Raw genomic sequence first — 72,089 nt, 5'->3', positions numbered from 1 at the left:
AGGGACACAAAATTAAAGAATCAATTACCTTATAAAGTAATGTAACTACTTGTCATATGTATGATGAACTCCATTGTGAAGAACCATAGCAACTCTTGGAATGTTGCAGATTTCTTAGTAGAAGTGTTTTCCAAGTTGGGATGTGAAAGACTATACTCAGACCATGCTGCCTCTAGAACTATGAGAATGAATAATATTTAAATAATCTAATTTTTTATATCATTTTCACAGCAACCTGGATAAAATGAAGTGGATGAAAAAAATCAATAGGTCTAATTCTATTTTATTCATGTGAATATTAGTTAAGGAGGATGTACCTGCAAATATTATTTTATCTTATAGTAGATAATATCTCTTTAGAAATATCACTGAATAATTAGTGTAATTTTAAGTAAATAATGGTTGTCAAAAGCACGAAAGAGGTTTCCTAAAATACAAAACTCTTGGGCCAATTAATTCTATACTTAACTAGATTTTTCCACCTCCTCTCTAAAATTGATATCAGAGCAAAATATAGGGGATTACTTACTCACCTATTCATCATAGGAGATTTAAAACAATGGAAAGTAATAGCTCTGAATTCTTTTTTAAATTTAAACTTATTTTGAACTCATAGTTAAAAACATAGCATTCCAGAAATTGGAATGGATGTATTTGTTGTTTTTCTTGTTGTTGTTGTTGGTCGTGGTGGTGTATTTTATTTTTTTAGGGAGGGCAGCAAAGGGGACAGAAAGGGAGAGAGGAGAGGTGAACAAATCCAATCATTCCATTTCAGTAGAAAAATCACCTATTTAACATGTGGGCAGGGATGAGAAGGAGAAATTAGAAAGAGAAGAAATAGGTGACATGGTCCACAGATGTACTCATTACCTGACTTATGAAATGGTAACTCCTCTGCACAACACCTTAATAATAACAATAAAATTAAACATAAAAACATAACAATTCACATATTGTTGGATGATGTCTTGATACATGTATAAGTTGTATGTACAATGCATAAAGTTCAGTATGTATATCTCTCTAAAACGTTTACAGTTCCATGAAGAAACATTCAAAACTTTCTCCTAGCTTTTTAATATAATGTAAAAATGTTATGTGTAGCCATTTTTATGTGCATTAATCTCTCAATTCTTTCATTAGCAGCCTTATGAGATTTACACTTAGTTCAATTAGGATAAGAGATTGATTGACTTTTCTATCCATCAAGTTTATTTACCACAAAATAACTGAAGTTTCTAATATTTGGATCCTGTTCCAAGCTTGATTTTTTTATATCACTTTAAAGAATCTTTTTTTGAAAAAGGTGCTCATTTTCCAGATAAAGCAACTTGACCATTATCAAGTCTAGAAGAGAATATTTGCATACTTAATGCAACTACTAATGATTATAACAATTAGTTCAGTTGTTCCGTGATAAAATTCATGTTGAAAATAGAAACTGTACTGTGATCATAATTCTTAATTGAGGGCCTATTTAAGCTGATGAAAGGGACAAAAACAATTGTGCAGTTTACACCCAAAGTTTTAATTAATGTTGGCTTACTAGACGCCTAGAAATAGAATACAACCAGTGATGACTTAACACCTCAAAAACTTACTTTAAATATGTAGACACTTGTTATCAAGAAATACCATTCTCGAAATATGTATATAAATATATATTATAGAAATCTAACTTTGTTCTTCTTTTTTGATTTGCAAATTTCCAAAGCATCTTGAGACTACACAGAGTATTAAAATGATTCCATTTTCAAACAGAGTCTTAAGAGCTTTCATTGTTAAAATGTAATTTAGAACATATTTTTAATGACTAACTCTCCAAGACATTATTATGGTTTAGTAACTATTAATACCATGTAAAATTACTGATTTCATCTCCCAGCCAATGATCAAAAAGTCATAATTGTCTTAATGATTGATTTGTCCATTTATTCAAATGACTGTGGCAACAATCCACCCTATTTTTTGTGCCTTACTTAGTAGAGCACATTTAATTCTACTTGAAATTAACAACATACAATCTTATTGGAAAAGTTAGCCAGTACCACAGGTAGAACTCCCAAATGTGTGCAGATTAAAAAGCAGTGTAGCTACTATATTCAGCAACTGCTATTTGAAGCTTTGCTTTTCCCTTTAGAAAAGAAGACAAGGCAAAAAAAAAAAAAAAAAAAGCAAAAATAAAACCACTACACACAGGTATGAAATCGTAACTCCTCACCATGCTCTTCCAACTCTCATTGAATGAATGAATCTCTCACTGAAATTTTGCATGGCTCAGATGCCCAAGTAAAGGATTAGTATTTGGCAGTATTTGAACTAGTATTTGGAGTTACTTAGGTACACTGAAAGTAAACAATTAGGTGCAGGCACAGCAGAATCTTTGTTGTCTGTCTTTAGCCATAACAACGTAATTGCCTGGCCAGCTGTGTTGCTGTGATGTTTTCTGGTCTCAGCATGATGGTGGTCCTTGTCCGGCCTCTCCAGACTTTTCTCACCTGTCACTCATCAAAGGCAGCACACAAGTCCTGGAATCAATCAGAAAGTGGAAAATGAAGCTAAGTGTTAAATCCACTTGCTGAGTCAAGGTCTCAACACGTAGTTCCCTGCCTTAGCAACTCCTGAGGCATATTAGTGACTACATAACATGGCCAGGTCAAGGACAAACCTCATTGGCACTAATTTTTTGTTTTCCTTTTTTTTGCTTTTGTTTTTTTAACTCATTTTTGAATTTTTATTCATTTTGTTTGTTCCAGTACTTTGTCTTGAGTCTCATGGACTTTCCTCCAGGACTGGTTTCAAATCAGCATCTTCAGATTTCAGCCTCCTGAGTAGGTACGATTGTAAATATAAACCACCAGTGCCTCACTTGTACTGGTTTTGAAATAGCCTCTTAATAATTGGGCACATGGCTGGATTCAAATACCCTTATTTTAGGTTTCCCACCTTAATCAGGAAGACAGATAGAAGAAAAGCACTCAGTTTCTTCAGATGAAATGGAGTCTCTTCTCTCTGGGATGGTCCAAAACTGTGACTTTTACCTGCTTCAGCCTATTTATTAGGATTGCAGGTATCAAGCACCTGGCTTTCTTTTGCTTTGTATGTGGAGATGTATTTCTTTAGCATGACTGTTACTTAGGAGGTCAATAACTTTTCCATTTAGGACCACCTAGGAAGAAAAATGAAGTAAATTCTGCAGGGTAAGTGCAGTGCTTGACATAGCTTATATTTACAGATGTGCAATAAAAAGACTAGATAAGTGCACGTTTGTGTATTGCTCACTGCATTTTCACTTACTGAGTTACAGTGCATGACTCTGCTAATGTCCCATAGATAGAAGAAAAAACTTGTAATTTAGTTTGAATTCCAACAATCATTGTCTTCCTTCCTTCCTTCCTTCCTTCCTTCCTTCCTTCCTTCCTTCCTTCCTTCCTTCCTTCCTTCCTTCCTTCCTTCCTTCCTTCCTTCCTTCCGTTCTTTTGTTCTTTCATTCTTGTGCCAGTCTTGGGCCTGACCTCAGGGTCTTGATGCTGTTGATGAGCTTTTGTGCTTAAAGCTAACATTCTACTTGAGTCACAGCTTCATTTCCAGCATTTTTTAGTTAATTGTAATTAAAAGATTCATAATGTTTCTGCCCAAGCTGTTAGACCATGATCCTCAGGTCTCAGCCTACTGAAATGGCTAGAGTGAGAAGTATAAGCCACTGGTGCCAGATCCACTATCTAGTCTTAAAAACTATATTTTAGCTCTGTTGTGGTAGTGTGTGGTAGTATTCACATATTCATGAAAGAAATCCATCTCTATCTGTGATTTTTGCTTTTTTTCTATTTCAATTGCCTCGTTTGTATCAGGGAATATAGCAATAAACATTCCATGTCTATATACAACAATATATTTTAAGAGAGATATTATGAGAGAGATTATATATAAGAGAAAGAGAGAGGGACCAAATTCACAAATTATTCTTTTGGGTTTGAGACAAAGATAAACAATCATGAACATTTTGTCATTATTGACAACAAGGCATCAAGACACTTGATGCCTTATACAACAAAATGAATTAAGTACCTCATTTTCCAAACATTGTTGATTCTCTTTCTCTGAGTAATCATTATTGTTGTACCAAGAACAACTCTAAGACCTTTGTTAATCCTGCATTTCCTCCACTAAAGATTATTGGAAGACTCCTACCAACAATTATCTTGCATCTAGACTATATGTATCCATTCAACAATGGCTTTATTTTGCTACTGACCTTGCCTTTGAATCATCAAACTTAAAAGAAACTCTTAGCCAGGTGATGATGCTTTAGGCCTGTAATCCTAGCTACTCAAGAGGTTGAGATCTGAGCATCACGGTTCAAAGCCAGCCTTGGCACAAAAGTCTGTGAGACTCTTATCTCCAGTTAGCCAGCAGAAAATGGGAAGTGGTGCTGTGACTCAGTGGTAGAGCACTTGCCTTGAGCTGAAGAGCAAAGGGATAGTGCCCAGGCCCAGAGTTCAAGTCCCACAACCAACCAAAAGAAAAAGTTCTTTGCAACTGAAGGGTAGAACAAAATAAAGGTTAAAGTTTCTACCTATGTGACTACTACCTGCTTCTTCAATGTATTTTATTACTTACCAAGGCAAATTCTTCAGCTTATAAAAATTTCATTTGCTTTTCTGGATCAAAGAACTCAACAGCCTCCTTCTTTTTTCATTTCCTTGTCTTAATGGCATGCCCTTTTGTTGTGACAGTACTTTTCGCTCTCTTCAACTTCTTATTTCTTCTTTAAATCAAGGAGCTGCCTATCTGACCTAGACAGGTATTGTGTATTTCTCTAGACATCTGGAAAACTCTAGATGAGTGTTGCTGCAACATAGGTCCTGAATATGAACAGCATGCTACCATGGCAGTTGTGTTTGTATCCCAGGCTTGGATTACATTTCCAGTATATATTGCTCCAATCCATCGTCTCCATTCTCCTGCCTCCTGCTCCCATTTATCTCACAATAGCCGTTTCCATGGCAGTCTTTATGTGGACTGACAGTTCAAGATAAGAACTCTATTTATACAATTCTACACTAGAAAACAGAATTTGCTTGTTTTCCTTCCATGAAATTATCTCTCAATGATTGCTTTTTTATATCAACACTGGGAAAGTGAACTACAAGATACCCAAGATGCCTAAACTGTCTAAAACCAGCTGAGATCAATTCTCTGTACATCAATTTAGGACAATGAATCCATATTTAGCCCCACAGCTGGTCTTCTTTTCCTCCAGGGGGTGCTGCAAAGCTAGGGGACCCCATGATGTGGAGGTGTGAGGCTATGGTATCTGTAATTCATAGCTGCAGCCCACCGTTACTCTGTGGGTACTAAAATTATGTTAAATAAAGTCCAACCCAGACAGACAAAGCAGATATGTTTTCTCTCATAGGCAGAAGATAGAATTCATCTGCAAATACATAAATATACACTTTGGGGTGGAATCTAAGAGTATGCAATCGTATTAGCTGACATATGGTAGATTCATGGGAGAGCTCAAATGATGTAATTCCTTAGGAATGCTAACGCACAGTCTAACAAAATAAATACCCCAAATCAAGTACACAAAATGAGGGAGTAGGATTAAGGGGAGGAGGATAGACGAATAAAGAGAAAAATTGGGATGTAGTTATGAAATTAAATGTATATTCTTCAAAATTTAAGAAAAATTCAAGGAAGGACTAGGGTAGGGAGGGACAGGGGAGAATGATTAAAGAAGTGACATTAATCAAGATTTATTTTATTTCTATACTACTTTGAATGGCAACTCCTTTGCGCAACTAATTAAGGATGATATTTTTAAAAAGAAGTCAAATAGTCTTCCATGGAAGAAGACATTGTTTCACCACTGCTTTATATGCGATGTATCACAACAACAAAACTTGAATCTCTTCAAATAATCCTCTCTTGTTTGTTTGGAGGTTTCAGATAATAAGAACTATATATTACCTTTTCCTTAGCTGATATTGGCTAAAGAAGATCCTTTCCTCCAATAAAGCCAATTCCTAAATCTATAGTGGAGTTTATATAGAATCCTAATAAAGGGAAGATAAACATGTAGGAAGAATTTTCTTTAATACATTAGCAAATATGGAAGTCCAAGATAATTTTATAGACTAGGAGAAGATATTTTTTGATTGAAAAATACTTCAATGACTTAGTAATTCTTTTACATTGTATCCCATTCTTACCTGACTGTATACATAGATCAACTCTCTAGATTTGATTCCACGGAAGGAAGTGAGAGGATCAATGTTCCTATTTAAAGGGCTTAAATTGAGAGCATTTATTTTCTAGGTCTCCAGGCAGAAAATGTCTCAAGGATACTCATTTCTCTTCTTTTATACAAATTTATTTTACTTAATTTTAAATTATTTAAAGGGTTCTTTTCCAACGTACAAATTACAAATTCAGTTTTCATCAGATTTTTCTAATTATTTTTACTTATACATTCAATTTTTAACCTGCATTTTTTTCTTTCTGGGCCTGAGCTTGAACTCTGGCTGGACCTGGATGCTATTTCTGAACCTTTTTTTGGCTCCAAAGTAGCACTCAATCACTTGAGCCACAGTGCCACTTCTGGCCCTCTCTGAGTAGTTTATAGGACTTAGAAAAAATCATATGAAGTGAAGTAAGGCAGACCAGAAGAAATAAAGGTCCCATGGTTTCCCTTATTTTCCATAAATAATATATGTCTAAGATAAGCTTAGCAGATGAGCAGAAATACATAAATTTATCTAATTTGAGGAGGGAAGGGGAATAACAAAATGCTGAAACAAGGACACAGGATGACTCATTTCAGTAATGATACTCACAACACAGTATGTTGAAAATGATCTTTACAACTTTGGTGGGAGTGGGGTGGGGTGGGGGAAAGGATAATAGAAAAAACAAAGGAGGGGGTAAATAATGCCCGACAAGAAATGTATTCATTTTACTCATGTAACTGTAACCCTTTGTACAACATCTTTACAAACAAATTAAAATTTAAAAAGTAAAAGGAAAAAAAAGATTCTCATGGACTTTCCTGCCTTGGCTGGCTTTGAATAGCAATTACCATATCTCAGTCTTCTGAGTTGTTAGATCACAACTGTTAAACACTGGTGCCTGGCTCATAATCTGCTTTTTAACTCTTATTTTAGTCTAATGACTTTTATTTTTGCTACAATCCCATAGGTAGACATTATTTTCTATTTTCATCAATTTTATAGTATAGAGTTTAGATGAGTCTTCTAATTTATGTAGCCATGAATATATCTTATAGATAATTTCATGTTTCTAATATATTACTATAAAAGGTAATCATATATATATGTTAACATATATTAGCAAATGAAAGCATTTCCATATTTTAGATACAGATGATATAGTTTAATTGATATCATTTTTAGAGAAAAACCTTACTTTACTTGATCATTCTTAATTTATTTGTGTTTTCCAGTTCTGGCAATTAGGTTCTATTTACACATCATGCACACACACACACACACACACACACACACACACACACACACACACACACACCCCTCAGATGAAATTCAATCAACTTTTAAGTTGGTATACCACTATATAGTTCATTTTTGTCTCTTTGATTATCATTGATACAACAAAATTAAATGTAGGCTAGAGTGAACAGTCTGAATAATGAAACCAAAGGAAAATGAAAGTACAATTAGTGAGGCATGCAATGGAAATTAATTTACTAACAGTAATGATGCATATCACAGGTGTCTGGTGAGGACATAAATGAGATGATGGTTACAAAGCACTTGTCAAGTCTGGCATATATTAAACACTTGACAAATGACAGGACCTGTTCTTCTACGACCTCAGCCAAATTATATCCTATGAAACAGGATAAGATGATTTCAGACTTTTCTGAATGAGTATTCAGCTTGAAAGGAAATATTACATCTCATTTCAGTCATTTTTTTATTTCCTGAACTTTATAATAGAATGATCTTCATTGTTTCTTAATGTAGTTTAATTTCAATGTACCCATGTGCACATTACACATATTTTCAGATACTTGAAAACTTCCATTTGTTTCCAGAAGAAAACAACATTCATAGAGATAACCTGGTAAAGATTTAAAATAATCAACTAACTAGTCCATTAACTGCCCTAAAACGAACCCAGGTGTTAACAACAGGTTTAAAATAAAAATATACATCCTAAATAAAGAAAATAAATCGGTCTTCTCAACTTTCAAGACTTATGTGCTGCCCCTGAGCAAGCAAGCATTCTACCACGTTAGCCACAGCCCTACTTTTGGCCTATGGTGGCTTATTGGAGATAAGAATGTCATAAACTTTCCAGCATGGTCTAGCTTCAAACAGCAATCCTCAGAGAGCTCAACCTCCTGAATAGCTAGGATTACAGGTGTGAGCCACTGCCATCCGGTACTTTTTTTTTATTATTACTATTTTTGGTGCCAGTACTATGGCTTGATATCAATCATGAAATCATGCCTTTGGTTGTGCCTTTTTGCTGGTTAATTGGAAATGGAATCTCAAGGGGACCTTTCTGCATAGCATGGCTTTGAACTATAATCCTCCTATATCTCACCTTCTTGAGTAACTAAGCTAGCAGGTCCTGTCTCATTTTCTAAATTTTTATTTTTTTAAATACTGAATGTTTTAAATATGATTGAAGAGTATATAATAATGAAGACTGATCAACTTCTTCAGTCAATTTTCTACCTTAATCCACACTATTTTTACCAGTGTAATAGAATATAGTTTGTCCTTTGAAACAAGAATAAGTAGAAGCTGGATTTTTCATGGAAAAATTGGAAATTGAAATTGATATATTAATGGACAAGAACTTTCTAGAATTTTCATTTCTTACAACTAATCTAGATATTAAAATTTATGATATTTGTATCATTCTGTTCATTCACCACCAATGTCTAACTATCAGAGAAGAAATTAATTTATCCTGATATGCCATTTTCAAAAAGAATCTTCTAAGCCAGGCACCAGTAGCTCATTCCTGTTATTCTAGCTATTCAGGAGGTGGAGAGCACTGTGGTTCCAAACCAGGCCAGGCAGGAAAGTCTGTGAGACTCATATTTTTATCTCTAGTAAACTACTCAGAAAAAGTTGAAAGTGGAGCTGTGGCTCAGGAGGTAGAGTGCTAGTCTTATGTACAAAGAGGCTTAGGGACAGCACACAGACCCTGAGTTCAATCTCCTTGACCAGAAAAAAAATCTCCTGGGTTTTAAGAATAATATCATTCTATCAATAAAGTGGAAAACAGATTTCTCAACAAAACTATTTCCAAATTTAATTTAAATAAAATTGTAGAATATATTATGCAGTGTATAAAATCTTTTAATCTCTTTATAAAATTTCCCATATCATAATAACCAATAAATTATATTTTAATCTGAAATAATTTTCATATTTTAAACTTCAGGGTATATACATATATCTTTTAAATAGATAATAATTGAGCTAGTGCTAGTGGTTTATGGCTGTATTCATAGCTATTCAAGATGTTATTCTGAGAATCACGGTTCAAAGCCAGCTTGGGCAGAAAAGTCCATGAGACCCTTATCTCCAATAAACTACCAAAAAGTTAGAAGTGTTCCTGGAGTTCACATGGTAAAGCATTAACATTGAGAAACAAAAAGCTCAAGGACAGTGCCCAGACCCTGATTTTAAGCCACAGGATCTGCAAAGAAAAACATAAACAAACTGTTTATATACTTGAATGTTCGTATAAATTTAAGCTTACTAATTTGATATTCAGACTATTGGTTGAATCCAAAGAAATATAAAACTAAAAATTTTGTAGGCAAATAAAACAAAAATTTGAAAGAAAAAATTTCAGATAATTCGATGATGATGATGATCATGACAATGATGTACTTGCACAAAGAGGTTACAATTGTATAAGTCAGGTTATGAGTACAATTTTTTTTATATTGTCACTTCGTCCTTCATTCTCTCGTGTTTTCCCCCTCCAGTTCCTAAACTTGTTACATAGTTCATATTTTGCATAATGCACCTTGGTTATAATGTCTGCATTTGCCCACCATTCCTCCATCCATGTCTGTGCACTGACTTTTTGCCTTTCCTCAAAACATGTTACCAAGAAATATTAAAATATTATAAGAAATAAAGTGAAATATTAAAAATTACTAATATAGTAATATTAATATGATTAATATTATATAGTATATTTTATGTGATATTTAACATAAATAGTCAGAAATGTTAAATTATTACTAAGAAATTAAAAGCATTACGAATTCATTACAAAAATAACACAGGGTAATCAGATGTTATTTATACATGCATTCAAGTTAGTTTAGTATAAGGTAGCACATGCATTGGACACACTCTGTTAGCTGATATAATGGAAATATTTATATGATAATCATCATAATTATTGAGAAATACTTGGTCCTAACTCAGTGACTATTTCTGAACAAAATCATTCAATGAAACAGAAATGAAAAGAAATGCTGAATTTGTATTTTGTTTTAGTTTTTGTTCCAATACAGGGAGTTGAACTCAGAGTCTAGGTGCTCTTCCTTAATTTTTTTTTTTTTTTGGCCCAAGGCTTGTGATCTACCAGTTAGCTATAGCTCCACTTCTGGATTTTATTTTTGCTGGTTAATTGAAAATAAGATTCTCACAGTCTTTTCCATCCAGACTGGTCTTGAACCTTGATCCTCAGTTCTTAGCCGCCTGAATAGCTAGGATTGCAGATATGAGAAACCAGATCCTGGCTTAATTTTTAAATTCTTAGTTTCAAATTATATAAATAATAATCAGAAGAGAACAGGCACTAGCAGAACAAGTTATGTGTATTTCATCTGGAAAGCTTTATTTGCTGTAATAGAAGCATGAGTTCATACAAAGGAATATATACCTTACCGACTGCAGAGCTGAAGATGTATTATTTTGTCAAATTTTCAAATGGCTTATAAAAATTAAGTTATTTTACAGTACTTAGAAGTACTCAATATTTTTCTGAAGGATATAGTCAAAATTTCACTTCTTCAATGTTGAATAAATCTTCTAAAATACAGTTGTAAAGTTAGAAAAAAATAATCAAATCAAATATTTCAAGAGTCTGTAGAAGACTCAACCTTGCCCTACATTCCTACTTGCACATAAGATTTTAGACACAGATCAAGGATTCTCTAAACACCTTGTTCCAAATGCACAGATTTCAAGTAGAAATATGACACAGGTAAGTCCCTACATTCAGGAAAACAAAATGAAACAAAAATAGTCCAAATTAAGCCATTGTCCCAGACAGGTCCAGGCATAGTAATTAGCAGAGGATCCATAATGGCTATTATAAATAATTCAGAGCAATACTACATAATGTTTAAATAATTAACAAAGCATCTGATAAAATTTTGTTATTAAATGAAGACTGTCATTAAGGAAATTCAAAAATATGAGACTTTCCATTTCCTTATGAAGGGTTCAATATCATTCTTTCTGATGGATGCATAGAGTTCCATTGTGATTATATACATTTTCTTGATCCTTTCATCCATTGAGGGGCAGCTTCATTGAATCCATATCTTGACTTTGGTAAATAATGCTGGAATAAACATGATTGTGGCAGTGACTTTCATGTATCTTGGTTTGTGGTCTATTGGATAAATGCCCAGAAATGAAGTAGCTGGGTCATTGAGAGTTCTATGTTTAGTTTTTTTGAGTACCCTCCTCACTGCTTTCTAGAGTAGTTGAACAAGTTTACATTCTCACTAGTGGTATAATAGAGTTCCCTTTTAGCCACTTCCAAGACAGCATTTGTTACTGTTAGTTTATTTGATAATGGCTATTTTAACTGGGTGAGATGGAATTGCAGTGTTATTTTGATTTGCAGTTCCTTTATAGCCAGAGATATTGAACATTTTTGCATGTGTCTTGGACATATATATATATATATATATATATATATCTTTTTTATGAGAAGTCTCTGTTTATATCATTATCCCATTTAGTATTTGGGCTATTTCTTTCAATGGTTTATTTTTTGAGGGTTCATTTTTTTTTGAGCGCTAAGTATATCTAAGATATTAGGCTCTTTTCTTATGAATAGCTAGTAAAAAAATCTTCTCTCATTCTGTGATCTTTTTCTTTAGTTTGTTAGCTATGCCCTTTGTCATGCAGAAACATTTAAGTCTAATGTAAGATTATGTTAAGTGAAGTAAACCAGACCCAGAGAAGCACAGATTGCATGGTTTCCCTCGTTAGCAGGAACTAGAATGTGCCTATAAATCTGTAAGTAAGCACACTGGGTGGCACCAAAGTGGTTATAGATGAATTAACTGATGTATAATAGAATCTGTGGAGAACACAAATAGTGTAATTCTTTAAAAAGACTAAGTCAAAGCTTAACAAAATGAATACTTGGAAATGGTTACTTGCACACATCAGAGGGCTCAAGATGAAAATGAATGGGAGAAATGAGTAGAATGCAATCAAGAACGCATTGTTTATGCCACAGAGCTGAGAAAGATAAGCGAAGAAGTTGCAGAAAAGGGGGAAGATATTGAAGGAATGGCCCAGATTAAGATGCATTGTATACATAAATTTCTATGTTAAATGGCAAAACATTCAATACATAACCTAAAAATTAGGAAGGGATAGTTAAGGTAGGAGGGCTGAGTGAGAATTTTAGAAGGAGTGAAGTTGATCAAGAGGCACTGTGTTCATAAACTTGTCTGTTTAATGGCTATTTCTTTGTATACTTCCTAAAGAACATAAAAATATATTTGAAAATGAAAAAGAAGTAAATTGGACTTAATTGAAAAGTATAATGATATAACTGTATTTAAAGTGTTCTAGCAAAAGAATTAAATTATGAGAGCTGACAATAGATCAATGGAAATAAAAAGTGATGTAAAAATATTACCTCAAAGATTATGAGTCAGAAATAAAACAAAGGTGTCTACTTTCTCCACTGTGTCTAATGTATTAATGTAATTCAATTATGATTCAGAGAATGCATATTTGCATTCCTTTGACCCCTAATTTGTGGAGAGGAAGGGAAAAAACAAATCGTTTAAATAGGGATACAGGTGGACCCATTGCAACAATGAGATGTACAAGTCGTTATGTCAAAAAATGAACTTTACAACTTTGGTTGGGGGGGGAGGATACAGTGGGGGAGAGATTGGAAGGGTTGTGAAGGAGAAACAAAGGAGGAGGCAATAATGCTTGATAAGAAATGTATTTGTTATCTTGCCCATATAATTGTAACCCCTCTGTATGGTATTTTCACAATAAAAAAAAGACTAACGGAATTCTTGAATACAAGTTAAGAACCCATTGCCTGTAGGAGCATTGCCTGCAGCATTAATGGTTGGCTGATCTACCTTAGACAAAGTACTACTTTTGCTAACATGAGCTACAAGGCCATGAGATCACATGCTAACTCTCATCTACATTAAAATAGACAGAAATACAGAAGGATCATAAAAGATTGATGTATTTGTTTATTTTCCTTCTCTTAATTAAAATGATTTTATCAAAAATCTATATAACCAGATGGATGAGATATCAACTATAAGGAGACAATGGATGGGAATATTAGCACAGAGAGGGAGAAAATGAGCAGTTTGATACTTGAAATCTGAAGTAGATTTGGGAATATTAAAATGTATCTGTAGTTCAAAAATCAAGATCAAAGCAATGAAACATAATAAAGTAATATTCTACACAATTTATGCACTAGAAGCTGAAGCTAGAAAGTCATGTTTCTGAGCACAAATTGAGTACTTGGCCACTATCTCAAAGCCAAGCAAGTGCATATACTTAAAAAATATAAAATAGCAAATAAAAATTAAGGAAGAAAGATGATCATTACTGCTGATATTACCAGTGCTATTATTATAGCAATAAAAAGAATCATAAGGTAACACTAGGGCAGCTACATGTCTCCAGAAAAACAAAACAAAAAAAAGATATGCATCTTTGATAAAAAATTCCCTGAAACTATAAACTGCCATATAATGTTTCAAGTAGCAAAAGTAAGGTATTATGCTTCATGTACTTCATCCCAAAACTCAAGAGGCTGAGGGAGCAAGAAGACCAAATTTGAAAGGAAGCTATTTAGGAAGGTAAGTCTAGATTATTTCTATTAGAAGCCAATTCAGGTATTAAAAGTGTATGAGACTCCATTTCTAATTAACAAGCAAAGAGAGATGGGCTTGAGGCATAGCTTAAATGATAGAGCATCAGCTGAGTAAGGAAGTCATGCCAATATGCATGAAATCAAACACAGAAATAGATATTTAGAAATAAGTTAAAGTAAAATCTTCTAAAAGGTGAGTATACTCTGTAATCTCAATAACAGCATTATAATAATGTCAACTTCCAGAAGTAAACATTTTACTACATTTTATCAGTATTGTTCAATATTATATGGGCAATTCAGGAAAAACTAAATGGACTGTGTATTTTTGGTAATTTTTGTAAATCTATTATGCTTATACAGGAAGATATCATTATTCTTAGAAAGCTCATAATATGCATATAGAAATAATGTGCCACAATGTCTGAGAGACAAAGAGTCATTTGTGAATGTAATAGAGCAGCATGTATTCATTTTACCAATTTTGATAATTGCTGAGTTTTATAATTTACAGAAAAGAAACTAAAATTTAGAAAATGTAAATATTTGTGATAGCTCGAGCACATAAATTAAAATGATATTTTTAAGAGCACATTACCATTACATAATTTCCTTGATTAAATCTCATTATTTGGTATTACAAATGATGTATGTAAAATAACTGTACCATAAATATTGCCGTATCTCCTGACCAAAATTCTACAAACTAGTGTTTCAAGACAGAATCGGGGATTGGGGCCTGATTTTGTAAATAAGGTTTTGTTGAACTATTTTCCAAACCATTGTCCTTAGCATTATCTATAGATTTTCTGGTATGAATATCAACCTTAGTTGTAACAAGAAACACTGTGGTCCATACATAAAGGATAATATATTTTCTATGTTTCCTTTGTACTGGGATATCTGGTAACAAAAATTTTGAGTCATATGATCAGTTCCATGAGGACCAACATTGTGAGAAAGTAGCCTTACTCCAAACAGGAACACAGGATGGGACTAAAATCCAAAAAGCCTTAAGTAGACAACCAGCTCAGGTATTGTAAGTTCAAAATGTTCTCATAAGCATAATTGTCTATGATTCCTTTCTGACCTATTTTAGAAAGTACAATACAAACTCACTTTGAATACATCATCTTCACTGATAAAAGTCATCATTTTATACCAATCTTAATTTTTGCTCCATTTGAATTTGAGTTTAAGAAGAACATACTAGCTTATTATTATGGTTACTTAGAATTACAGGATGCACTAAAATCTGAACTAATAAAAGAATAAATAATGAATGCTAAATAATATTCTCTATTAAATGAGAATAAAAGTTTATCACTGACATCTTATTTTTTCAGACCTGCACTATACCAAGCTCAAGGGTAGAGAAAGAAAGTTTGTCATAATGTGGGAAGTGATATAATATTTAAATAATCCAATTTTATGTTACTTAGAACTATAGGATAACTGGATTGCCCAAAGACTAGAAAGATTATTCAGCCAAATCTACTGTGTAGTCACCAGAATTGCATAGTACCAGATGCCTCCACCTCTTCAAAACTTGTGCTTTTGTTATGTAATACAGATTTTAAATGGGTCACATTCATAGCGTTGTATAAAAAGAATAAGGCGAAAAAAAGAGCAGATGCTAGAGACATTCATTGTAATTAGGTTTACAGATTGGTAGTGCTAGAAATTTTCGATAGCTTTTAATGATTCTAAACCATTGTTTAAACTGTCAGAGGAAGGACAATGTAATGTTTAAAATAAGGGCTTTAACCAGTCACCCATGGTTCATGCCTGTAAATCCTATCTACTCAGGAGACTAAGATTTGAGAATTGCTATCAAAGTCACCTCAGGCAGTAAAGTCCATGAGACTTTTATCTCTAATTAGTTACCAAAAAAGTTCAAGCCCAAGGACCAGCAACTAAATAAATAAATAAATAAGGATAAGGGCTTTAAAGGAGACCTATATATTATCTACCTTTAATGACAAAAACATTAAAAAAAAGTAGTCCAGGCCTGCTGAAACTATTATTTTCCTGTCTTAGCCTGCAATATGCTGGCATTATAGGTGTATAGCAGCACATCAAGAGTGGCTTTCTGGATTAATATAATCCCATTTATCTACATTTTCTTTGATTTTCTGTGATTCTGGATCTTTACTTAAAAAGTTCTGAACTCTGCCTAGGAATTTAATGCTTCCTTTATTCTTCCCTGTAATATATTCAGGATATCTGGTCTTACATTGAAGTCTTTGGTACATTTAGAATTGATTCTGGTGCAGGGTGATAGGTAAGGATTTAGCTTCAGATTTCTGCATATGTATATACAATTTTGCCAGCATTATCCTGTAATTTTTGGCTCCCTTATCAAAAATTAGGTAGCTATACATCTGTGGGTTCATTTCTGGGTCTGTTCCATTGGTCCTGAAGCCTAGTCTTGTACCAGTACCAAGCTGTTTTTCATACTATGTCTTTATAATAGAGTTTGAAGTTTATTATTGATATTCCTCCAGCACAATTCTTCCTGCTAAGGACTGTTTTTGCTATTCAGGGTCTTCTATTATTCCACAAGAATTTTTGGAATTGCTTTCTTTATATTATTGAAGAATGTCATTAGGATTTTGATGGGTAATGCATTGAGTTTGTAAGTAGTTTAGGGAAATGTTGCCAATTTCATGATGTTAGTTCTTCCAATCTTGTTTTCCATTTCCTTTCTGTGTGGCAAAGGACATAACTACCAAGATAAATAGAATGCCTGTGGAGTGGGAGAAGTTTGTTTTTACTATCTATGCATCCATCAAGGGCCTTATATCTAAAATATATAAGACAAAAAATTAAGCCCCCCAAAATACATCCTCAAAAAACAAAAATCCAATTTATAAATGGACTAAAGACTTAAAGAGAGACATCTCAGAAGAAGTAAGAATGAGCAAAAAGATATGAAGAAATATTCAACAACCTTGGCCATAAAAGAAATGCAAATCAAAACATTGAGATTCCATCACCCAAGTTAGAAGAGCCATTATCAAGAAAATAGCAGTAACAAATGTTGGAGGAGACATGGTTAAAAGAGAACTCTATTACATTGGTGGTGGGAATGTTAACTTGTTCAGCCATTTTGGAAAGCAGGATGGAGATTCGTCAAAAGACTAAATGGAGAGCTTCCCTATGATCAAGCAATTCAACTTCTGGACATTTATCCAATAGACCACAAAAAAGGTCACGCTAAAGCCACCAGCCAAACCATGTTCACTTCAGTATTGTTTGCCATAGCCAAGATATGGAATCAACCCCAATGCCCCTAAATGGATGAATGCATTAAGAAAATGGATTCTTTCTGCATCCATCAGAAAGAATGATATTCATGAGGAAATGGAAAATCTTAGAAAAAATTATAAGTGAAGTAAGCCAGACTCAAAGAAACATATGTCGCATAATTTCCCTCATTTGTCATAACTACAATATTCCTAGAAATTTACACTACAAGTAAACACAATGGATGGTAATTGACAAAAAATACTTGGACATAATAAATTGTACAGGTCTCTAGACATTTACACATTGAGACCAAAGGAGGCTATTCTTAGGAGAGGATCACAAAGCCTCAATAGCTATGTGCATATGATCATATAAAATGGTGTTTATGGAAATGAATGCCAAGAAATGGAAACAAGAGGAATTTTTGTTTGTTTATTTTTGTTTTGATTTTTTCCTTTGTTGCTCATTATTGTTTTCTGTACCCATTTTCTTGTTTGTAAGTTTATCTATTTGGGGGAGCAGAAGGGGAATAACAGAAATGGTGGATAAAAGGGTGAACAAATGCAACAGTGTTACTAAACACAATGTTGAAAATGAACTACATAATTTCTGGAAGGAATGGGAGGGAAAAACTGGGAGCAAGCCAGGGATGGTATGATATTGCTCAAAAGAAATATATTCATTCCCTCACTTATATAACTGTAATCTCTCTGCACATTTCCTTTAAAATAACAGTAAGAAAAGATAGTTGTCAAGAAACTGGAAAAAAGAGAGTGGTTTTCTATTTTTGATAAGGTGTTTTAACAGGTATATTTTTTTAAATATGCAGACATTTTGAATAATGGGCATTGCATATAAATACTTTTTATATGATCTCTTTTGCATTTTCATGAGTAACAAAATAATTAGTCAATTTAATGGCTGATTTAACATTAAAATTATTGAGAACAATATGTGGGGAAACTAAACTGACTAAGAAACCTAAGAAACATCAGAGAAATACATTAAGACTTAGCATGGAAGAAGTAATCAAGTATGGTGCTCACAATATCTATTGAGTGATATTTTGGGCTACATAAATTGGAAAAGAATGTAAGTTATAAAATATATCCTCCAATCTAATGGTGAAATCAATCATATCTGGCCTTAGCTACAACCTGCATCAACCTTCACTGAACGATCAGCAGTACAGTTATAACTGATGAATTCCTATAGTTTTACTTCCAATCATTTTTGCTTTCAAAATTCTGTTACTTTCAATATGAAAATGATCACATCTCTACCTTTTTTTTGGGGGGGGGGTATTCCGGTCGTGGGGCCTGAACTCTCGGCCTGGGTGCTGTCCCTCAGCTCTTCAGCTCAAGGTTAGTACTCTACCACTTGAGCCACAGTGCCACTTCCGGCTTTTTTCTATTTTTTTGCTTATGTGATGCTGAGGAATCCAACCCAGGACCTCATGCATGCAAGGCAAGTGCTCTACCACTGAGCCACCTTCCCAGCCCCACCCACATCTCTACCTTTCTTTCCTTATGCCCTCCTCCTGTTTTTATCTCTTCCTCCTCCTTTTGATGTGGTGGTTGGCACAAAACCTAAAGCTTTGCTTATAGAAAGTGCATTCTCTACCAGCAAGCCATAAGTAACTCCTGAAATTTTATCTTTTCCTACATGCACAGCTCTACCTAGTGTTCTGTGCAGAGGCTCAACCTAGAAAGCCCATATATTATTTAACACAGACTGTTCTACCAGATCTCATTTGTGTATCCTATTATTTAAAAAAAATCAGCTCAGTTGCTCATGTCAGGATTTGTAGTTATTTACTTCTGAAGACAGCATAGCATAGTTTGTAGACAGCATATCGTAGATTAGTTGACTAAATATGGGTGTTGTTTTTAATGACAAGTCAAATTAACAGTTCATTTTAACAAACTCTAAGGATGTAAGAAAGATGTTAAATACCATAAAGCCTGTTTTCTATTACCTGAAATTTAGAAAAGAGCATTTTTCTCTATAGTTTTTCAGTTATTACAAAATTTAAAAAGAAAATCATTTGAAAAACAGCTTTACAATCACCCTGAATACATTATAGGAAGGAATAGGAGAAACTCTAAGGCTCCTTAGAATAGGCTGAAATTCTCTTTTTTTTTCCAAAATTTTCTTAATAAAGACCGCAAAACACAACAAATCAAAGAAAGATTGGACAGATGGGATTGCATGAAACTGCAGAGCTTCTGCATGGCAAAGGACATAGCTAGCAAGATCAGTAGTAAGCCCACAGATTGGGAGAAGATCTTCACTAGCCATACAACGGACAAGGGTCTCATATCTAAAATATATTTGGAACTCAAAAAATTAAATCCCCCAACAACAAATCCTCAAAGAAACAACTTCCCAATTAATAAGTGGGCTAAGATTTAAGAGAGACTTCTCTGAAGAGGAAATAAGAACGGCCAATAGACACATGAAGTAATGCTCAGCTTCTCTAGCCATAAAAGAAATGAAAATCAACACATCATTGAAATTTCACTTAACCCCAGTTAGAATGGACTAGAAATCTAGTAACAACAGATGCTGGAGGAGATGTGGCTAAAAGAGAATCCTACTGCATTGTTGGTGGGAGTGTAAACTTGTTGAAACACTTTGGCAAGTAGTGTGGAGATTCCTCAAATGACTCCACATGGAGCTCCGCTATGACTCAGCAATCCCACTTTTAAGCATTTACCCAAATGATCACAAACATACAAATCATACCAAAGCTACCAGCACAGCCATGTTTATCACAGCATTATTCACCATAGCTAAGCTATGGAACCAACCCAGATGCCCCTCAGTACGTGTGTGTGTGTGTGTGTGTGTGTGTGTGTGTGTGTGTGTGTGTGTGTGTGTGTGTGTGTGTGTGTGTGTGTACACACAATGGAATTCTATGCCTCTATCAGGAAGAATGATATCGCCCTATTTGTTAGGAAATCGAAAGACTTGGAAAAAGTTATATTAAGTGAAGTAAACCAGGCCAAAAGAAATGTAGGTCCCATGGTTTCCCTTATTTTTAATAACTAGTATATGCCTAGACAAGCAGAAAAGGTAAAAAGCTATGTACATATGACCATATAAGATGATGTTAAGCTAAATGAACCCCAAGACAGGGACACAAGCATTTTTTCATGGTTTTTTGGGTTTTTTTTTCTTGCTATTGATTTAATGTACATATAATATACTATGTCATTCTTTTGTTTCTTTTGTATGTTCTTCCCCACGATATAACCCCAGTTTTCACTGTATTTGATTCTGGTGTCCTGCATCTTGTATATACATTTTTATAATTTGGGGAGGTGAAGGGAAATAAAAATATCCTGAAGTACAGATTGACCCTTGTAACAATGAGATGTACAAGGCACTATGTAGAAAATGAACTTTAAAATTTTGGGGATGAGGGAGAGAGGAGTTGGGACGGTGGTGATTGAAGGGATGGCAGGGGAAAAACAAAGGAGAAGGTAATAATGCTTGATAAGAAATGTACTCATTATCCTACTCACGTAACTAACCCTTCTGTATAGTATTTATTTTTGCAATAAAAAACATAAAAAACAGCTTTATAAGTGGAATAAGAAACAAAGTTTTTCAAGCATTCTTAATGACATTTTTCTTGAGTAGTTAATTAATGGAGACACTCAGTTTCCTCACCCATGACTCCCACTGGATTTAGACATGGCTAAAACCAACTGGTTCATCCAAATGAGTCAGAAATTTACTTGCACAAATTTTCTATAAAACTCTTGATGAGAACTTTTCCAAAGGGAATAAAATATACACAGTATATAAAAATACAAGAAAAAAATCAAAAGGAGCCAGAAGTGATGGGCTGGCTCAAAACACATGTGAGTCTGCAAACAGATTCGCATCTACCCCAGCCTCAAGTCCTTTGGGTCTAAGGGTAAAGAAGAGGGGAGGATGGGCTGGGAAGGTGGTTCCCTGGTACAGTGCTTGCCTTGCATGCATGAAGCCCTGAGTTCGATTCCTCAGCACCACATAGGCAGTGCTACCAGAAGTAGCACTGTGGCTCAAGTGGTAGAGGGGCTAGCCTTGAGCTGAACAGCTGAGCGACAGCGCCCAGACCCAGAGTTTAGGCCTCACGACTGACAAAATAAAAGAGAGAAAACAAAGAAGAGAGTAGGAGACAGGAAAGTACAAGGTACTTTTTCTCGGCTGTCTTAAGATACTGAGATAAAAAGCCTTTCAAAAGCCTTCATATCAAATGCTTTGAAGATGACAGGTACCAACATCCCATGGGAGATGTCAGGGTATTACTTCAATTCAGGTCAGTTGGTGGCAAAGTGTTATCACTTGTAGAACAACTCAGTGGCCAGGTGCTTCATTAGCATAAGTGAAACTGGAAACTACAATCCAGTTCTTGTTTTTCCATGAACAGTTCTGCAGAGTATCAGATGACATTGGCTACAATAAGGGTTGAAGGTGTCCGCAAAAACAGACCCCTGTCTTGTGGTTATCATTGTTGCAATGGGTCATCCTGTGTCCTTGTTTCAGTGTTTTGTTATTCCCCTTCCCCTCCCCAAATTAGATAACTATATACAAGATTCAGGGTACCAAAATTAAGTACAGTGACAACAGGGGATATACCATATGGGGAACAACATACAAAGGAAACAAAAAACATAGTACATTTAAAACAACAACAACAAAGTAAGACCTCTATTGTCCATATCATTGGGTTCATTTCATTTAGCATCATCATATATGGTCATATATACATAGCTTGATACTCACAAGATAGTATATTGGAAATTAACTTTACAACTTCAGGTGGGGTAAGGTGAGTAAGGGAGGTGGGGGAGGGAAGGGATAGTGGGAGAACAATAAGGGAAGGAGTAACATTGTTTGACAAGAAATGTACTCATTGCCTTACTCATGTAACTGTAACCCCTCAGAACAGCATCTTTACAATAAAATTAAATTAAATTTAAAAAAAGACCCCCTGCTTTATTTGTTTTTTTGTTTATTCATTAAGTGCTCATCCTGGGCCTTGAATTCAGGGTTTAGACATTGTTCCTGAGATTGTTTTTGCTTATGGGTAACACTCCACCACTTGACCCATAGCTCCACTTTGGGTATTTTTGTGCTTAATTGGAATTAAGAGCCTCATGGACTTTCCTGCTCAGGCTTGTAACCACAATCCTCTGATCTCAGCCTGCTGTGTAGCTAGGATAATAGTCATGAGCCACTGTCTCCCAGTTTAGACCTTTGCTTTTTATTTTATTTTATTTTTTATTGTGAAAATACTGTACAGAGGGGTTACAATTACATAGGCAAGATAATGAGTACATTTCTTATCAAGCATTGTAGCCTCCTCCTTTGTTTCCCCTTCCCATCCCATCTTTCCCCCACCGCCCCACCAAACCTCCTCCCCCCCTCCACCAAAGTTGTAAAGTTCATTTCCGACATACGACTTGTACATCTCATTGTTGCAATGGGTCCACCTGTATCCCTATTTAAACCATTTGTTTTTTCCTTTCCCCTCCACAAATTATAACAACATCAAATACAGTGAAAGCAGGGGTTATACTGTGGGGGAGGGACATACAAAGCAACAAAGAAATCATCTTATAAATGTGTTTGAAACAATCACATAAAAGAAAAAAATATTTGAATACATATCTTAGGGTTCATTTCCCTAACATCAACTTATCTGGCCTTTTCTGCTTGACTCAGACATATACTAGTTATTGCAAGTAAGGGAAACCATGGGACCTATGTTTCTTTGGGCCTAGCTTACTTCACTTAATATAATTTTTTCCAAGTCTTTCCATTTCCTAACAAATGGGGTAATGTCATTCTTTCTGATGGAGGCATGGAATTCTATGCCCTGCTTTTTAATGTTTGGGGAAACAAGAGAAAGAAGAAAAGTGAGGAGGGGAAATTACCTTATATCTGATCATCAAAAAGGAAAGGTAGGTAAGACATGCACAGTGCTTGCAATGAAGATGTCTGAGCTGGCAGTGAGATCTGTTGGTGACAGAACTGGACTGGGCCTTAGCTCTTGATTCCACATACCTTAAAACTATAAATGATGTACATATCATGTTTTCTAGGAGACATCAACTTCCTCATTGGCCCTGCTAACTAGTGCCTAGTGTCAGGCCTAGCAGGGCACACATGGGCTTGTGACCTGAAATTTAACGTTTTCTCACCCCGAGTGAGACCCAGGACAGCAATGTTCTCATAGAGATCATTGTGCCTAGATAGTATGTTTTGGTAGCATTTGTGGTATCATCTGGAAAACATATTCAATGGTTAATGTCTGGGTGTAGACACCAGTGGCCTAATATAAAATTGTGGAAAGCTTACTTCAGCAACAGACATTTTTAGGTCCATCAAGAGTGTGGAAAGGATGAGGACAGTGTCATTCAAGGTTTTGAGGGGCCCCCTATTTACCCACTGCAGACACACAACTAAAGTACTTGAGTCAAATTTGAAACAATGGAAAGAGAAATAAGTATGTGACACTGTGTTCAGTTATATATCAGCTGTCCATGTCCATACTCTCATTTTGTCAGTCACAATCCAAATAACTACTGCAGCCTTCATTTCTCAGGCCTGTGTTTTGCATCTCAAAAGCAGAAAGGGCAGCCTGATCCACAGACAGAGCTTCTCTGAGAATGACAGTAATTCATCATGGGCTTCAGAAAAGAATGTCTTGGGAAAGTAAAAGAAAATCCATTGCCTTCAGATACTTGTTATATTATTTTCACATAAAGCATCCACATTCACTATGTCTGACATGCAAATAAACGTCAACAGAATTCAGATTTTAGATGGGAACCTCATCTTTTTCTCCACAGTTAATGGGACTTCAAAAGAATGTGTCCTTCAACTTTGTATACTCGTTTTTTTTTAACTTCATGCTTAAACTTTCTGATCCTCTAACCAACACTCCTAAAATAAATTTATGGCTAGCATAAAAGGTCCCCTGTTCTCATTTTCTTCAGTTTTCAATAAAGAGTTTAGAAGAACATTTTTGGGCTGAAGGCATGGCTCTAGTAGCCACGACTTCCAGTGAAGTAAGCCATGTAAGTACCAGGCCTTCTATTCAAATCTCAATACCAGCAGTCATCATCATTATCATCATCATCATCATCATCATCATCATCATCCTAGCCTAAATAAAAGGTACCTTCTCCATTTTCCACATCAAAGAATTTTCTCTGATTGTTCAAAGTGCTCTGCATTTTTTATAGTTTTCCATCCTTCTTTTCAATATTTAGTCACTAGTTAATCTCCCATCACCCAGATGACACTTTGTGAATATACTGTCTTTAAGGTAAACGGCAAAAATGAATTTGACCTCACTGATGTGCTGATACTCAACCAGGGAAATCACTCTTCGATCAGACCAATTGGTCTGTGTTGTTACAGATGTTACAGCAGACGGTGATTATGTGCCCATAGAATTATGAATTTGGAAAGATTAAATGGAATTTCCTTTAAGACAGTGTGACAATAAATTCAAAGGCAAAGCAGAATCAACCATTTAAAATTATAGTTATAATATTTTTCTTGTTCTTCTTAACCTAATGTATTTGGTAAGTAGAAAAATCATACCACACGTATTTACCTGGGGAAATGCAGATGATCTTAGATAAAAGATGAAAAAAGTTGAACTTAGGTATCAACAAGGAGACAGTCTACATCATGAAGGGCACAGAAGCCATGGAGTCTGAATATAGATGTGAATAATATTTTGGTTGCTTATTTGTTTGTTTGGACAGAGAGGGTTGTCAATATGCAGATGAGAGATTGGGAAGAGACACCTTCAAGAACTTTCTGAGCTCACTAACCATAAGTCTTATGCTCACCCAGAAAATTACCATCTTAATAACTTAAATTATTACTGTGATCATCTAGTGATGTGAATGAGAGGAGAAACAATAAGTAAAAATGGAGTCAGTTAATTATTATCTGATTTTCCTGAGTCATATGCATTTTTCTAACTTTATTAATAGGCAAAACTTGAGTACAATGCTTTTTTAAACAAAACAACAAGATTTATTATACAATATACAATATAAAGCAACTAGAGTACAGATATTTTGATATACATTTTAACCCAATTGGTGATAACTTTCATTACTTTTTATTATTCACCTACTTTTCCATATCCTGTAGGTAACTATCTTTAATTAATGGGCACATTTGTCTTATATACTTTTAAGATTACTTTTAAGATACATATCTACTACACATCTCAATTCTACTAGAAAATCTCTGTCTTATACAATCCACTTTCAGCTTAAAGTCTGAGCAGGAAACAAGCATTAGTGAAAGCAATACCCCATGATATTCCTAAGATCACATTTTCCCTTTGCTACTTCTTTTCATTTTATTTTCTCTACTTTTTATTGTTTATGATTGATATAATAACCTGAAACTATAAATGGGGTTGGCTGAGGCTAGTTTTTGGAAGCTGCTTTAATGAAGTGTTACCTTGATCACGTTGGGAATGTTTACAATAGGAAAACTGACAAATCCTACAGCCATTAAGGTATATTATTTGAGAGTGGTTTGTTAGTGGGTTTTCCACAAATGATTGTATGCACTCCATCTCTAACACATGTGTAGCCTAACACTGATGAAGTAAACTTTAACAAATCACTTAACCTTCAGCGTCTACATTATAAATGGGATAAAGAGTAATTGTGACACAGAATTGCCTTATTCAATGAGAAAATGAATAGAAATTACACCTCCCATATATGTGCTCAGGACACCTGCCTATCTTTAAAGCTCACCTATTTTAAATGGACAGGTATCACAAACATAGTTTGTATTTATTTTTCTTAATTCTTCCTCTAAAGTTAGAACTCAGGTTGGGTTTCTTTCTAATGATTGCCTCTCTCTGCCTGAACCAAAATAATAGGAAGGTGGTGACTGAGTGTGATTAAACACTGCTAAGAGCAACATTCTCATCTCCTGTTGTATGCTGGTTCATCAATAATTTATGGGAGAAAGGCAAAGAAAAACAAAGGAAACAATCTCAAGAAAGAAAAAAAAAACATTTGAATCCTTATTTTGGGGTTCATTTCGCCTAACATCAACTTTTCTGACAGTTTTTGTTTGTCTCAGCCATATACTAGATATTGCAAATAAGGGAAATCATGGGACCTATGTTTCTTTGGGCCTGGATTACTTCTCTTAATATAATTTTTTCAAAGTCTTTCCATTTCCTAACAAATGGGGCAATGTCATTCTTTCTGATGGAGGCATAGAATTCCGTTGTGTATATATACCACATTTTCTTGATCCATTCATCTACTGAGGGGCATCTGGATTGGTTCCATATCTTAGCTATGGTAAATAAGGCTGCAATAAACATAGTCATGCTGGTAGCTTTAGTATGGCTTTGTTTGTGGTCATTTGGGTAAATGCCCATAATTGGGACTGCTGGGTCATAGTGGAGCTCTATGTGGAGTCTTTTGAGGAACCTCCATACTACTTTCCAAAGTGGTTGAACAAGTTTACACTCCCACCAACAATGAAGTAAGGTTTCCTTCTGTCCACATCCCCTCCAGAATCTGTTGTTATTAGAGTTTTTGATTATAGCCATTCTAACTGGGGTGAGGTGGTAGCTCAGTGTTGTTTTGATTTGCATTTCTTTTATGGCTAGGGAGGTTGAGCATTTCTTCATGTGTCTATTGGCCATCCTTCTTTCCTCTTCAGAGAAGTTTCTCTTTAATTCTTTAGCCCACTTATTTATTGGGCAGTTGTTTCTTTGAGGATTTTTTGTTGGGGGATTTAATTTTTTGAGTTCCAGGTGTATTTTAGATATGAGCCCCTTGTCCATTGTATGGCTAGTGAAGATCTTCTCCCAATCTGTGGGCTTTCTATTGATCTTGCTAGCTATATCCTTTGCCATGCAGAAGCTCTGCAATTTCATCCAATTCCATTTGTTCAACCTTTCTTTGATTTGTTGTGATTTCTTTGTTGCTTTGTATGTACCTCCCCTAGGGTATAAGCTCTGCTTTCACTGTATTTGATGTTGATATAATTTATGGAGGAGAAGGGAAAAAAACAAACTGTTTAAATAGGGTTACAGGTGGACCCATTAAAACAATGATATGTACAAGACGTTATGTTGAAAAACGAACTTTACAACTTTGGCAGGGTGGGGGGGTGAGGGGGGTGGGAGGGTGATGGGAGGGGGATATGTGAGTAGGGGGTGGAGAGGGGAAGGGATGGGAAGGGGAGACAAAGGAGGAGGCAACAACGCTTGATAAGAAATGTGCTCACTATCTTGCCCACGTAATTGTAACCCCTTTGTATGGTATTTTCACAATAATAATAATAAAAAAGAAAAACAAAGGAGCTTTTGCATTTGTTCACTCATTGAAGCCTGTCCAAAGATTTTTCAACACATGTCTATGCCTGCGCTTCATTTTATTTTTCCACTTTAAACACTTTTAAAACTTTCCCATTTTAACTTTTCCATTAAAACTTTTCTAGTTCACAATGTATGGTAGATTAGAGGTACAGTGTACATAGTTATGTGTCGATTGTCATTGTATATATATTTAACTATAATAAAAATAAGAAATAATATAATTTACCTCTATAAAAATAAAAGATTAAATATTGTACTCATTGTACATTCTTTATATTCCAAGATTGAAAAGTTGCATGGAAAAAAATCCTTTTAAAACACAATGTGGCTGGGTATTGTTGGCTGATGCCTATGAGGAGATGATATTTGAGGATCACAGTTCAAAGCTAGCCAGGGCAAGAAACTTCATGAGACTCTTATCTCCAATAAACTACTAAAAAATGGAAATGGCATTGTGGCTCTAGAGTTGGAGTGCTCACTTTGAGCAAAAGAAGCTCAGTGATAGTGCCCAGGTCCAATGTTCAAACCCCGGAACCAGAACAAAACTTGCTGTGTGCTGGGCACCATGGCTCATGGCTGTATTCTTAGCAACTCAGAACACAAAGCCAGCTCAAAAAGCCAGAAGTAGAGCTGTGGTTCAAATGGTAAACCACTATCTTTGAACAAAAACAGCTCAGGGACAGTGTCCAGACCCTTGGTTCAAGACCCAGAACAGACACACACACACACACACACTCACACACACACACACACACACACACACACACACACACACACACACAAATGCAATGAAAACCAGGTACTGGTGGCTCATGTTCCTAGCTCCTTGGATCACAGTTTCAATATTAATCCCAGCAGATAAATCTAAGTCTCTTATCTCCAATTTTCCAGCAAAAAAGCCAGTATTGGAAGTATGGTTCAAGTGGTAGAGTGCTAGCCTTGAATGCATAAGTAAAGAGAAAATGTGAGGCTCTGAGGCCAAGCCACAGAAAAACAAACAATAAAAATATTCTTACTTAGGTGCAGTCCACTTTTCATTCTACAGAAACCATGATTGCTGTTATTTATGGGAATCAAACATTAGAAAATGTTTCCTTGTCTAGTGTATTTTTAGATGCATATAAAGATAAATTCAGTGGTACTGTCTCAATCATATAGTTCTTCATTATTTTTTTACACCTCTTTGTTGAATCTTTCGGCTTTAATCCACTTTTTCAAGGCAAGAAAATGTCCCTCTTCTCCTGCAATACAGACTCAAGGAGGATGAGAAGAAGGAAAAGTAATGAAAGCAGAAATCCTACTTAGAATCTTACATAAAGGAGTGACACTCAGAAGTGGCAAACAAGAGTATTTCATCCTTTTCTATTCTCAGAAGAGCTATCTTCTCTGTAGCAGATGGGAGTATTAACTCATTCCTTTAAACATGGAATTGTAGCAGAATTATAATGTGTAATATTTAAATGGAACATAATGACAAATATATCTGTGCACAAAATTTGATCAGCTACTTCAGATCCTCAGCCCATAGCTGCATTACATCAGCTACAATGATTTAGTCGTACCCTTCATAAGAAAGTGAATAATTCCATACATGCTCCACTGTAATTATGGCCTTGTTGGCAGGATCTTTTTCCCCACGACAATCAGCTAAACTTCTCAAGCATGAGATTTGATTACCATTGTTTTGATATGAAAAACTAAAACATAATTGTCATAAAATTACCACCATCCCTTGTTTAATGTTCAAGAACAACCAGGTTTTCATATCACAGTCACCAGTAGGTGATTTTTATTGAATATTATCATCAAAGTCCCAGCAATATAAGAGTTCTACAAATCAAAAATATCTTCATAGCCATTTTCATACATTTCAGAAAATAGGAATTTAACAGTATTCTTCAGTAGCACTATGTCACATGAGTAATTTGTGCCTTTCTAATTTAGAGAATATATTTTGAAGAGAAAATCATTATACCTGTTGTCTGTTATAGAATTTTGAAAAAGAGGTAAATTGTACAAAAGATGATTTTGAAAGAATCCTTATGATTCTTTCATGGTATTCTTGCATGGTATTCTCTCTAATAAAGTTTATCATAAAATTCGTTTCTGTTATGTTGATTCAACTACGATCCAGCCTTGTGATCCAGGAGTGTAAGAAAAACAAATTCTCATATGGGATGATATTTGGCTTGAACCTTGAATAATGTTCTTTAATTGCACATGATGCAGAGTGTCCAAGTTCAGAGTATGGTGGTGTGGCCTTTCCCACTGGGCCTCATGTCTCTTACTGTTCTCTACTTGAATTAATGCACAACTTTGCTAAAATCCAGGATAGGAATTCCAGAATACATTTCTGCTTTCCGGTTTCATATTTTCACACTACATGCCAAGATTCCTTCAAATCCACCTCAGAACCAAGTGCCCACTCTTAATTTTACAGTCAGGCTCTTATACTTATTGCCACCATAAGTTCTATGCACTGAGGTCTCTAGACTTTTCATTTTCTAACCTACCCTATAGATGCCCATGGAACATTTTCTCCTAAAACACAACATTGCCCTGTCATATCTGGTATTTATACATTTCTGAAATACAAAATCTACTACATACTTGGATCATACGCTGACATTTCTTGAGAGTCTTGTCAGAAATCACACTTAAGCGCACTCTCCAAATGCGTTTAAAAAATTATTGTCAAGGTAATGTACATAGAGGTTACAGTTACATAGGTATGGTAATGAGTACATTACTTGTCAATCATTTTTACCCCCTCTCTCTTCTCCCACTTTCCCTCCTCTCCAAAACCTCTCCCCCCCAAGTTGTAAAGTTCATTTCTAACATAGGGTCCTGTGAATACCTCTGTTGCATATGCACTTTAATATAATAGACTAGCTAGTATTACATTCCCCTGAAATTTCTCTCTCCCTATTCTTTATATTATTTTCATCTTCAATAAAATATAGTCTATCTATACTGTATTTTTCAGAGATATTCCTTCTTATATGGAAACAGTATTTTTCATCATGTGGACTTAACTTTAAGTTTTGGTCACATTGATTTCCTAATTCATTTTATCTGTAAATTTTTATTGTATACACTAATCTGGAAGTTGTGTTTGTTCCTAGAGGACCAGATCTTTTTTCTATCTATTTCCTCAGTATTTACACTATATCTTTATTATAAAAATGTACCTACAAACAGCAGAAAGAAAGGAAATGAAACAAAATGATAATAAAATTTGAGAACAAAAAATAGCATGCTACTTTGTTTCTTCAATAAACTATTTTGTGGCTACAGTGAAGAAAATAAATCAATATGAATTTCTAAAACATCGTCTCTCAAACTTTGGTTTCCAAGTAACTACTTCAGAATTCTTTCTTCTCAACAATTGAAGATTCCAGGGTTGTTTCCAAATTTATAACTGCAGTATCTCAAATTATAAAGCTCTAGGGGAAAAAAAAACAGCACTTGAATATGTTTCCTTGTTGCTTCTCATTTCTACTACAGTTAGAGGATCTCTTCTTCTAGACTGAATACTGCAGAGATTTATTTTACAAAACTAATGAAAACATTAGCAAAGACAATGTATCATGTACACTATCACCACTTGCTCATTTGACATTCTATTCTACAATACTTGCACCTGTTCTGCTTTGTGCATCTAAAAAGTGAATATTGAATTGCAAACATGACCACAGGTAAGGGTTTTTCAATGACATTTCATTAGTCTTCTGAGATAATTATTTTTTAGATGTTAAGGAAAATCTAAAACAGAATTTTATTAAAAGGTAAAATTTAAATACAACTGACTTCTGTAATTTTGATATCATATGTAACTTCTCATCTTTATCTAGAAAGAATCATATATTTATGAGAAGCTTTCACCACTGAATTTCTAAACATTGTTATACATCTAATCCAATGAATGTATTTCTCAATAAAATTGATGTTTCTTCAAATATCAATATAGTGGTCTTTTGTAGGTTATTTCAAATTGCTCCTACCATTCTGAAAGTCTCTTATCCTTTCTGGATCTTTCCTTTGATTTCTTGAAGCATGCTTCTAACTACATGATCCTCTGTGTTCATAGAGATGGGGAGATATGGTCAACTACAAACAAATTCAGACATACTTTCTTTAAGGAACTTAAAAGAGTTTCTTACAGGTATAATTTGTACAGAATAAGCTAGATAAACTTATATGTCCTTATTCATTGAACAAGGAGAAAGAGACTGGTCATTCTAAAAGAGATTTCGTAAGTCTCAATGCCCACTGTTTCTACAAATTCTGGATATTGAAAAATCTCATATGTTATTTCAAAACAACTGTATAGATCAACTAGATTTCACAGACACCTACCGAATATTCAAGTGATTTAATCATTACTGAAAGGACAATATGATGTCTTTCACTAAAAAGATTAAAAGTTTATTCTCAGTGATATACCTAGCTTTTAACTGTTAAAATGTATCTAATAAATGAAAACAGCTCTGAAATAATTGACTATAAAACTAATACATTCTTGTAATTTTAATAGTCTGTAAGTATATTAATAAACATATTTGTAATCACTTGTGATTTGTTATCAAGAGTTAAAATTTCGATGAATAATCTTTTTTTAATTAAGTTTTTTATTGTGAAAATACTGTACAGAGGGGTTACAGTTACATGAGCAAGGTAATGAGTACATTTCTTCTCCAGCATTGTTGACTCCTCCTTTGTTTTTCCCCTCCCATCCCTTCCCTCCCACCTCCTCAGCTATACCCCCCCATCCCTTCACCCCCTCTTCTAAATTGTAAAGTTCGTTTTTTGATAGAGTGTATTGTACATCTCATTGTTGCAATGATTCAGTCTGTATCCCTATTTAAACAATTTGTTTGTTCTCTTCCTCTCCCCAAATCATACCAACATCAAATACAGTGAAAACTGGGGTTAACAATCTTTTTAATCTCTAATACAGTTGTGTGTGAATGTGTGTATATATGTATATAAACATATATGGGTATATATCTCCCTATATTACAAATGCATGCCTATATTTCACAAGTTTGTAAGCTTTATGTATATAGTTTTGACTATTTATATCTCTCAAACAAATATTTATTAATTACATTTCTTAACTTTCCATGAAATATGTCTGCATAAATTTTCATCTTATCTAATTCTTCATTTAGAATACCTAGACAAATATTTGTGTTTGTCTAATTTGGTTACATTGGATATACTCCAAGTCTAGAATGTAGAGGGCCAAATTCTTTTTTTTTTCCTATCAATGTCTTTCATTAAACTTTCCAAAGTTAGATTATTCAGGACAAAACATAGAGAAGCTACACATTTCCAGGCAAACACTGCTGAAGGAGAAGCCGCTTTGTGTCATCTTTGGTTCAGTGTGACATTTGTGGAAATAGGAGCTATGATGAGGCACTGCCAAAAATATATGAATCAGAAATTATTACAAAGTACAACTTGCTTTCCCAACTGTGTTTTCCTTACACTAAATGTTTCACCTTAAGCTGGATGCAGGTGGTTTACTAATGTAATCTCAGCTACTCAGGAAGCTTAGCTATGAGAATGGTTTCAAAGCCAGCCCAGGAAGAAAAGTTCATGAGACTTATTGCCAAATAACAAGCCAAATTCTGAAAGTGGAGCTGTGACTCAAGTTATAGAGCACCAGCTTTGAATGTAAAAGCCAAGCCAGAGTATAAGACCTTCATGTTTTGTTTCTTTTATTTGTAAACCTTCAAGTCCATTGGTTAAAGAAGGGTAAACAAAGGAGGAGGCTGCAATGCTTGATAAGAAATGTACTCATTATCTTGCCCATGTAATTGTAACCCCTCTGTACAGTATGTTCACAAAAAATTTAAAAAAAGAATCAAGATATGCATGGATGTAGACATAAATGTAGACATAGACATGGAAGTTGAAAAGAGGCAGGATACATCTTCTTTACTACAAATTTTTTCTCTCTGGCCCTCAGAGGTGGAAAAGGAACCTTCATTAGAATTCCAGAGTTGAAAGAATTGCTGATGCTGAAGGAATGAAAGCTGTCATGTGAAAATGAGCTGCTGTGCTGTATTTAGGTGTGGAGCTGAACTAGGAATATGTTGGCTATTTGCCAAGAAGCCTACATGAGAGTCTGCACTTGCATATGTAGCGGGCAACCTTCATGTTGTCCAGACGGCAGCATCAAATGACCCTGCCTGCCTTGCAGGTACTGAACTGGGCACTTTGAAGAACTAGAAGCAGGGCTAGTTGCTGGTGTCCTCTGGGTTCTTATTCTTGAAACTACTATGCTCATTCATATTTGAAATATCTTTGTTCATATTACTCATCTCTTCCCAAATGCAAGACATTAAAAATCGTTGCATCTTTTTATGTGTGATCTCATCTTGTGCATAATACCTTGAGTGAGACATGCCAAAACATAAGTCATATGTTTGTCAACATGTCAAATTTTGATGAGCGTGCTTTAAAGTCTGTACTTACATGGATGATGGCACATTTAGTTATTTATAAGTTATTAATAAACACACACAACTCTATGTCCTTATGGTGTCATCAGTTAGTATGTTTTGGAATGAGCATCTTGACTCACGAAATCCCATGCAAACTTCCACATGTACACATATATCCTTAGAAAAAGAAACATATTTTCAAGTCACAGAGGATATTTTCCAATTCAATTTATGTTGCAAAGTACCTAATGCTTTACAACTTGGAAATTAATCTTGCTTAGAATTAATAGGTAATTATAAAATAAATCATTAGTATCAGACACTTTTTGGCCAAATGGAAGAATATTACTTCATTGGGACAAATAAATACCTGGTTCGTGGCTCCATGATATAGCCATTAAACAGCAAAAGTGACACTTGCGTTAAGAAAATTAGTTTTTAAGCCAGACATGTTTATGACTTGGGTGCAATGTTTTATTTTTTCTGCATGTATAGTTTTATGAAAAAGCAGCATGTTTAGAGCTTTCTCTTGCTCTGATTTATTTCAGAGGTAAACCTTGGAGCATCTCCAATGATGGAAAGGAGATAAAGACAATGTTCTTCTAATGTGAGGAGAAGAGTGGCAAACTGTAGGCTGAACCGGACGTCAAATCCACACTGGGCAAGGACAATTATTCTCTGGTCACTTCATTGTCACTAGAACTGAAATAGGAGTTCAGTGACATCTTGGCCACAGGGTGAATGGCAGAGTCTGGCAACTTGTCTTCATGGTGGGGGAAGGTGGAGCCCCTGCTTCCCAGGTGATGTGCTGTCTGAATCCCATGAGGCAGGATGGGACTTGGGTGACAGGTTACTAAACCTGTTATTCTAGTGTCTTGTACTGAGCCTGTCACTGACCTGACCCTATTTAGGCCCGAACCAGCTCAAGCACAATTAGGCCATGCCCAATATTTCCGTATTCATGTCCTGTCTCCCGTCTCCTGGCTCTTCTCTGGTCACCATAGTGTCTCAATTCAACTCTCCATTGGAACTGAATTGGTTTGTTGGCATTGTTTTTGTACTTTCTCTCTTCTCTAGCCTTCATGATTCAATTTTCTAACAATGTTAACCGTAATTGCTGACTGCTGGTCTTTGAGACAGAAGTCCACCATGCAATTGAAATTCGCCCTCCCCTTTTTTAAAATAAAGATTCCAAGATTCCACCTCTCAAAAGGTGGCTTCTCTGTCTTTTCACCTTACAACAGAACTACTACAATCTAGAGGAAGGAGGTCCCTTATGCTGATGTCATAAGGTTTAATTGGTACTTGGCATCATACATGGTGAACTAGTCAAGAAACACATTCAAGTCCTTCTAGCCTTCTGTCATTAGCTTTACTCTCCCATTATTTAAGGGAACATTTCAGCAGTTCATTAGGCTTATTTTTTGTGATTTTCTCATAAATATTGTTGTGATTTTCCAATAAATAGGTAAAGCCATATTGATATAAAGATTGCCAGAGAAGTCTGAACTAGAATTCAAAGTAATCAGAAAAATCCAAATGTCTAGCAATCCCATTCCCTCTTCTCTGTGTGGAAGTCAAATGAAGTAGAGGGGAACAAGCCCCACATTTGTCAGCACTGTAATTTAATGAAAATTTTTAAATAATTTATTATTTTTCTTCTCATCATGTTCATGAAGCAGAGAGGTAAATTTGAATTAAAATCTCACATTTACATCACTATTGTAGATGTTAAAGATTAACATCAACAATTTGTGCTTTAAGTTAATGTACATTTTAATTCTTTTTTTTTGTTTTTGTTTTTCTTTTGTGGTCGCGGGGCTTGAACGCTGGGTCTGAATGCTGTCCCTCAGCTCTTCAGCTCAAGGCTAGTGCTTTATCACTTGAGCCATAGTGCCACTTCTGGTTTTCTGGTGGTTAATTGGAGATAAGAGTCTCCAGGACTTTTCTACCAGGGCTGGCTTTGAACTGTGATCTTCAGATCTCAGCCTCCTGAGTAGTTAGGATTACAGGCATGCGCCACCAGCACCTGGCTAAATTTTAATTTTTATACAACTATTTCCACTAAAAAATGAAACAAAGAAACGAAACAACAACATAACGAAAATCCTGAAAATCAGAGATTAAGCAATTTCAAAGATGTCAGTGAGTGGCACACAACACTGGAATCAGATTCGAAATGGGAAGTCAAAAAGCTATAAACAAAAACCTTTCTATAGGAAAATTGGATGTTGAAGACAAGAGGTAAAGATTTAAATACATGTCTCTTAATTCATTCCACTGCACACTCATTCCAAAGTTATTTCCTCCACAGAAGGAATCCAATTCTCCTTCCAACAGCACTTCTACTACTCTGATACTTAGTTTGAATTTTTTTTTAAATGTAATGTACCACATACTGTGCTTGCCAAAAATTTGAAAGCTGTGTCAAACCAGGGCTCTTAGACCTGATTTCTAATGTGTGTGCCTTATCTTAGTTAACCACCGCAGTAGGGCTGTACCAGGACTCTGCTTGGAGGAGCCAAAGCTCCTTTGCAGTAGCAGGACCCACTGCAAAACTCCACATCTGTGATGGTGAATGCTACGTTTTCAGTCTGCCTGGCAGGTTGATAATAAAGTCCTCCCACTGGGAATGATTTAATAATTAAGACAAATTTCAGCCTTTGTACTCATTTTCTTTCACTTAACTGCAACCATTTCCTCAATTTTTCCTTATTGAAAGACAGTCAGCCTGGGAGCTCCAAGCTCCTATCTCTAATCCTAATCTGGATTCAGGACCAGACTGGTAGTGTTCAGGAGAACCCACCTTAAAAATAACCAGGAAAGTAAAACAAGACTAACACAAAATAAAAATAAATAAATACTGGGTTGGAGGTTTGGTGGATGTTTAATGGTAGAAAGCTAGCCTATCAAGCATGAAGCCTTGAGTTGAAGCCCTAGTTCCCTCATTAATAAATATATATATATGTATATGTATATATATATATATATATATACATATACATATATATTGATTTCTCCCTTCAGTGAAAATATTTAAGGAAATCCTCATGGACTGCCTTTAAACCTTTTTAATAAATCCATGAAATTTTTATCTTCCTTCTACAAAAACCTCTGTCTTTGTCCATACCCCTACTTCATCCTCATGACTGTCAAAAATCATAATGTTTCTAAAGTTTCATTTTAATTTCAAAACAACAAATTAGTCTGACACACATTAGGAAGGAGCAACTTGCTGGAAACAAGATGACACTTTGGTGTATGGTAGTTTGTTCGCTGAGAGAACCAACTAACACTTTCCCATTCGGAACTTACTAAGTCTGTCCTCCAGTTTGGACAAATATGCCTACTCCATTATCACAGATACTAAACATGTCTACCATCTGCTCTCGCAAGATTTTCAATCATTCTTGAAGGATATTCAAGAACAAAGGGGGAGCCAATGCTCTAAATGAACCACAAAGATGTGTCTCTCCAGAATTAACCATTCTTTGTGTTGATGACATAATTACGAAAATTTTAATTTTATGTGAAAAAGAAACTAAGTTGTGTTACCTCAAAATAATCTATTTTTATCAAATTATTTTTTCTGAAGAATAGAAATGTTGTTGCCATTTTCTCCAAGTGTAAACTTTTAATATGATATAAAGGAGATAATTACTGATGGAAGAAACATACATCTGGAAGGTAAAGAGAGCTGAAGCATAACCTATCGAATGTGGATATTAATTCACACTGTGAGCATATTAAAATGAATTACCATCTGCATTCTTGATGCATACAATTCCATAGATATTGCACCCTAGATACACATCCATGGCTACTAATAGTCTCTGTTCCTCTTCTGAGAGTGAACTCAGATTTTATTTATTTCATAAAATGGATAGCATAATAGCAAATTGAAACTGTAGATCATAGTTTCTACAATGCACGAGTACAGATATTTGGGGACAGAATTATTTTTCATGTTATTTTGATATCTATTATGAGCTTGAATCTGTCTATTCTCCAGTCTTTTTCCCCCATCTGGAGGTTGGTATGGATGGCCTGCACCAAGAGGCTGTTTTGCCTCTGGCTTAAGCTTGGATCCACCAATGGTACACACTGTCCATTGATGGAAGGTCAGCTGGGGAAAGAGTTCTGGCTGTATATTTATTTATCTTCTTCCTGCGGAGTCACATTGTGGTAGCAGCTGCAATGTTTGACCAAAAACAATAATTCCTCTATATACAGCTACCTGAGGTTCTAGTGATCACTTTTTGCATAGGCTTTTATGATCAGAAATGGAAACAGCTGTGTGAAATCCATGGAAAAATGTTCTAGAACAGTTTGGATATGCAAGAGATAAAAATAAAAAATGATGAAATCTAAACAAAAATGATAAAAATCTAAAAATTTTAAGACATTTATCAACTATCAAGTGCACCAATTTATATTTACCTAGACCCTGAAAGGTGATGTGAGAGAAACGGATTGCTTGAAGATAAAGAAGCTGCATTTTTTCCCTGTATTTGAGGAATAACATGTAAATAGCAAATGCATAAGGTGCTCTACAGGAAGGAAGTGTTCGAAGCAATAAGAGAAAAATGGTTGATAACACATAAGGGAGCTTCAATATGGTTATCAAAGGATTTCTTAGAAGACTCATTCCAGTCAAGACAACTGTGAAATCACACATTTAAGTGCTGAAGAAACAACCAACTATGAATTCTTATTGAAAAAAAAACAGTCAAATAAAAGGGGAATGTTGAGATATTTCCTGACAAATTTTAAAAAGGTCATTACTGCCATACTTTCCCTTTAAGAAATGCTCACATGAGGGTATGAGTTGGAATATATGAGCAAAGAGAGAATGCATTAACTATTGTACTCATAAACTCATATGTTGAACTGTAATTACTTACAGATAAGTAAAACAAAACAAAATATGCATATCACTGCACTTCCTGTTAGACCAAGAGTTAGCAAACAACAAAAGTTAAAAATAGGAAATATTTTAATCAGAGAAAATTATTAACTTATTTTACTGTACAAATTGTTACTTTACTTGGTAATAAATGGGGATGCTCAGCTCATGCCTGTAGTCCCAGCTAATAGGGAAACTCAGGTGAGAGAATCACTTGAGCCCAGGACAGTCTGACAATAAAATGACATTTCATCCAAATTTAAACAAACCTAAAATCAAATAGAGTAAAGAAGTTAAATGGGTGAGTTTCCTTGAATATATCCACAGGCAAGAAGAGCACTGTTAGAAATTCCATTTCATTGTTTGGGGTTCAAAATTAACATTACATAATTTTGTCTCTCTGAGAAGGCCTGAGCTAGGCATTGGTAGCTCATACCTATAATCTTTGCTACTCAGGAGGCTGAGATCTGGGAATTGTGGTTCAAAGCCAGCTCAGGCAGGAAAGTGTGTGAGATTCTTATCTTCAATTAACCACCAGAAATCAGAAATGGTGCTGTGGCTCAAAGTGTTAGAGCACTAGCCTTGAGTGAAAATAATCAGGGACAGTGCCCAGGCCCTGATTTCAAGCTCCATACTCATCCCCACAAAAATGATAAGTCTCCATTTCCCTCCAGTATTACCCAAAGAACATATTAAAGGGAAAATGCTTTAAATGGTGACCTGAGAACCTATGTACAGTCTGACCACATTTCCTTAAGACTCTCTGCTGGAGAGTGGAGAAAACATTACTTGTTTATGTGACCTATAGCAATAGCTAATCTGCTTCCAGACCATAAGAATCATTTTATCCAGATATTTTAAAAAATTGTATTTTTCTCATAATGCCCATCCCCAACTCTTCCCAGAGGCTCCTCCTGAGGTTCATTTACCCAGTCAAGTACTCCTTCGTAGCAAGAGAGACCTGAGAAAACCTGAACATAGTTCTAATCCTAAATCAACTTGCAACATTCTCTGTACTTCTATTGAGTATAGTATGCCCTATTTTTAATCCAGTCTTGTATGTTTTCACTAGGTACAGTGAGGTAACTTGCAAAAAAAATAGAGGAATAAAAATACATGAGAAATAAAAACAGTGAGAAAGAGAATATAGAAAAGTGTCTTGCAAGAAAGAAATTGTGAAGAGTAGCAGGGAAATGAAGGAAGTATTTGCTCAATGGATCAGTCATTCCTAGAGCCCCCATTAAATGCATGGTTTTATACTGCTGAGTTCAAACCCATTGCTAATATTTGGTTACTTCCTTAACTCTCCCTGAGGGATCTCCTCACATAAAAATGAGAAAGCTAATAAATCAGTCCTGAGTTTGAAATGACTTAGATTATTAATTAATAATATAGATGCTAGCAAAAATATCTGAAAAAAATGTTCTATAACTTGATGGACTCCACATTGTACCTTATATCTGAAGTAAATTTGAGAAGGCAGGCAAACTCCCTGATAACATTTCCATTGAGAAAAAACAATATGGAGAAAAGCTATGCAAATGTATGTGTGTCAATCCAAACTCAATGCGAAGAGGAAATTAGCTCATGTTATTTCCCCAGACTCTGGTGCTGTAGCTAGCACGTAGGTGTTTATTTGTGGCCATATAAAAGATTTGCCTAGGTGAAGGATCTCTGCCAACCAGCTCTTGGCATGAATCTGTGCTAGAGCATAGAGTTCCATAAGACAAATTAAGCACATGCTTGAATTTGGCATTAACAACTGCCAAGACAGGGAGTGAAGGAATCCTCAGGGACAACACAACACAATGGAGTGTTGTAGAGATTACAGGCAGCAGAAAATACTTCCATCTACATCCCTAAAGAGACAAAGGCCAGCTGTCTTTCTTGGCTGCAACAAGAAATGCCAGTGTAACATTCCTATACCCCACTTCATAGGTTTGGAGCAGCACCTATCTTCTATATCTCTGTCTCACTTGCTTTTTATTTATCAGTGTGTATTAATTGTAAAGAATGAATTAATTATAATATCATCATACATGCATGAAACATGCATTAAATTTACTGCCCTATTAACCTTTCATTGTCTGAGTTTCTTTCTTTCCTTTCTCTTTCTTTCTTTCTTTCTTTTTTTTTCTTTCTTTCTTTCTTTCTCTTTCTTTCTCTCTCTCTCTCTCTCTCTTTCTTCCTTCCTTCCTTCCTTCCTTCCTTTCTTTCCTTCTTTCTTTCTTTCTTTCCTTCTTTCTTTCTTTCTTTCCTTCTCTTTGTCAGTCATGGTGCTTGAATTCAGAGACTAGACACTGTCTCTGGGGCTCCTTTGTTCAAAGCTAGCACTCTGAACCACACTGAGCACCACTTCTGTTTTTCTGGTAGCAAATTTGAGACAAGCGTCTCAAGAACCTTATTGCCCAACCTGACTTCAAAACATGATCCTCAAATCTCACCCTCCTGAGTAGCTAGGTTTGCAGGCATAAGCCACAAGTGCCCGGCTCCTATTAGACTTTCTTATCTCCCCTAACTATTCTCTTTGTTTCCACAATTTTTGTGGCTTTCATATTCTATTTTCATACATGCATACCTTATCATATTCAACCTTTGCCCTCCTACTGGATCTCCAACTCAAATGTCTGAGTATGTGTTTCACTATTTCTACCATTTTGGGTAGAATAATATCTCTGTGGCCTATGGAGCTGCCATACAGTGGCCGAGACTTTATGTGATTTTGGATGCCTCCTTTCATGTTTTCATTCTGAATTGGAGATGGGAACTTACTGCTGGCAAATAGGCATGAGTTCTTTCCACAAGAATCTCTGCCATTCTTGATGTTTTTTTTTCTTTTTTCAGTTTGGATGATTCAGACCTCAAGACATCTGGAAGGGTATAAACTCACAATAACAAGCATGTAAAGTTACCAGTGGTATATTGCTTTGAGAGGAATCCATTGCCACTCATATTCTTCTATGGATTGTGTTCTCTTCCCCATAAGTTTATTTATGTCTTAGTTTATTTTTTCTTTCTCTCTTCTTTCAAAGTGCATAAGGAATAGAGTTGAATGACTTTTTCTTTTCACTGTTATCCTCGGGATCTTGATAGTATAATGTGCAATGTGCAAATAATGCAAATGTGTCATGAAAAGAGTGTGTTATTTTAGTTAGGTATTACATTTTAAGAGTGTGTTATTTTAGTTAGGTATTACATTATAGGCTAAACTAAAATGCAAGTCCATAAGAATTTGGTTACCACTTTCAAATGGGGTCCCATTTATGAAATTCCCATTCTTAGCTTATTTCTCATCATCCTAAATGTATTGAAGCTCATACTGATATGAGTTTCATTGTGGTATTAATGTAATCCATTATGCAGTCCACTTGATTGCCCTATTGAAAAGGTAGTCTCTTGTGTGCTGAAAGTTTTTGAATTCTTAATACCTGGCAATGCAAAAAATAGACACTTCTTAAGCTAATCCTGCAGCTTTAATAGGTCTTAGAATACTGTATGTACACTGGATTTTCTGCTTCTCAAATAATGGTCTCTTGTTCCTTGGAGTATATAAGTTAAAAATGTCCTATCTCTGGTGAGGTATGAGACTCATGGTTGTTCAAATCTTTTAGAACTTAGATAGAAAGGGAAGCCCATGTTGGCTAATTCTGGCCTTTTTAGGTGACAAGTTGGAAATTTCCTGGACATGATCTTTCACATTTCCAACAAGATGGTTGGATCTAATAATTAGTCATGCAAGTCTTTTGCTAGACTTCCATTAAATGGAGTTGTTGAGCATTTTAGATCCTTATTCTAAGGCTTTCTAACTTCATCAATCTTAAATTCAGGTAAAAATAATAATTAAGACTTTCCTTAAAAGGAACCCCTCCCCCCCACCAAAAAGTGTCCTTTTAGTCTTCTATCCACAGTCCTCAGTCCAAGTTAGTGAAAGAGTAAATAAATGGATTGGGCACCATTGAGTGGGTATCCTGACACATTTTGTACATGGCCCTCAAATCCTATGCATATTTGTCTTCTTCTATCAATACAGAACTTTTTTTTTAGTTATTTAAGCAAAAGATTTTATTTAATATCTAATGTACACAACAGTTACAGTTGGCTCATACTCTCAAACCAAATCCTATGTTGTATACTCAGTAGTATACAAGTAGTATACAGTAGCATAAAAGTTCTATGATATCTGTAAAACTTTATTCACTGAACAGATATTCATTGAAAAATTCCTATATGTCAGACATGGTTATATGTACTAGGGATCAAATAGTGAGCAGTCAGATTAAGATCTTGGCTTAAAAGGTTATATTGTGATGGAGAAAAACACACTATTAGCAAAACACAAGTATTTTTAAGTGTAGGAAGAAAGTAAACTAGGCCATGTGATAGAAAGTGACTGTCTGGGGGTGACTTCAGGTAGAGGGCAAAGATGGCATCTCTGAGGATGATGTCAGATGAATAATGAGAAGCTGGTCATGAAAAAGAAAAAATAAATGCAGGGAACTAAATGTAGATGCTCTAGGTTCTGGTGTCAATGATGCAGTCTCTACAGGTTCAAGAGTAGGGAGCCTTCTTTACTAAGGAGGTGATGGGATCTCACAGATACATACAGTAAGTGCTTAATAAATGTTTTCTTTGACACAGTAAATTTAAAAAACTCAATAAAAATCTGAAAAGAGCTTAACATAAAAAGCCTACTCTAGTCCTTCTGGACATCAATTATAAACACTTTTTTATTTACTTATTTATTTTTGCAGTGGATTGGAATTCAGGGCCTTGAGTCACTGCCTTTTTTACTTTCATTATTTTTTAAGATAGGATCTCTTGCTTTTTGTTCCAGGAAAAAAAAAACACCTTTTTGCCCCCACATTTTGATTCAGGCTAGACTTGGGTCATAATTGTCTTACCTACTCATGTGTAGCTGGGATTACAGGTGCATACCACCATGCCCAGATTGTTCTTTGAGATAAAGTCTTGCTAACTTTTTCCATTTGGTCAGGTCTTGAACCTCAGTCCTTGTATCTCCACCTCTCAAATAGGTGGAATTACAGGCATGAGCCACTTTGCTCAGCCCCATCTATTTATTTTCTACAGTCACAGATACATGCTGTTATTTTTTTTGATTTTTGAAGCAAGTTCTCACTATGTAGCCAAGACTAGCCTTGAACTCAAGCTCCTCCTGCCCAAGCTTCCTGAGTGTTGGAAGTACAGGCATGTGCAATACAGAACTTTTTAACCAGTAAGATTGGTGAGTTGTATGTGTAAAATTACAAAAACGAAACGGTGCTCAGGAACTTCATTTTGACTATAAATTCCATTTGTGCAAGTCCCTGCCTAACCTCGGTAATCTTTTTAAGACCCTGTCAGAAACTCCTGGCAGATGAGGTTGCATCCGTGGTCCTTCTGCTGCAACAGGATTGGTATTTATTTCTCTTTCAGATTTCCTTGACTTCTGTGCTTGATGTTATCCAAGGATGCAACTTCACCTGCTGGGTGCCTGCACCTTGCATCCATCCTCCCTACCTGTTCTACCAAAGACAAACAATCCTGCTTGTCATCCTTACACCTGACTGCCCTCTAAGCATGAATGGCAAGGGGTTGGATGGGGTCAGGAAATACACCAAGTCTGCCTCTGCCCATTGAATCCTCTGTATCACCTGCATAAAGGGCAGGTATGAAGAGAAAGAGAACAGCACCCCCCCGCCCCAGGTCCATGTCTGTTCTGGATGCCTGCAATGTCATTGTAAAGTCCAGTATAGGAACAGATAGTTAAATATGCTCACAACTCTAGTTTCACTTGCTTTATTGACCTGTAGACTTTCAATTATCAAATTTTATGTAAGCAACAACTCAAGGAAGTCTTCAAATCCATCACCTCATGCAAGGTAGCAAAACCTTTTACAGACAGGCACTGGTGACTCATTCCTGTAAATCTGGGTATTTGAGAAACTGGTATCCAAGGACTGAGTTTTTAAGCCAGGACAAACTGAAAAGTTTGTGACAGTCACATCTCCAATTCTGCAAAAAAGCTTGGAAGTGAGGATGAGGCTCAAATGATGAGTGCCAGTACTGAGCAACAAAATCCAAGAGAAAGCACAAGATCCTGAGTTCAAGTCCCACTGGCACAAACAAAAGGAAAATATTATATCACAGAGCAACCTCTTCAGGCCCAAAGGATCTTAAGGATTTTTCTCTCAGTCGCTAATAAGAATCACATTGGTATTTTGGTGGATATTCTATTGAATTTGCAGATTGTTTTCAGTTGTGTGGTCATTTTCCAGAAATTAATTCTGTCAAGCCAGAAATGTTGGAGATGTTTTAGCCTTCTGCTGTCTAATTTCGTTTTTCCAAATCTCTCTCTCTCTCTCTCTCTCTCTCTCTCTCTACCTGTCTGTCTCTGTCTGCCTCTGTCTGTCTCTGTCTGTCTCTGTCTCTGTCTCTGCCTCTGTCTCTGTCTCTCTCCATGCTGGTCCTGGGATTTGAACTAAGGGCCCAGGCACAGTTCCTGAGGGTTTTTTTTTTGTGACATTAGTGCTGTAGCTACTGCTCCACTTCCAGCCTTTTGGTGATTATTTGGAGATAAGGGACTTGTAGACTTTTTTGCCCACACTGGCTTTTGAACATAAGCCTTAGATTTAATCTCCTGAATAGTAAAAAACACATGCAGGAACCATTGGCTTCCAACTCTTCAACATTTTATAGCTTTCATTGTCAACAGTCTCTATCTCCTTGTTTGGACTTTTTATTCAGTATTTTTTGAGGCAGTTGAAAATGGAGTTTGTCTTCCAATTTTCCTCTCCCTCTACTAATCGTTGATGTACAGAAAAGCTACTCATTGTGAACTGATCTTAACTTTTGTTATATTGCCAAAGGCATTTAGAAGAAGAGTTTTAGGGTCTTTTGGATGTAGGATCATATCATCTGAAAATAAAGATCAACTGACTTGTATCTTCCCCATTTGGATCACTATACTATCTTTCCCTTGTCATTTTTCTTTGGCTAGACATTCTAGTATTGTTTGATTAAAGGAAGTGGGCATTCTTGTCTCGTTCCTGATTTTGGTGGAAATGGTTTTAGCTTTTTCTTATTTAGGTTGATGTTAAATACAGGAGTTTTCCCATGAAGTCTTTATTTTATTAAGGCACAATCCATCAATTTCTAGTATCCCTAAGAAGTTATAACAGAATGTTCAGTTTTGTCAAAGACTCCTGCATCTATTGACATGATCACATGATTTTTGCCTTGGATTTCATTTATGTGCTATATTATGTCTATTGATAAACATCTTATGAATCAGCCTTACATCCTTGGTATAAATGCAACTTAACCATTGTGTACTGTGTGTGTGTGTGTGTGTGTGTGTGTGTGTGTGTGTGTGTGTGTGTACTCACAGTGTGGCTTGAATGCAGGCCATAGTACTCTGACATAGCTTTTGTGCTCAAGGCTGGTGCTGTACCACTTGACCCCCATCTCCACTCTAGTAGACATTTCTGCTCAGATTGGCTCTGAATTGGAATCCTCAAGTTTCAAGCTTCTGGATGACTAGTTGTGACCAAATGACAAGTTTTTTTAACTAGTTGTTAAATTCAGTTGGCAAATTTTTTATTGAATAGATCTGTATGTTCATCAAAACAATTGTGCATTTGCTCTGGATGAAGTTTTTTTGTTGTCGTGGTGGTTGTTTCTGAGTCTGTCTCTGGATTTTTGGATGCATGTAATGGTGGTATCATAGAAGAAGTTTGGTAGTGATCCTTCCATTGCTATTTCATGGAAAAAAAATTGAGAAGTACTTGTGCTGGTTTTTCTTTCAATGAATTGGAGGTACTAGCTATAAACACATCAGGGCCTTCTTTTCTTTACTGGGCAGATACTTTATTGCCAATTAAATGTCATTAATTGTTATAGATCTATTTTAACTGGTTTTGTTGTTTTGACTCAATTCTCATAGAGTGAATGTAGTAATTAATGCATTTCTACTAGATTTTCCAGTTTGTTTGAGTAAAGGTCTAGAAAATTTTTCAGAGTTATATCCTCACATACACCTGCGTTGTGATGTCCTCTTCATCTTTCTGTATTCTATTATGTTGTGTGATTTCTCTTCTTTTGGTCAGATTTGTCAAGGGATGTAAAAGCTTTGTGTATCTTTTTGAAGAGCCAACATTCAGTTTTGTTGATTCTTGGAGATGATTTTAAGTTTCTACTTTGTAGTTTCTGTCCTAATTTTTATTATTACTTCCTATATATCTATCAGTTTTGGGTCTGCAATTTTCTCGATGTTATAAGAGATTTAAGAACATAATTGGGGTATTTCAGATATTTTGATGTAAGTCCTCATGGCCTTCTCAAATGTTCTTGCAGGTTTTATTCTCATTTTTACTGAATTCTAGGATTTATTTCCCTTTGGTTCCCTTCAGTGACTTAGTCAGCATTCAGCAATGTTCAATGTGCAGGCGTTTGAATATTTTCTGTGGTTCCGTTTCCTGTTAACCTCAAACTGCTTTCCATTATGGTCTGACAGAATATAAGAGCTACTTCAATTTTCTTATATATGCTGAGACTCACTTTGTGACTTAGACTACTATGATTTCTTTTAAACATTCCCTGGGTTCCTGTTGATCAAAAATGTGTATTTTGCAGCATGTGAAGGAAATGCAGTATAGATATCTGTTGGGTTTCAGTGCTCTAGGTCTGAGCATTCTTTGTGCTTTCCTGATCCATTGGTGATAATGGGGTGTTGAAATCTCCAACCATCACACTTTATGTGTTTTTAAATCCAATATTGTTTGCTCTTCAAAGTTGGCTGCACTGACAATTGATCCATAAATGTTGATTTATTATGTCTTCATTTATTTATTTTATTTTTTTGTCTATCATGGGGCTTGAACTCTGGGCCTGAGTGCTGTCCTTCAGCTCTTCAGCTTAAGGCTAGCACTCTACCACTTGAGCTACAGTGCCACTTTTGATTTTCTGGTGGTTTATTGGAGATAAGAATCTCAAGGACTTTCCTGCCCGGACTGGCTTTGAACCCCGATCCTCAGATCTGAGCCTCCTGAGTTTCTAGGATTGTGGGCATGAACCACCGGTGCCCAGCCCTTTATTTTTTATTTGAAAGGTGATATACAGAGATGGTTACAGCTACATATGTAAGGTAACCAGTACATTTCTTGTCAAACATTGTGACCCCCTCCTTATTTTTCTCCCATTTCTTCCTCCCCATATCCCCCCACGTTGTAAAGTTTATTTCCAAAATAGTATCTGTTTCACTGTTGTATGGGTTCAACCTTTGTCCTTTGACTCACATTTTGTTGTTCCCCTTCCCTTCCCCAAATCAGATAAACACACACACACACACACACACACACACACATGTGTGTGTGTATGTATATATACACATTACATACATATATATGTATATATACATATATGTATACGTGTGTATATATATATATATATATACACATATACACATATACATACAGGGTACCAAAGTCAAAGACAGTGACAAAAGGGGATAACCCAAAGGGGAAAAAATTGAAAGAAAAAATAATAATTTCACACAGTACATTGAAAACAACAACAAAGAAAAACCTGCCAGTCTCATTCCTTCCTAATGATGAGTTCTCTTTTTAATATGAATTTTTCTTCTTTTCTGACTACTTTTTTTTGAAATTTATTTTCACAGATGTAATTATTGCTATACCTTTCTATTTTGGGTGTCTACATACTAGTTTCAGATGTTTACATACTTGTACTCTAAGCCAGTATTTATTTCTGACAGATAAATGTGTTTCTTGTAAACAATGATGGTTGGTCATGACTTTTGATCGCACTCATTGTATCTTTTAATGTAAATAAACTGTGTCAATTAAAATTGTGAGTGAGAATTGAGAATTAACTGGTAATTCCAGTTATTCCCAGTTTCCTGCCTAAATTTAGTTCCCCATATGTTTTTGTATGTATGCATCAGGAATTATATGTTTTCTTCACATTTTCATGTTCATGCTTACCTTCTATGTTCAGGATATTTTTGTGATTCTTTAGTAATGCTGCTTTAGTGATCATATATTATTTTAGTTTTAATTTGTCATGGAATGTATTTCTTTTCCTTCCGTTTTGAATAAAAGCTTCGCTGGGTATCATATTCTGGGTTGGAAGTTGGATATCTGCGTGCTTGAAATACACCTTTACAAGACCCTCTATCCCCCTTTGTTTTAATAGTTTCTATTGAGATAATGGTAGTAATTTTTCTGATAGGTTTTCCTATGTAAGTAATCAAGTGTCCATGGCAGAATTAAAGTTCCTGCCTGACAGGGCTGCCTGCACCTCCCCTGGGTCATAGACCATGTGGCATCTTATGTCCAGGATGGTGGGGTCCAGTTGTTTTGGGGGAACTAGTGCTAGGGGTGCCTGGACACCTATTTATTTACCCCAACGAGGGCCTCTGCTCAGGAGCAGCAACCATGAAGTAAGAAGGGAAGCTTCCTATCTCCTCGGAGAAGTATTTCCTAATCCTGGACCTGTGGCTCAGGACCTGCCTCATCAAAGGGTCCCCGCTGGCTCTCCCCTCTATGCATCCCCTCGCCCACCATCCTACAGCGCAGCACCACGCCCAGCCTCCAAATGTCCTCTGGGGCTCCATCGTATGTTTGGTGCTGAAGAAGGTCTGTGGCCCCAAAGGCTAAAGTGCAGTACTCACCTTCCGGCTCCTCCCGGGTGTGAACCTCGTGCTGAGCCCTAGTTGCAGCCTGGGCATGGCCCTTGGAGTTGCAGGTGGCCTCCTGACTCAGGCCCCGTGTCAATGGCACTCTTGTGGCAGTGGCGTGTGGCACTCACGATCCGCCTTGTGAGAGGCTGGCCTCCCCCAGCCCTACTCTGCCTCCCTCATCAAGTTGTCCACCAGGTCTCCTCTGCCTGGCCTCTCCATCTCCTGTGGCCGCACCTGAAACAGTGCTCCATGAATTCCATATGTCCACTTCACCAGTGAAGAAGAGCTCATTCCTCTTCTCTAGGACTTCCCCGGTGTCCATGGGGCGGTATTCGGCCAGTGTGACTTGGCCAAAGCCCCCCACACCGATGGCCCTCAGGACCCTGTATTGAGCCATGGTACCAGCTCGTCTGAGGAACTGTCTGTCACTAACCACTGTAGGTAAGGATGCTATCTAGGAAAAATAAATAAATAACAATATCCATATATAATAATATATGAATATATGTAAAATCAAAAAGTACATAAATATAATATGTAATAAAACATGAAAGTATAATATTTAAATATATAATAAGCATCCCATCATCACTTTGATGATGACCTTTTATGGCTTAGTTTTCAGGCAGGAAACAGAATGATGGACTTTAGCATTCAGTCTTACAGACTGTTTCAAGTGGTTTATTTGATGATGCTTTCAAGGTTTATGTTTTGTAGCTATAAAGCCTGTTAAATGGCTTTTAATCTTCTCCTAACTCACAGATAAGTTTATCATGTTAGAGAAATTAAATGTAAATGGCACTTCAGAACAATACATCTTTGGGTGGATTGATTATCAGTATGAACCTACTGTGGTACCTTTGGTATTGTTGAAACTGGGGAAAGAAAGAAGTTACCTAAACTTATTGTGTGTAAAGACCCCCAGACTCATTGATTTTCTGTGTACAGTGATAAAATTTATAGAGTGTATCTTCACTTGGCAGTTCATGACAAGCTCTTTCCCCATAATACAGGATGAAGCTTTCCAACTACAAGGTGAGAAACAGTGAAACAAATAGCACATAAGGAGAGACAATTGGCACACAAGTAAAACTTACAGAAGAATCACTAGTACATGAAAACCTAGCTCAAGCAAACATGCTTTCCAGTGTGGCCTCTGAGGATCTTGTGTTGTACTGAAAAATATATGCCTATAATTCTTTTCAATTAAATTTTTGTAATGTAAACAGAAATGAAATTTTTAAAAGAGCTATTCCAACCTGATGCCAATGACTTCCATCTATAATCCTAACTACTCAGAAGGCTGACATCTGAGGACCAAGGTTCAAAGCCAGCCTGGGCAGGATAGTTGTGAGACTCTTATCTCCAATTAACCACCAAAAAGCCCAAGGGAAGCTGTGGTAGGAGTAGAGCGAAGTGTGCCAACCTTGAGAGAGAAAAATATGCTCAGAAACAGGACAGAGGGCCTACTTTCAAGACCCAAGATTGGCCCACCATAAAAGTAACATTTTATTCTAGATTTGTATAATCGTTTATATATTTTCTTAACTGTTTTAGTTCCTCCATTTAACATGTTTCTGTCATTTTTTATTTAGGATGGGTGGTGTGAATCATGCTTCTTTTGCAGATTTTAAAATAAATACATATTTTACAAATATAAAGTATTTCATGGCATTTAGTTTCAAATACAAATTGTTATAGCTAAACATATTCAATTGAAAGCTTTTGGATACAAAGTGGAATTCTGTATGTCTCCTCATTGAGTAGCTAAATTCATCCATTCAAAACCCAGCAAAAGACATTGAATAATTTTTCAACTTTTCATTTTATAAGCTATCAAAGGCAAACCATACTTCTTGCTTTAATGTGTCATAGCAATTTGATAACTGACTTTTAATTGTCCATCATTAAATGAAAACCAGAATTGAGGGTTTGATTTGTTTTGATATAGTCACATTAATATTAGAAGACTATTACAACTTCAAGAGAGTTTTCTTATGGAAAGGGTAATTAGTTTAAGTTACAGAATAAATAATTGATTATGCAGATAATGAGGCAAACATCTAAAGAGAAAAGCCAGCATGTAATTGACATTTAGTGGTTAACTTGCTAGAGATTGACAAGAGCTCATTTTTCTTCTTTCAAATATGTATGTTGGTCTTTTCAAACAAGATAAGGAGTTTTATGTTGTTCATAATGACTAATTTCGGATCTTTTTTCTAAATATTGTATTTAATTTAACTTGTCTAGGTAAATATCTAAATTGTGTAGTTTATTATAAATGAACAAACAAACCAATCACTTCCTTTGCTCTGGAGCCCAGGTCTGAAACATCGTTTAGACAGGAACAAATGTAATTATCCTTATCTGAATGTATTAAAAAAGATAAGGAGGTAAATGTCAATTCTGCTATTTCAATAGGGCAACAAGCCACAGCCTTCACCATGTAATCAAAGGAAATATTTAAAATAATCTCTGTGGTGTAATTTAACAGTTCAGTGGAGGAGACCATAATGATCTTCAGTGATAAACTTTCATAAAAGATGTTTGGTAGGTAGCATTTTGCATCTGAAAAAAATGCATCAAAGCATTGCATTGTGGGAGGAAGCAAACTGTTTTTTGTTCATTCAGTAAACTACTATCTCCAAGAGAGCACGTGGATTAGGATGTACCAAGTGAGAACAGGCCTAGAGCATTAAGAGAATAATGTGCTGGCTATGTCTTTTAAACAGTTGTTGTTTTGTTGTTGTAATGGTTGATGACTCTGTGTGTGTGTGTGTGTGTGTGCGTGTGTGTCTGTCTGTCTGTCCGTCCGTCTGTTTGTGTGTCCGTCTGTATGTCTGTCTGTCTGTGTCTGTATCTGTGTTTCTGTATCTGTGTCTTTGTCTGTGTATGTATGTGTCAGTACTAAGACTTGCACTCAGGGCTTGGGCATGGCCCCTTAGTTTTTTCCCTATTAGTTGATCCACATCACCACTTCTGGCTTGGTGCTATTAATTGGAGATTGCAGTCTCAAGAGTTTTTACTGTCATTGCTGGCTTGCCTCTGTGATTTGAAGTTCTTCTTGCCTCAGTCACCAGAGTAGCCAAGATTATAGTAATGACCAACTAGTGCCCAGGTCTGATCTATTTTGAAGAATGCACTTTCTGCTCATTACTCTACTGAGCCATAGAAATGCTGTTTTGTAACATGATATCATAATCAGAAGCAAAAATATGAAGAAAGAAAGCAAGACATATTCCCCACAACTGGCTTTAAACTAGGCAATATATTTTCAGAACAGCCACCTGATCTTACTTCTATTTTTAAGAGTTCTAGAGAACTGCTGTTACTGATCTTAATATGAAAATGAAACACAACCGCCACCAGCAACAAATACTTCAACTCCAAGAGGTAAAGTGATTTGAGTGAAAAGACAAGGTAAATTATGACCAAAAGCAACAAGGACTTGGGTTTCCCGATTCTTACTATGTTCTTTCTGCACTACCTCTTTGTAAAAATAGCTAAGACCTTGCTTTCTAAGAGGCATTTAAAGCTTGGAGAGATATTTTGGGAGCCCCATTAGCTGTTAACTGAAAACAAAAACAATTAAGAGTTGTAGAATTTCCCCTCTGGCTTCCGTGCCTCTGAAGTATGATGAAATTGTGTATATTTTCTGAAGGGGTGAATTGCCAATTGGAGACTTTAATCTTGCTAAGCTGAGCAAGACGGGAGATCAATGTAAACGTTGTGGAGAACAGAGACTCCAGGCTGTCCGCTCACAAAGAGGGGATGCTAGTGTAGAAGCAAGTAATAACTAGGATATTAACACAGTGTTTGGGAATTTTCATTTTACAGAGTTATGTCACTTTATAACTACATTGTCGGAAAGAACTAGGGTATTGATTATGCTTTAAATGTCACCCCTCCCCTCCCAATTCATGTGTTGAAGTTAAAAAGGTTTGGGTATTCAGGGAGTACTAGCATCATGAGGGACCTTTAAGAGAGAAGGCCTAGTGCAAGGCACTCAGAATAACTGGAGGTATTTGTCAATTCGAATATTTCTTCAAGTTACATTCTTATTAAGTTCTGTGTAGCCCAGAGAGTTATTATAAAGACAGAGCAAACATGACACATGATGGCCCACTCCCCCCTCCCCCTTCCATGCTTAGCCCCTTTCTAGCTTCCTGGTAAAGGTGTAATTTCTATTTCTACACATGTCCCTCTGTCATCTGCCCTGGGCCCCTCATCTGTGCCTGTGGAATGATGTTTGGGCTGTGTTTGAGCCTCCAAAGCTTTCAGCTAAGTAAACCTCTTTGTTTCAAAACTGGAGCCTGCATGTTATTTTAGGGATAAAAGGCGAATTTATACAATACTGTTGATCTCTGTTTGTAGCTGACACCCTGAAGGTCATGCAATGAACTTCCCCAAGGTCAGATAGACAAGTCAGGATCAAGTTCAAGTGTAGCCATTCTCATATAGAAAGCTGCACCCAGCTGCTGGGCACCTTCAAGGACACTGAAAGGAGTGATGACTGCACTTGTGTGCAAACCTCTTACACTCACACTGCAAACTTGCCCATTGTTCTTAACTCTTAGGGATTGAAATAGTTTTTTTTCTAACATGTATTAAGCGATTTTCTTTTCTAAATATGTTTTTATTGTAAAAATACTGTACAGAGGGGTTACAGTTACACAAGCAAGGTAATGAATACATTTCCTATCAAGCATTGTTACCTCCTCCTTTGTTTTTCTCCTACCATCCCTTCCCTCTCCAACTCCACAACTACACTCCCCCCTCCAAATTGTAAAGTTCATTTTTCAACATAGTGTCTTGTACATCTCATTGTTACAACTGTGTAATGGAGGTTCCTCAAAAGACTCCACATAGAGCTCCCCTATGACCCACAATCAGACTTCTGGGCATTTACCCAAATGATCACAAACAAGACCATACTAATGCTACAGCACAACTATGTTTATTGCAGCATTACTTACATAGCAATTTTCTTTTGTTTCTCTTTTTCTCTTTCTCCTTTTTCTCTTCTTCTCATTCTCACAGATGTCTACCATACTCTCAACTTTTTTCTAATTGGTTGACAATGCCTGTCTCCTTCCTAATTTCATCTGGAGAAGAAGAGAGAGGGGGAAAGGCAGGGAAGATCTAAGCACTCTGTGCAGTTCACAGCTTGCAGCACACGTGACCATGGAGCATTTGCAGTGGGGCTTGTGTGATCAAGGTATTGCGTTACTGTAACTTTTAATTATTTTAAATTATAAAGTTATGCTCCAGTCACTTACTACAAAACCTACTAAATGTTTTTTGGAGAAATTGAATGTATGAATCTCCCTTTTTAAACTTTAAATTCTGTAAAGTCTTGAGGCACTTTTGCCTGTAATAGAATACTTTTTTTAAGATGACTAAATATGAACTTCTTCATTTTACTTTTCTGAATGCCCTTATAGGAAAGCTTAGTCAGGCCTGAAAGGGTGGTGGAGAAAGGAGGGATAGGAGTCCCAAATCAGCCCAAACAAAGATTGTGCTCTGATCTCAAAATAAATTACAGAAATAAGGGGGAGCAGGGCTGGTGAAAGTAGTACAGCACTTGCCTAGCACATGCAAGACTCCATGTTGAGAGAAAAAAAGAGACAGAGAAAGTAAGATTGAGAGAGATAATAGAGACACAGAGACAGAGGCCGACTTTAAAATTACATGGGCGGGGCTGGGATGGTGGCTTAGTGGTAGAGCGCTTGTCTTGCATGCCTGAGGCCCTGGGTTCAATTCCTCAGCAGCACATAAGCAAAAAGAAAAAGGCCAGAAGTGGCCCTGTGGCTCAAGTTGGTAGAGCGCTAGCCTTGAGCTGAAGAGCTGAGGGACAGCACCCAGGCCCAGAGTTCAGGCCCATGACTTGACCCTCCCCCCAAAAAATTACATGGGCATATCACATTGTATTTTCATTGAATAACACTAGTAAGAAGAGAAATACTCATTTTACAAATATTACTATTTTAGATATTGAAAAATATTGACCCTAAATCTACATCATTTCCCATTCTTCATTTAGAAATTACTGTAAATCTCTCATCTTATTTTTGAGAGCATCTGAAATAGAGACAATAACAAAAATATCTGTCAATTCTGCGGAGTACCAGTATGGTGGTCTACATCCCCATACTCTCTAATTTTTTTTTTTTTGGGGTCCGGTCATGGGGCCTGAACTCTGGGCCTGGGTGCTGTCCTTCAGCTCTTCAGCTCAAGGCTAGCTCTCTACCACTTGAGCCACAGCGCCACTTCTGGCTTTTTTCTTTTTGCTTATGTGGTGCTGAGGAATCGTACCCAGGGCCTCAGGCATGCAAGGCAAGCACTCTACCACTGAGCCACCTTCCCAGCCCTCTCTAATTTTTAATATTGATTGTGACATTGATTAAATACTTGTCACAGTAATTTCTGTCTCCAGTCTTCAGTTGGTTTTGCTTAGTCAACTGAGCACATCTGACTGAAGCCTGTGATGGTTCATTTGCTAATAATTAATCATCTAATAACAAAAGAATAACAGTTCAGTTTACCTGAAAACTACTTTGAGATTTCCTGGAAGATCCCTGAAAAAAAAATCACAAATATCTCTTCTTTCCTCACAGAAAAAAAAAAGAAGATAAATCTTAGAAATAAGGGGGAGAGGTGTTTTTGATGTGTTATGGCTATAAAAGATCTCTAGAATGGCCACATTGTGAAGAAGGGATGAGTTCTAAAACAAATTGTTTAAATAAGGAAATAGATTCACCCATTTCAACAATGAGATGTACAGGATGCTATGTCAAATAATGAACTTTTCAATTTAGGCAGGGATGGGAGTTTGTGGGGGTAGGGGGTGGCTGTAGCTGAGGAGGTGGGAGGGAAGGGAGGGGAGGGGAAAAACAAAGGAGGAGGCAACAATGCTGGATAAGAAATGTACTCATTACTTTGCTCATGTAATTGTAACCCCTCTGTACAGTATTTTCACAATAAAAAACTAAATTAAAAAATAAACATTTAAGAAAAAGTATATTTTAGCTGGGTGCCAGTAGCTCACACCTGTAATCATATCTATTGAGGTAGCTGAGAGCTGAGGATCATAGTTTGGAGTCAGCCCAAGCAGGGTAGTCCATGAGCCTCTTATCTTGGTAAATTACCAAAAAAAAGCCTGAAGTTCAGCTGTAGCTCAAAAGGTAGACTGCCAGCCTGGAGCTAAAATCTTCAGGGATAGTGTTCAAGGCTCTGAGTACAGGACAAGCCCAAAGAAGGGCGGGGAGAAAGGAGGATAAGGAGGACTAGGGGGAGGAGCAGGGGGAAGGAGAGGCAATTGTATATTTTATGGTTTGTCCTTAGGTATATTCCAATTTCTCATCATCTGCAACACAGTGAGATACACACTGATCAAAACTGTCATAAAATCATGATGCTTTGATAGAATGTATGTTTTTTTTTTTTTTGCTCTACTGTTTTAACTTTCAGTATTGAATTAAACACCTGTACTTAGGTGCCAGCAGAATGAACGCAGTTTTTGTTTGTTTTTCTGATACTTGCCCATGTTTCTCTCTGCTATAAGGGATGGACCAGAATATTCTGTATTCAGTAAAGAGCAACACAGTGCCCCGAGGACAGTGTCTGTAGCTGCTATTTTAAGCTAACTTCCAAGAATGTATTTTAGACTCAGATAGAATTTTCAGACAATACAGGTGGACAGTTTCAAATTTTCAACAGTAATCTTTAAAACGAATAACAAGGTTAATTAAAAAGAAGATATATATATATATATATATATATATATATATATATATATCAAGAGAAATACATTTTAATATGATTAATTTCCAGATTATTATTATTGGCATGGCTTTCATAGTATAATCTCTGAGTATACTAGGAAGCCTCTTCCTTTCTTTTGAACTCATTGGTAATTTGAAATTCTCTGCTAATATTTTTACTTTTTTTTTTTTTTTTTTTTTGGTCTGTCTTGAGGCTTGAACTCTGGACTTGGACACCGTCCCTGCGCTCTTCAGCTCAAGGCGAACACTCTACCGCTTGAGCCACAGCGCCACTTCCGGTTTTCTAGTGGTTTATTGGAAATAAGAGTCTCATGGACTTTCCTTCCCCCGGACTGGCTTTGAACCGCGATCCTCAGATCTCAGCCTCCTGAGTAGCTAGGATTATAGGCGTGAGCCACTGGTGCCTGGCTTTGTTTGTGCTTTTCATATGTAAAATCACACATTTTAAAATGAGTCCTCATTCTCACTCATGCTCTTGAATTGAGTTCTAAGTCTTCTTATCTTCATGGTGACAGGTTATTTGTCTGTATCTAGTAAGAGCCTCTCTCTCTCTCTCTCTATTTTACTGGATCTGTGAATAAATCAGACCCATCGTTGCCTACATAATATGCTCATGGGCAGCTGTGTTCTTGTTAAGTGCAGTAAAATCTGTACTTGTAACAATAATGTACTCTCCTGGCCGTTTCTAAGTGTCTAGTCAAGGTGCTCACGTGACTGTACATGAGTTTTCCTGTGCTCCTCTCCCTACACAGCACACTCCAGCTACGGTGCCTCCATGCATCTTCAGTCTCTGTGAATTTCACTCCTCTAGGCTCCTCCTCAATTGAATTTGTTCAGTATTTGTCTTTCTTGTATGGGCTTATTTATTTAGCATCATTTCTTTTTTTTTTTTTATTGGTTGGTCATGAGGCTTGAACTCTGGGCTTGGGCACTGTCCCTCAGCTCTTTTTTTTTAAATAAGTTTTTTATTGTGAAAATACTGTACAGAGGATTACATTTACATAAGCAAGGGAATGAGTGCATTTCTTATTAAGCATTGCTGCCTCCAGTGCTCTACCACTTGAGCCACAGAGTCACTTCCAGTTTTCTGAGTGGTTTATTGGAGATAAGAGTCTTACTGACTTTCCTGCCCAGGCTGGCTTTGAACTGTGATCCTCAGATCTCTGTCTCCTGAATAGCTAGGATTACAGGCATGAGCCACGGGTGCCCGGCATTTCATCTTTTCAGTTTCATATATATGTATTTTAATTCCTTTTATTCTTTTAATATTTTTTAATATCTAAAAAAATTTTCAAAAGCCAAAGTAATTCTTATGTGGATTTATTAAATGCTTATATGAGAATTGTGAATTCTTATCTTTTTGAAAATGTTATCACTTTGCAGCATTGCAGGAAGATAAAATTTAAGTCATATGCACTGGTAGTACAGGAATATAACATTTACAGAAGTGTGAACATTTGTTAAGAAATGTGGGCCTGATGTTAAGCGAAATGAACCCCAAGATAGGGACATGAGTGGTTTTTTTCTTTCTTGCTACTGTTTCTAACGTATTAATGAGGTACCATGTGATTTATTTTGTTGCTTTGTATGTCCCTCCCCCACGGTATAACCCCTGCTTTCACTGTATTTGATGTCGGTATAATTTGTGGAGGGTAAGGGAAAAAACAAAATGTTTAAATAGGGATACAGGTGGACCCATTGCAACAATGAGATGTACAAGACACTGTTGAACAACGAACTTTACAATTTAGGTGGGGAGGGGGTAGGAGTGTAGTTGTGGAGTTGGGAGGGAAGGGATGGAAGGGAAAAAACAAAGGAGGAGGCAACAATGCTTGATAAGAAATGTATTCATTACCTTGCTCATATAACTGTAACCCCTCTTTACAGTATTTTCACAGTAAAACCTTATTAAAAAAAAAAAGAAATGTGAGCCTCTGCCTGGTGCCAATGGTACATGACTGTAATCCTAACTACTCAGGAGGCTGAGATCTGAGGATCACAATTCAAAACCAGACAGACCTGGAAAGTCCCTGAGACTCTTATCTCCAATAAACCACTCAGAAAACTGGAAGTGACACTGTCAATCAAGTGGTAGAGCACTAGACTTGAACTGAAGAGCTGAGGGACAGTGCCCAGGCCCAGAGTTCAAGCCTCATGACAGACAAAATTAATTAATTAATTTAAAATGTGGACCTTATTCTCCTAAGCCATCATCTGAACTCAGCAGTATGTGTTTCTTTTTTCTTTAATTATTTTTACTGATAATGACTATATCAATATTTTCAACATTGCCAGATGATGTAAATAAGATGAAATTAATTGCAAAAGTGATTTTGTATAGGTGAGTTTGTTCTCTGAGGAAAGCAAACTTTTATTCCTAGGATGTGCACCAATTACAAAATTAAGAATGTTTTTAAGTATGAATAGAAATTCAAACTTTTTGTTTGAAAATTTTGTGTGCTTGTGTGTGTATGTGTGAAGATGAGAGATATGAGTGTGAGTGTGTGTGTGTGTGTGTGTGTGTGTGTGGTGTATGAATGGGTAAGATGAGTGAATATATGTATGCCTGTTATGCATGTGTATCTGTATATGAATGTGTGCCTATTAGTATATGTAGAAGCCTGTGCATGTATATGTGTATATGAGTGACTATGAATGTTTACATGTTTATACATGTGTGTATATGTCTATGTATATGAGTTTGTATATATTTACACAAGCATGCATTTAAATGGCATATGTGTGTGGATGAGTGTTTATATGAAGGTATGCATATGTGTGTATGTATCTGTGGTGTTTCTGCATGTGAATATCTGTGTATGTGGTATATGTGTGTAAATGTGCAGATGCATGTATATACAAATGTGTGTGTATGTGTGAGTTGTCAATGTGTATAAATACATGTGTGGAGGTGAGGCAGTGAGATCAAACCAAAGGCAGCATGCTGCTAGGGGGACCTTATTCTGCTCAGCCAGGGAAGCAGGCTCTTTGCTTGGTGTTGAATGTTACGTTTCTTCCAACTTACTTATTTTACCCACAAGTATAATGAGGCTTGCTTATAGACCTTCACAGATTCATATCCATCCAGGACTGGAGCTTCAATACATGGAACATCAAACAAAGTAGGAAGAAACAATGTTCTTTAAGTAGAACAGCAAATGGTCCAGCATTTGCTCTGTTCTCCTAGTAAGGCTATCTAAGCATGTAGTATTTGTGATAATTAAGCCCTGTCTTTTGTGTGTAAGAGCTTTGGGCAAATAAGAGTGCAACAATGCATGCCAGGGACCTCACTTTCAAGAAATGAACTGCTAGTTATGTTCAATGCATATCCTATGAAATTAAAAATTTGAGGGGAGGAGTTGGGTGGGGAGAGATGCGGGAGAATGAAGAAAGATAAAATGATATTGTATTCACAAACTGCCTTGTTGAGTGATAATTCCTTTGTACAACTACTTCAAGATAATAAGATATAATTTTAAAATTAGAAGAATTATGTAACAAATGAATTAAAAACAATCTTTTTCATTATATGCAGCTAGACATTTTTCACTTACGCTCTTAGCAGAAGTGATTCATTCCTCTAGTTCCAGCTTTGTTACTGGTTCATTGGAGATAAGTCTGGTGGGTTTCATTTCCCCATTTGGCTTTGAATTATGATTCTCCAGATCTCAGACTCCCATGTAGACAAGATTATAGCGATGAGCTAGAGACTAGGTTGCATTGTATGCTCTGAAATCGTAATGATCGTTTATTGAATGTTTACTGAAGAAAATATATGGTGGTGCCACTAAAAACCTCTTTACATTCACACAGCATGGTGTTCCACTTTTTGAAAATATAGCAATTATGTTCTTACATAGCCACGTAATAATGTACTATGAAATTCTATAAGGGATTGTTAATGATCTCAAATTAAACTTACTCAGGGAAGATTGAGAGTAGGAATAAAATGTGATAGGATATTAAAATGGCACAGGTTTTACATATATTTGTCATTTTTTTCCTTGCAAAGAATTTACATAAAAAGTTATATAAATTAGTATATTAAATCTTTTTATAAGCTACTGGAGTGTTTGGCAATAATTGTGTGTTTATACTATCATACATCCACTATAACACTGGATACTGGATGTGTGTATATATATGCAAATTGTATACATACACATTATATATATATAGTCTATAACATTAGATATATATGTGCATATATACTATGTAAATAGTATATATCTACTATATGTATGTGTTTTGTATGTATAAATAATGTAGTATATTCTGTATGAAACTGTAATATATGTCATATACCTACAATATTATATGATATTACATAATCATGAGTACATTATTGTCACTTATCAATACCAAAATTAACCCACGATTATCACATATATACTCATAATATAACTGTGTGTGCATACACATAAATGTATATTGATATATATACAAATGAACATAATATGTTACATTTAAAATAAAGGAAATTAAAGTAGGCTTTCTGAAATTGGATAGTTCTTTTTCTAAAGGCAAACAAACTTGTTCCCATTCTATTTACACAAGAATGAATTATATGTGCTTTACAAGATAAAGTCAAGTGTATACTCTAGGAAAACTTTACCAGGTGTTATAGTACACACCTGTAATCTAAACCCTTCAGAGTCAGGTCTACCATAGTTGATGGCCAACTTGAGTTACATAGTAGGACTCTGTCTTAGAAACAAGAACCCAAACCAAACAAAGCAATGATAGGCAGAATATTTTGTGCAAAATGTAGTTTACTAAAATAATCCCAGATGCTGAGCAGGCTTCAGAAGCGTTTATAGGATGAAAGCAAGAGACAAAAAAAAAAAAAAAAAGATCTGCATAAATGAATCTCAGGAACCTCAGAGAAGATTGACTGATTGAAACTCAAATTTCATGGACATTATCTGTCAAATCAGTAAAAGTAACCTAAAATCCCTATGCTCCTCAAAGGCTCAAAGCTTTACACAAACATTTGGCTGGCAGATCCTGCTATGTGTAAATAAATTCATTTTCAGAGTAATGATATTTATCAGTGCTTATGCAGCAGCACCAGGGAAGAATTCATTTCCTCTGGACTCTGATTCTGTGGTAATACATTAGCAGTCTCACAGTGGCAGAGCAGGGCACAGGTGAAAGGGATAAAGATAGCCCTCCCTGCTCTGGAAAGAGGAGAGCAGGCCTTGGGAGGCAGAGAGCTCTACAAAGTGTTTCTATGTGTATGCTGATGATCCTACCTGCGAGATGGAAGCAGGATTCCCAGTTCATGGCCAGCCTAATCTGTTTAGCAAGACTTTGTCTCAGAAAACAGAAAAAAATGCAGTAAAATAAAGCCAAAGAAACTACTGCTGAAATTCAGATTTTTTTCTGTTTGTTTTGTTTTCTTTTGTTTTTGTAAATAAGAGTTTAGCCACATCTACAGTCTGAGACTTTGTATTCTTTGTTAAAATTCTATGATTTTTTTTCATGTACCTGCCAGAGTACAACTTCCCAAAGGACTCATTTGGAGAGAAAACTGGATTATTTTCTAAACTAGAGAGCCCACGGCAATGATCAATGGTGATCATCATTTCTTTGTAATTCTAGAAAACGATTCTAACAATTAAATGATCATTCCCTCACATGACTAGAATATGTATGGCTGCATGTATCTCAATCACAACTCTTGATATATGGAGAAAAAGTGGTGATTGCATTTTGATACTTGAAAAGTGCAATGAATCTATATGAAGGACAGTAAAGCATTTATTCTGTCACCAGGGTTGAGGAAATGGTGGGCAAGAAGTCTCTAGCCAGGGAAGAGCTTGCTCTACAGGAAGCTGAGAGAACCCAGAACTGGCCTGGGACTTGATGGACTCAGAGCCTGTGGCCTGGGTATCAGAGTTCTGGACTTAGAAGCTGAATGACAATGAAATCACCAAACACAAGCCTTAAGTATTGTAATTTAACTGGCTCCTGGTGATTTCCAGACTGCTTCTGAGTAGTCATGATAATTGTTCTATAAGAGATGTCTTTTTGAAATGCTTCATGATCTTCCTAGTACAAAATGAGTACTTGTATTAGGCTTTATTTCATGATAGCTTGTCTTGATCTTTACCACTTGAGACACATCTTCAACCCTGATTTTGCTAGTTATTTTGGAGAAAGAGTCTCATAGACTGTTCTGCCTTTAAATTGTGATACTCTGGATCTCATCCTTCTCAGTAGCTGAGAGTCTTCAGAATCATTATTTTTGGAAGACAATTTTTAGATTAGCAATACAACTCTTCGAACCAAGCAAGAAATTTTCTGCTTTGGGTCTCTCCTGACTAATCAAGGAGTAGATGAATTCATGAAATAAATAATACAGAAATTCAGGAGCTTAGGCCTGTTGAACAAAATCTATACCACTAGGTACTTGAAGCTTGATATCACTATTAGTTCCTAGGCACAAGTTCTATATTTCTTACATGACCGAGTGTCGTGAAAACTCTTGCATAGCATATGCCTTGGTAGCTCACATCTATAATCCCAGAAACTTGGAAGGCGATGATTAGGAGAGCTATAGTTTGAGGGCAGCCCATGGAAATAATTAGTGAGAAACACATCTGAAACAGTAAGGTGGGCATAATGAAGCATGTCTGTGATTCCAACTATGTGAGAAGTGTGTAAATGGCAGGAGTACAGTCTCGGGCCATGTCTGTAACCAATGTCTTCAGCAGGAATTTCTGTGCAGAGACAAATTCTCATTTTGGGCAACTTTTGTATATGCCCATGTTACTTTAGTAGATGATGAGGTAAATTTAGGGCGGGTTGAGTGGCAGATGGTTCTATGAAGAAGACAGATATGTTATTTAATATGTCAAAACCATTTTCAAAAGCAAACAGATTGTTATATATGGGGAGACTACTTCTGCTTTGGGAGGACCATCCGTCTTTATCCAGTTCCTCACCTTGAGATGCTCAGAAATTCCTGTGCTCCTTGTAAAAGGTGTACATGGGAATGTTTTGGAAAATGAGATAATGACAGTATGACAAATGAGGCCCCATCCACAATATGGTCAAAGGGACATAGAACTGACATAAGTCTAACACATGTGGACATTTAATGACATGAATCAAATTATTAAAAAAAATAACTAAAATGTCTGTGTTTAACATTTGTAATTTTAATTGTATCTCTAAATTTTGTATATTGTATATGTTCTCAAGGCTTCATGTGTGGTTATTGGGGCTCTACCACTTGAGCCATGCTTCCAACCCTACTGTTTGCTGGTTAACTGAAGATACAGTCTCTTAGACTCTTTTGTCGGGGCTGATTTTAAACTTCAGTCTTCTGAGTTCCAGCCTCCTGGGTAGAGAAGAAAGCCATCCTGAATGTATCTATATGGTTTCATTTAAAAAATATTGCAAAGGTGATGTATAGAGCAGTTAAAGATAAATAAAAGTCGGTTAATGAGTTCATTTCTTTTTGAATGGTGTGACCTCTTCCCTCATTTTCTCCTAATATTTCCCTCAGGACCCTCCTCTACAAATTATAGAATTCATTTTCAACTTAGTGTCCACTGCTGCATTAGTTTACTCTCTATCTCACCTATATGTTTTTATCATTTTGACAATTTGAACAGAATAGACATGATGTGAAAATCAAATAAAAATCACAAGTCATAATTTTGCCAGAGTGGATTTAGGAAAATAAGTTACATGAAGGAAACATAAATTCATAAATTATATATGTATGTTATTATTTGACCAAACAATTCCTGCCTGTAGCAAGAGGAGAACAATTAACAGACCACCTCATGCCTGAAGCAGCCTCTGAGATTTTGGCCAGACTGAATCACAAGTGTATAGATCCGTGCATAATTGACAGTTTGCAAATGCTTGGAAGCTACTATAATCATTCTAGTAGGGGCTACTTCTCATCAATCTGTTTATTACTGTGGCTAACATTTTTAGGTATGTTTTTATTTTAATACACTTCTTACTGCAAAAATACTGTACAGAGGATACAGTGCTTGATGTTTAAGTATTTTTAATGGCAATGGGTCTTTGTGTGGCACCTTGCCTTGGAGAACAGGTGTTCAGAGAGCCTGCGTGGCTATAAGTCATATTTGGGAAGACACTGATCTGTCACTAACCCACAGGCTGGATTTCCAATCATGTTAGTGCTAGCCATTGCAATGGATGTGCCAGGTACCTCTAGGACCACTGCCAACTAACATTTTTTTAAAAAACAATGAAAATAGAATAGATAATCTGCAACTTGGTATTGGTGGAGCTTGTGGGTGTGACAGGCCAGGATGCAGTGGAATGAATGAATAGACTGTTATATGGTTGGCTGGTATGCCAAGCCTCGATTTTATCTCAATGGTGTTGACTAATATGGGGTTTATTTGAAAGGAATGATGCATTCATATTTACTTGTTGTATATGCATATTATACAGGTGTGCAGACAACATGTGTGCCCAGAGGACAACCAGGAGCCAGAAGCACTTACTTAGGTGTGCATGTGAAGTTGAAACATAGAAAACAAGGGACAAGAAAACAGACATAGAATGAAAGAATTAAAAACTGATTACTAGAGAATGAGGGAAAGGATGATCTTTAATATGAATCCCAGGTTTTCTCTAAGACATGATGAGGATAATTTTACTTCACCTAGAACAACATTATTTCCATTGTTTGTTGGTTGGTTGGTTGGTTGGTTTTGTGGGGTTTTTTTTTCTCCTGCAGAGCTGAGAGGACCAAACACAGGGCCTTACACTTGCCAGGCAAATGCTCTTCCACTGAGCTGAATTCCCAACCCCCTTGTTCAGCTTGTTTTTTGTTTTGTTTTGTTGTGTTTTAGAGTTTTCTGTTAGCTTATCCTAAGACATCAGGATGGTTTGGATTTTAATCCAGGAAATCAAATGTTTCAAAAAGTCATATAGATTTCCAGTAAGAATCCTAAATAATCCTTGGGATATTTATTTCAACCAGAGTTCATAAATGTACTATTTTCACACAAGTTGTCAAGGGTTAACCACAATTTCAGTATTCATGGTATAACTTACTACCTGGTGATTTTAGATGGTAAACTTTTACTTATACAAACTATCCTTAAAAGTTTTTTACAATGAGCCAGGCGCCAGTGGCTCACGCCTGTAATCCTACCTACTCAGGAGGCTGAGATCTGAGCATCGTGGTACAAAGCCAGCCTGGGCAGGAAAGTCTGTTGAGACTTTTATCTCCAATAAACCACTAGAAAACAGGAAGTGGTGCTGTGGCTCAAGTGGTAGAGAGTTCGCCTTGAGCTGAAGAGCACAAGGACAATGCCCAAGCCCAGAGTGCAAGACCCATGACTGACAAAAAAAATGTTTTTTACAATGAGATCATCAGTGACTGATCAAATAATATTTTATTGCCATCAATTGATATTTTAGTAATCAAATTCAGCTATTATTTACGACATTGAGCAATGCACGTTCAGATTTAAGAAAATCACAATCATATCAAAACTGATTATGGAGTGCTGGAGTCAAAGTTAATTAGTATCAGTCAAAGGAATGAATCTGGGCTAGGGATTAGAAGTATTACCAATTTTATTCTGCGAATTCATTGTGATTTCCCAGATAGCCTCTCTTTCTTCTCTGGACAGAACAAATAAAGGAATTTATTGGATTGCTACAGAGCCATCATGCCTGCCCACTTTAAAATACTAATGTAGACACTAACTTCTGAAATCCCTCCTGTGCTGTGACACTGGACATTATTCCCTACCTAGGGAAATGTCGCTCCAGCCTTTGACTTAAAACCATGGTCCCAGTTCAATGTAGAAGATACTCAAACTCCATTCCCTGATCTCTCCAGATTTTGTTAATATTAACTACAAAACTATACTTACTTTGCTAACATCCTTTCGTTCCAGCATTGATTTTAATTGATCCTCTTGAATTCATGATTGAATATACTAGTGACCAATATTATTCAGTGATCAGAGACAGTGCATGAGAAAAATAGTTGTATACTTATAACAGATATATACAGTTCTCCCACAGAGCAGGCTTATCTTACCCCAGGGTGCCCATTGTGGGAACAATGGTATTCAGGGACTACACAATTTAGGGTTAAATAATCTCAAAGTTTCAAAAAGTTTCAAATAATTTCAAAGTTTCAAAAAGTCATTTGTTCTGAAAAAAGTCCTAATTTTTCATGTACATGGAATAAGAGAATAACTATTATAATTTATCTATCAAGATCAATCTCTCTTTCTTTCTCCCTCTCTGATATGTAGTTTTTGTCTACTTATAATAGGAATAGATGTACTTTTAGGAGTGGAAGAGAAAATCTGGTTTTCTAATGATTCTCTCAGTGAAGAAAGCTCAGAGGTTCGTTGAGTGTTCATTTTGTCTTTTCTTCATTTTATCATCTTCAGGGCAGATTGAAGATGTTTATACCCCATGGTTCTTGTATTTTTCCAGGCATACATACACAGTACAATGACAAGAGCCGAAGCTGGGCAGCTTGGACCCACACCTGTTTCTAGAAACCAATCCAAATGATCTATTGCTTACTAAATCATATGTAGATCCTCCCTGTCTTCAAGTATAACTAATCAGATGACTCATGCTAGAGCTCTATCCTTTAGAGACTCATAGCTGCAATCACTTTGAATAATCTTGGTAACAAACAGTTACAGAGAGAAAAAGAAATTAATCAGTGAATGATTGTATAAGGGTCTTACATTTTTAACAAGCCCATTTATGTGTACAGTGCATCTTTTTCAATCATCCCTTCCATCAATCTCCCCCACCCAGCTATCCTTTCCCCAACTAGGGAAACCAACTTTCTTACCTCGTTTTTTGCATATATGCCTTGAATATTAAAACTGTATTTTTCCACCATTTCCCTTTCCTCTCATCATCCCCCTCCTTTCAGCCTTCCTCTTTACATACATGTTTTAGCTTCCTGATAGTCATTTTGTTAGAAAACAATTTTCATTTTATTTTGGTTTCAATAATAATTATTTTTTTTAATTTTTATTTTTATTGTGAAAATACTGTACAGAGGGGTTACAATTACATGGCCAAGATAATGAGTACATTTGTTATCAAGCATTGTAGCCTCCTCCTTTGTTTCCCCTTCCCATCCCTTTCAATAATAATTATTAATGGCTTCCTAAGCTTATCTTCTTTCAGTATGAATTTCCTCCAGGTCCATTCATTTCCCTGAAGATGACAAATTTAGTATTTTGTTGTTTCTGATGGCTGAATAAAATAATTAAATTTTGTCTGTGTATCTTTCATCTATCTATTGAATCATACTTTCTTGATCCACTCTTCTATTGTAGGGCATCTGGACTGTTTCTATAACCTGGAAATTATGACCTCTGCTGTTATGAACATGGGTGTGTGGGTACCTTTATTTTATTCTGTCTTACAAACTTATAGATAAATGTCCAGGAGTGGTAATGCTGCATCATACCTTAGCTCTATTTCAAGGATTTTTTTTGAGGAATATCCATACTGATTGCTATAATAGTTGCGCAAATTTACATTCCCATCAAAAGTATATTAGCATCATGCCTTTCCTGCATCCTCTCCAATATTTGTTACTGTTTGTATTCATGACACTGGCTGATCTGACTAGAGTGTGATGGAATCTCAGTGTTGGTTTGATTTGTGTTTCCTTTAAGGTCAGGAATGTTGAGCATTTCTTCATGTATTTATTGGCTATTTGAACTTCTTTTCCTGAGAAGTACTTATTCAACTTCTTTGCCAATTTTTTTTTCTGAAGTATTGTCTTTGAGGTTTTTAGTATTTAAGTTCTTTGCGTAGTCTATTTTTATTAGACCCTTGTCAAACGTGTTGCTTACAACATTCTTCCATTCTGTCAGCTATCTTTTAGTTTGTGATAATATCCTTCTCTCTGTAGACAATTTTAGCTTAATGCAATCTCATCTCTCACTTCCCTCTCCTATTTGCTGAGCCCCTAAAATTTTATTCAGAAAACCCCTGCCTCTTGCCAGCAACTTATAGGGTTTCTCTTATGCCTTCCTATATTATTAATAAAGTTTAAGGTTTCAGTGGTAAGTGGGGTTTTCTTGTTTTGTTTTGTGAGCATGGGTGTGTGTGTGTGTGTGTGTGTGTGTGTGTGTGTGTGTGTGTGTGTGTGTGTGTGTGTTGCCAGTTCTGGGGTTTGAACTGTGGGCCTGGGCACTGTCTCTGAGCTTTTGTGCTCAAGACTAGTGCTCTACCGCTTGTGACACAGCTCCACCTACAGTATTCTGTGGTTACTTTGTGATAGGAGTCTCACAGACTTTCCACCCTGGCTGGCTTAGAGCCATGATCCTTAAATATCAGCCTCCTGAGTAGCTAGGAGATTCTGGGATTATGTTAGAAATTTTGATCCACTTTCAATTAATTTTGGCACAGGATGAGAGATTAGGGTTGAATTTCTGTCTTCTACAAGTGGAGATCTAGTTCTTTTGTTGAAAAGATGATCCTTTCTCCAACTTATATGTTGGGCTTCATCATCAAATAGCAGTTAGCTATCAGTCTATGCACTTATTTCTTCTAGATTTAAAAAAAAAATTTGTTTTTGGGAATGTGCCACTTCCAACCTGGCTTTGTATTCTCTTTGAAGTATAGTCTGTGATACCACTACAATGAGCATGATTTTTGTTGTCATTGTATTGGTTTTTAGTTTTTAAATGAGAATTGTCTTAGCTTTTGAGAGTCTTGTATTTCCACATGAATTTTAAGATTGTGTCTTCTATCTCAGTGATACTTGCTAGTGGGATTTTGATAAGAATCTGAATCCATTAGTAGATTTCCTTTGGCAATGTAGATATTTTCAGATTATTGATAAAACCAATGCAAGAACATGGGAGGTCTTCCCATCTTCTCATATATCTTGGACTTATTTCTTTAAGACTTTATCATTTATATTATAAAGAATCTTCACCTCCTTGCTTAGGTTTAATCCTAGCTGTCCAGTGAAATAGGAATGCTGTTGTTTCTAGTCACATGGTGATTTGGTTCTGTTCTCATAGGTTAGTATTTGAGGCTGTATATCCAGGATGCCAGAGACTAGGACATTAGTTTCCTGATCCACAAATCATTGACTCTGCAAAGAAACTTTGCCCTCAGGTCTCACATCATAAGTTTTGATTTCTTAAAACAAATTATGCAATCCCATTTACCCAGCCTTTCTTTGATTTGTTTTGTTTCTCTCTCCTTATTAAGAAAGATTTGTGTCAAGGAGCCCTAATGCTTTCCATATTCCTTCCTGTAATATTTTCAGGGTTATCTATTCTTTGAACCATGTGGAGTTGATTTTGGTGCAGAGTGACATATAAGGATCCAAGTTCAGCTTTCTGCATGTGTGCTGTCAATTCTGCCAGCAACACTTGTAGAAGAGGCTGTCTGATTACATTAAATTGCTGGGCTTCTGCAAGGCAAAGGACATAGCTACTAAGATAAATAAAAAGCCCACAGATTGGAAGATCTTCACTAGCTATACAACCAACAAGGGCCTCAGATTTAACTTGAAGCTCAAAAACTTACACCTCTCTAAAACTAAACCTCAAAGAAAGAACCACATCAGTAACAAATGGGCTAAAGTCTTAAAGAGAGATTTCTTTGAAAAGGAAATAAGAATGGCTGAGAATACATGAAGAGATGTTCAACATCTCTGGCCATAAAAGAAATGCAAATCAAAACAAAATTGAACTTCCATCTCACCACAGTTAGAATGGCCACTATCAAGAAAACTAATATTCCTGGCAGAGATGTGGCCAAAAGGGAACACTACTACACTGTTGGTGGGAATGTGAACTTGTTCAAACATTCTGAAAGCAGTATGGAGGGTCCTCAAAAGACTAAACATAAAGCTCCTCTATGATTCAGCAATGTCACTCCTGGGTATTTGCCCAAATGACCACAATCAATGCCATACTAACGCTACCAGCAGAACCACGTTCACTTCATGTTCACCGCAGCATTACTTTTTATAGCCAAGATATGGAATCAACCCAGATGTCCCTCAGTGGATGAATGGATCAAGAAAATGTGGTATGTATACACAATGGAATTCTATGCTTCTATCAAAAAGAATGACATTTGTAAGTAAATGGAAAGACAGAGAAAACAATCATATTAAGTGAAGTAAGCCAGACCCAAAGAAACTTAGGCTCCGTGGTTTCCCTCATTTGTAATAATTAGTATATATTCTAGCAAAGGATTACAATAGCTCACTAGCTTAGCTATGTACATAGGACCTTATAAAATGATGCTAATTGAAATGAACTACAAGATGTGGAAAAAAGGTTTTTGGTTTCTTGGTGTGTGTGTGTGTGTGTGTGTGTGTGTGTGTGTGTGTGTGTGTGTGTGTGTGTGTGTGTGTGTGTGTGTCCGTCCCATGCAGTTATTTCTTTCTTCTTTCATTTTTGTTTGTTTTTTCCCTGGGTTTAGCCCCTGTTGCCTC

The sequence above is a fragment of the Dipodomys spectabilis genome, unplaced genomic scaffold, assembly GCF_019054845.1.
Source record: "Dipodomys spectabilis isolate Male_0828 unplaced genomic scaffold, ASM1905484v1 ptg000092l, whole genome shotgun sequence".
In the NCBI taxonomy this organism is placed as follows: Eukaryota; Metazoa; Chordata; class Mammalia; order Rodentia; family Heteromyidae; genus Dipodomys; species Dipodomys spectabilis.
Note: the sequence above shows the minus strand (reverse complement) of the source record.